We start from the raw sequence: 72,089 nt of genomic DNA on the forward strand, positions 1-72,089 counted from the left end.
CACAGGTGGAAACACGAGTATTTTGTAAGCTTACCAATTTTATGTTGAAATGATAATACATAAATGTTCTTCCTTGTTTTATTTTTGGAAATCTATTTTAACACTTTAAGAATAAAGGCTGTCAATTCCCGTGTGCCTACATTTTGTTTTTGTTACCGCAGAAATACTTTACTGCTCTCTATAAACCTAAAGGTTAGAAAATTATTTTCGAGCCTATATTTACTTGTAAGAAAAATTTGGTAAAAAATAAAATGTAACACCTGAATTTATGTGGCTACGAACAATGTCTTCAATAATTGATTTTACCTTGAACACAAGCAGGAATTAAACTGAGAATATTTTTTTTTGTCTACTGTAAGTAAGTTCATTCAGAAAAATAAGTGAGTGTGAATTAATCTAAACTAGCTGCGCTCCGCGGTTTCACCTGCGTGGCTCCGCTCCTGTTGGTCTTAGCGTGATGATATATTATAGTCTATAGCCTTCCTCGATGAATGGGCTAACTAACACCGAAAGAATTTTTCAAATGACTAGTATTTCCTGAGATTAGCAAATCTGTCATACTTAGATAAAATCTACAGTATCAGTAGTACAAGACTGAAATCCGTGAAAGTGAAGGCAAAACAAATTTAACATTCTAACCGTGACCTCGAATGCGCGAACGAAAAACGACGAAGAATTAATTACATTTTGTATAAATATCATGTATTTAGGCAGAGCTTTTGAAACGCTAAAAGCTCAATAGACTGCCGTCAGTGGAATTTGTTTGGGAGAAACCTCAAGAGCTGACCCGATTTTGGTAGAAAATATAAGTCCCGGCATTAGCCGTTACCTAACTGAGACTTTCAATTCATACTGCCCTAATAGCACCATAATTTTGGAATTTTCTGGAATTATCTGAACTTCGTAGCATTCGTGCTCAATTGGTTTTTATTTATCAAATACAATTTTCAGTGGGTTAGAGCGTTTTCATAATAAGCGAGAAATACTTTTCTTGAGCAAGTAATGCAATAAAAATTGCTTACATAATTGTTGTATTGACTGTTTAATATAATAATATCAATTTATGTAATAATAATATTATATTATGCCTTAACAAGCAACTTCTATAATGTAAGTAAAAATAAACCAAGTTAATTCGATATTTTAACAATTTTCTATTGCGTTTATTATTATATGTATGGTCTATTATAAATTAGTAATCTCATTACGTAGCAGTGACAATTTTCCACTTTCTTATTACTACATTTCACTAGCATAAAGCGCGTCACACACGGTGAAGATACTATAATATTTTATCTTAAGATACTGTAATATTTTATATTTAACAGTATCTTAAGGTATCCGGTATCAGCGTTCTGACCATCATTTTTCTTTTTGTCATTGCGTACTAAGACCCGCCGTAGAACCGCCATCCTGTTACAAATGACCCGAAATTTTGTGGGTCATTATCATAGTACCTTAAGATAAAATATTATAGTATCTTCACCGTGTGTGACGCGCTTAATATTATAGCACTATCTTACTAATAAGTACATTTTACCTGCATATTATATGAAATAAAAAAATGTTGTGTGGTTTTATGAAACCACGGTAAAAGTGAAACTGTTCGAACGGTTCCGAACACTGCTTTGTGTAGCGCATGTCGCGTGACGGTCGGCTGCCGAGTAGGTATACTCGGCAGCCGCGATACACGCGACATGCGCTACACAGACCAAAAAGTTTGAGACGATGTAATAAAAGTTTCACTTTAAAAAGTACAATATCCATCAATCATTGTATTCAGAAAACATCAATTTTCGAGACACCGACACCTGATCTCTATGAAACAGGTCAAGGTCGATTCATCAACAAGCCGATACCGCAGTGTCGATGATTTACATGAATAATATGTATTCCTTTGTGACCCGCATTGACTAAAACCTTGCATCATCGTTGTAGCAATGTTTATTTCTTTTCTCTACGATTTACATCACAATTAAAATTAAACATTCGTTTTTTTTAAACGCACAATTAACTTGTTTCACTTGTATTGGCTTTTATAATAAAAACTACTACCGGTTTTGTTAAATGAGCTGCATCAAAATCATCAGTTAACTAAACTATTAAATGCAGTTTCATCAAGATGTAACAATGTTTATTTGTAAGGGTATTTAATTCCCATAATTGCAGGAAGCATGGTTACTCTACAAGGCACTGGGAGTTGTAAATAAAATGATATTATGTAACGTTACGCATTTCAAAAGATTATACGCTATTAAGATTTCTTTCATTCTTCATATTGACCATGATTTTGGATTTTTCAGGAACTTTATGAAATGTATTTTTTTATATTAATTTACTTTGTTCTTACTAATGACATGTGTTAATATAGTTTCACACTTTTTTTAGATTTAAAATAATCACTGCATTAAAAAAAATATTTTACCACTTTTGGACTATATTGTGTATTTTAAAAGGACATAATATATGACATTTCTTATATCTGAATGTTTGAATGTTTTGTGTAAAAGCGTAAAAAGGATTCGTATAAACTACGTTTAAGTATAATATAAATGTATCTTTAGATACATCTTATCCAGTTGAATCTGTACGAATTCGAGTCTAGACCTTAAAAAATGGCAACCCTAAAAGCCGCACACAATGTACATGGTAACTCGTAAATAAAATGATTCGTATCACTTAGGCATTTGAAAGGATGGATACAAAGCAGTGTTGAACTTTCAATTGTGGTTAGCTCAAGTTTTATATTGCATTCCTTCGCAGCAAAAGCTGTTTGTAACGTTTTGAGCTGAGGAATTAATTGATCGTCTTCTTTGTCTAGGTTTCTGGAGTTGGGTAGAATTCTTAATGTATTGTGGTAATATGAACAAGGAGTGGAGTGCCGTGTTTACTTCAACTGAAGTACCTATAACTAAATGTTGTTGACTTACTAATCCTTTCTAATATAATGCGATAATTCATTTGTTTGTCTCGTTATGGATCGATTATCGATCGATCGATCTTCCATATCGTTATGGATCGATTTTATGACATGACTACGCTTGCGAAGGTACGGATGAAAAGCTAGTACTAAGATGTACCTACTGTGTGATACTTTTAGCGCTTTGCACATACATGTATTACTATATTATACTAGTGGTCCGCCCCGGTTTCGCCGGCTTCGCCCGTGGTACCTAGGTACATGTTTAAACTATCCTATCTCTCAAGTTGGATCAAACTGCACATGGTGTGTGAATTTTATTATAATCGGATATGTGGTTTAGGAGTCCATTAAGGACAAACATTGTGACACGAGATTTATATTATATATTAAGATTTGTACATATATATCTTTTACTAGGTACTGGTATGGTCATACACAGGAAGCCCCGTGGTCCCCTTTTAATTACTTTTAAGATTAATAACATAAATCTTATGTATTTCACTTTTTTTACCTACTTATCTTTCTTTCAGTCTAAATCTCGTCTGATAGTCCAATGCGGATTAAATCTAAAACCTTTTAATTCTACATCATGGCTGTATTAATAGGAAATGTTATTTGAATAAGCTATACAACCCTTTATTTACAATTATAAATCGGGCACAACAATATCTGTTTTAGTCTCGAGCGTGACCTCGGTAATTCGTGATATTATTTCGATTCTCTGTAGTAATATTTACTATTATTACTACAGTTTTAATGTTTTGGTTACTAATAGATTGTAATATTTTCCGTCTCTTTTTTATCATGAAGCGTATCTAAGTATAAACTTATCTATACTAATATTATAAAGAGGAAAAGTTTGTAATTATGTAATTATGTATGTATGTATTGTTTTCACGCATATACCTCTTAACCGATTTTGATGAAATTTGGCACAGACAATCTTTAGACTCTGAGAAAGAACATAGGCTACTTTTATTGCGAAATATGTACCACGGGCGAAGCCGGGGCGGACCGCTAGTCTTTAATATAATTACAGTTAGATTTCTATTGCATGTGAATGAATAGATATGTGTTCGGTGTTTGCTTACCTTTAGATAGAATATTGTTCAGTTTCTAAATGTAGTTTGTATATGTTTGCAGATATCTATCTTTTCCTAGAATTTGAAGATAATTTCTACCAACTTTAATAGGCCAAATTTTAACATCTGTTTCAACGATTGATTTTCTTTATGGGCAAATAAACTATCAACTTATTGTTTTATCATGCTAGACCATGACTTGTAACTTTTGTTAGTCTTTATTGGAAGTCGAATCCAAGATAACTTGGTTCTACGGCTTAGGTTTAACCGCTGTCCATTCTACCTAGAAGACCAGCCTAGGTTCAATGGTTCAGATAGGCCATTCTATCATGACGTTTTAAAGCAATATTATTTCCAATGTAAAAAAGGATAGAGCTATTAATACTTCGTCTACCGCCTCTTTCCTTCACTGGAATTATTACTGCTTCAGACATCACGGATAATTAGCTATTAAAAATGTTTATTGCAAAACAAAAGCAACATTTTCACGGTCACAAATTCCGCCCAGGTTTCTATGATACTCTGTAAACGCTCAAGAATATAATATTAGCATTCATTGTATTCAAAGTCAAGTTTCGTTGTCACTCAACAAGAGAGCTTGTTAGTGATAAATAAATAACTCCTTCCATTGTATGCTGTACAAAGCATAAACTTCATAGTTTTAAAGCAATTTTGAAATGTTCTTGTTTCTGTTTACAGGCCAATTGTTGTTTTACAAGCTTTTATTGCTGCGTCAATCGTGAAGGTCTTTTACAAGTTTTAGTTTGAACTAGTTGTGATAGATTTAGTCATAGTTAATGTGACATGACAATTATGTACAATAGTGATTTGAAAAATGAGCCTTTTTCTAAAAGTACCTAGATTATTTTTTATGTGATTGTATTTCATATTTTTGGCTGCTTTGAGGTGAAGCAGGTTTTCATGTAAGTAGGTAATACCTTATTATTAACAGTCCAATGAAAAATTCTCATAAGGCAGTCAAATGATGTAATTTAATTATTACGCTGAGATGATGAAAAATTTTAAATTTGTTAAAATATAATACTTGCTGAACCTATTCTTAATCGATTTTAATGTAGCGCTAATTTCTTACGGCCTTACTAATAAAAAGTTAAACAATGGATAAATTTCTACCCTTTTCTACCATAGCTGTGTCCTGCTCTTGCTCACATGAAACGTCAATCATAAAAACAAGACAGGTTATTGCAATAACTAATCCATTGCATAGCGGATGGGTAACATTTTATTAGTAAGACCGTTTGAAACATAATCTGTGAAAATTGGTGTAGGTACTTCATCAAGTCACATAAAACTACTGATGAATTGAACACCTCTTTCGTAAAGTCGGTGAACACATTCAATCAAGTTTTAAAACATACGCCATAATATAATCACATACTTACTACAATCCCCTGATGAGGGTGCTTCTAACCACTAATCGGAGAGAATCCTTTAAACCTCTAAAGAGGGATCTTAATGTGTATTAATGCGGGGATTTAAATAGTATACGAATTGAATTTAATGCAAGTATTTTATGCTCGTAATAGGAAGTTTTTTTCACTTTTAGTATTGACGTTTTTATGCTTTAACCCACAAAATTTCGGGTCATTTGTAACAGGATGGCGGTTCTACAGGGGTCTTAGACCTTAGTACGCAATGACAAAAAGAAAAATGATGGTCAGAACGCTGATACCGGATACCTTAAGATACTGTAATATAAAATATAACAGTATCTTAAGATAAAATATATAGTATCTTCACCGTGTGTGACGCGCTTTATCGAGAATCATTCAATTGGTTATGTAACTAGCTAACGAAACATTTAGGAGGCCATTAATAATAGTAGGTAGAGAAAATTAGAAAAAAATATTGTTCTCTACACCAGAGGCTATTTTTCTTCATTTGTTTTGTGTCTTCATTTGTGCTTTTTTGACAATATATTTTTTACTAGGTTTCCACCCGCAGCTTCGCGGGCCCGCAGCGTCAAAGAAAAACCCGCATAGTTCCCGTTCCCGTGGGATTGCGTCATTTTCCCGGATAAAAAGTAGCCTATGTCCTTTCTCGGGTATCAAAGTATCTCCATACCAAATTTCATGCAAATTGGTTCAGTAGTTTAGGCGTGATTGAGTAAGTAACAGACAGACAGACAGAGTTACTTTCGCATTTATAATATTAGTATGGATTAAAAGGGCCTCTCGCTCTAATACACGTTTTATTTGGTCACAGAGATTATTTTGCAGATAATATGACGAATCATGCGTATTTATTATAGCTTTTATGTTTTTATGTTTTATGTTTTAATACATTCTCTGATGAGAATATATTAAAACATATTAACTAACTTATAAATTAAACTTTAAAACATGATTTATTCATTATATTATTATCCCGAAGTTTCGCACACTCTGCAGGGAGCGGGATAGTAACATTATAATGATTAAATCGCATTCAAATCCGTTAAAATCTTTAATTTCTAAATAACACTCGCGTAAAACCAAGCATAGGTATTAAAATACTATTATCTAACTATTAGATTTGATTAACACATCGTTGTCTAGGTATATAACGTTTGTGACACAATAATCATCCTATCACATCAGAGATCACCGCATGCAATCTTGCGATAGCAGCTGTAATAGATTTATCTAATTATAATTAAGTGCAAAGTTATGAAGCGCGGTTTGCGGTTTGTATCAGATGGGATTGTGCGTGGCAAAGAGTAGAATGTAGATGTGGCATAAGTTTTATTTGTTTTTATATCAAGTGAAAGATAATGTATGTTATGATGTAGAGAGGCTATAACTACGTTGTATATAGTTTTTTTAAGCTATTTTATTTTTATTTGTAAAACAATTTTATAATTAGGGTTCCGTAGCCAAAATGGCAAAAACGGAACCCTTATAGTTTCGTCATGTCCGTCTGTCCGTCTGTCCGTCTGTCCGTCTGTCACAGCCGATTTACTCGGAAACTATAAGTACTACAGTGATGAAATTTGATGGGAATATGTGTTGTATGAACCGCTACAAAAATATGACACTAAATAGTAAAAAAAAGAATTGGGGGTGGGGCCCCCCATACATGTAACTGAGGGATGAAATTTTTTTTTTCGATGTACATACCCGTGTGGGGTATCAATGGAAAGGTCTTTTAAAATGATATAAAGTTTTCTAAAAAACATTTTTCTTAAAGTGAACGGTTTTTGAGATATCAGCTCTCAAAGTCGTAAAAAGTATGTCCCCCCCCCTCTATTTTTATAACTACGGGGTATAAAATTCTAAAAAAAATAGAGGTGATGCATGCTAATTAACTCTTTCAACGATTTTTGGTTTGATCAAAGTATCTCTTATAGTTTTTGAGATAGGTTGATTTAACTGTAATTTATTATATTTGCTGCTACGGAACCCTTTGTGCGCGAGCCCGACTCGCACTTGGCCGGTTTTATTTTTGAAATATCAATTATATCATGTTAAATCAAGAGTGGATGAGAACATAAATTATAAATCTCTTTTAGTTCTATCTCAGTAATAAAAATGACATTTATTGAACAGTGGTCTATCTCTTCTATGTTAATGTTTTATCGCTACATTAATTTATGTAACAACACAATTTATACATACCTTATCACGGAGAGTTATTAATTACATTATTATTATAAGATAATACTTCAGGTGTTGATACGGATCCCAACTCAAATATCATTAATTACTCCTATTTAACGCCAATCTACCGTGAAGGGAGAAATCCTTTCCTGTACTTTAAATTGCCTGTTTTATTTTAAGAAAAACGCAATTAAAACGCCTTTAATGGTCTATAATAAGCACAATTAAGAAAGCTACGTATTAAATCTTATTCACGTTTCCACTTCTGTCTTGTTTAGTCGATAATTTACTATTTTAACAACTAAATTAACGTAAGCCTTTCTTTTCATTGCCATGAATCTCTGCTTAATTGAAATGTTCAGATTTTAAGAAAGCTTCCTACTGTTAAGTCTTTAGTATAAACCTATATTGTATAGTTTTAATTAACTTTAGATTTAAATGAAAATTAGTTAAACAGTCAAACTACCATACCATATATGGAAAACTATATATACTTACAATGGATCTAATATATCTATGTATTTTAAAAATTAGTCACATCTGCAAAATAATCATTGCCGCAAAATAGGTGTGTGTGACGGCGGTCATTCCGCGTGCTACGAATGAATTATTATAATAATATTCACTGTATATTTGATGTAATTTTCCGCTCGCGATGTAAGCGAATAATCAGGTTATTAGATTAGCTTGGCAATGTTAAACTTTATATTTTATACAAACTTGTCCGCAGGCTATACGGATCGAGTTAACCAGACGTAGACAACTTCATTTGATATCACTGGTTGCAAAACGTTTTGATGTGAAAATGTTTTGTTCTGGACCTGATTGGGATAAAAATATTTGGTATGAAGTTTTTACGAGATATTATTTATGGGGTGGGGTTCCTGCTATTTCTTAATAGGGATTGCAAAAAGGGTTTATTTCTTAATATGATTTACTTAATCAGGATTGAAGGAAGTTTTGAAATAGTCTGAAAAATTATCAAATTCAATGAGAAATTGGTACTGCTATTTATAGATTTATCACTAAAGGTAAATAAAAATATAAATGGTAAATATAAATGTAGGATTGTATGAAAATGAAACAAACATAATATTCGTCTGACGATTACTTTATTTCCTTAATGTTTAAACATTACATCGCTATGGGAAAGTTAAAATACTGTTACAAAATATATACATAATAGTCTAATACAGAATTAAATAATTAACTTATACATTTGTATACATATTTCCTGAAACATTATTGTAGTTAATAGTTATTTATAAGCTTGCAGAACATTCTTAATAATGACATTTTTATTCTACCAAGAAAACTGAGAACTTTTTATATTTAAGTAGGTAATAATAATAAAAGCATGGTCGCGGAAGAATTCGAACCAATACCCGCGGCCCCATCATTAAAGCAGCTCAACGGAACACAGTGGGGTTTTAGTCGGTAAGAATCCGACATAACCCACGGCTCCTTCCCCGGAGGCCGTGGGTATCTTTGGAAGATTTCCCCACTTAAAAAAAGGTAATAATAGCATAAATAAGTAAAGATTTACAGTATTTTATCTTTCCACCCTCGATATTATTTACACAACCGTAATTAACGTAAAACTCAAACATTTGCATAATAATTACAATCTTAATTAGCTTTAATAATTTAATTACTCGTACATTGTATACTTTAAGAACTTTAATGTAACATGGTCTAAATCTATTTTAATAAATGCGTGAAAATATTGTATTGACAAATAGAAATTGTTGAATATCTCGAGTAATATATTTACATAAATAAATTGATTTTTGCGAATCATGGTCGCTGCTTCCTTGGTAAAGTGGTTAGTACTATACAGTTTGATTTGTCAAGATCCAAAGGTATTTTCTATGTTTCATTTAACGAGGAAGGCTATCATATTTCATATTAATTATATGTGACGTAGTTTGTCTGCCATGGACTCTATCGATTATAATGGGACTTTCCACACAGTGTACAGTTTTATCCAACTTAAAAATATATAATAGTTATGTTTTAAGTAATAGTTTATTATATTTTACGATAAATAAAAGAACTATCCGAGCAAAGCCGGGGTGAGCAGCTAGTAGTCTAAATAACAAATAACATCAAGTTACCACCACGTAGCATCAATGAAAAATGTTGCAAATTACGAGGGAAAAACGCAATTTACTTACTCCCACGCGAAGTCGTGGACAAACCTAATTTATTATATAGGACCAGCCCTTTGCATGTTTTAAAAAAGCTTGCGTAAGAATACGGCATTGACAGCCCTATTCGAAGTTTATATGTATAGATTTGTATAAATGTTTTAATATGCACTTCTTTACTATTATATGATTTATCTGATACCTAAGAAATACCTAATGTACTAGAAAATATGTGGAGATTGTCCGTATGAGCCTCCACTGAGAGTCAAACTGAGTTCAAAATTATAGTTCATTTAGGTAATGCCCTATTCACTCAACTCATAGGAAAAGAAATGAGAAGGTTAAAAATATTCTAAAATTAATTGTCAAGAAACAATCGTAATGTATTCATTTTAAAAACGTTTCCCAAATCAAACGAAAATTTGACTCCGCCTTGAAAATTAAATTCGTAAATTTCTGATGACTTAACCAAATCCGTCCATTTGTTCTCAAAACGGAACAATTTACTTGAAAGGTTTCGAATATCGTTTTAAAAATCAATTGGGTGAAAAACGATTTTTTGGGGCACAAATACGTTGCTGGCTTTGTATGGAAGTCTTGTGTCTGCTTCATTGTGAGGAGTAATGGAATACGTACGGAAAAGCATCATCGTAAGACATTTAAATGTATCGGCTATACAGTTTCATCGCTTTTATACATTGAAGTATTGCGGTTTATTATTAAGTAACATTTTACTACGGGATTGAAGGCAAATCTTAACTGGATTTTATTTCATTTTTTGTCCAATGGAATGGATGATTTGACACGTCCGAAGAAGTTATTTAATATTTTATCTTCCAGGAAAGTAACTTTGTTGTTTCCTTATTCATGTCTTTCAAAAAATAAAAAAAAATAAAACATTTTGAAGAAAAGCTTCCTTAAGTGCGCTGAGAGCAAAATTTCAAGGTCGCGTCATGGCATTACCGTCACGTCATAGAGTAAAGCGACTATTTTGGTATCTTGAATCTTATACCAAAGAAGTTTCATTTCTGACACGTGTACTCAGCACACACGCTCCTTTTATTTGGTCCGACCCGAGTCTCATAAGAGACTTTACAATGTGTAGATTAGAATCATTATCTACGATAATAATTCTAAATTCAACAAATTCCATTCGTCAATACAATAGCTTATTACAATTTTAATTAATTACACTACAACTTAATTTATTATTTACAAATGTATTAACATCATCCATGCACATTCAAATTAATTGTTTAATTAAATAATAATATCTCCGCCATTTTGTAATATTCACAAATCACGATTAAAATTTTATGAATTTTAAAATTTTTGAAATATATAGAAAGTGTCGTATGTTGGTTTGTGATTCTGCAAATACTATTTTAACTAAAGCTTGAAATAGATTAATATATACTTAAGGTTACAGAATATAATGGGCAAACTATAGATAAAATAATCTTCGACCATAATTTACAAGAGCAATGAATTTAAAATATGAATACAGACTTAAACAATAGTCACATTCGAATGATTTATATGAACTTTATATTATGTCCAAATAAACATTTGAAAGAAAGCCACATTCGGATATCTTCCATCAAAAAACAGCGCAGTAATCACTTGACCTAAAATATTACAATAAGAAATAAAAATTGTGAACAATATGTCAAGAGCCGACTCAGAAAAGCTCTCGATTCGTATCAGAGTGGGACATCTGCGTGACGCCACATTCACAGAAACGTGGCCTTGGCCTGATAGATTTGAAACTCTTGTATATAAAATATGCGAATAGAGACGAATTCTATAAATCTTTTTGACAAAAACTAAACTTCCTTCAAATGGTAAGAACTGGACAAAATTTAAATGAATAAAGGCCGATTTTTCGATCTTGGTTAAAACTTACCTGGACGGGTAAGTATTACACTTATTAGTAAGTAAATTAAGTATTACACTATAACATTAAATATGACCTGTACACTGTCAAATACGGGTAATTAGAACACATTTTTGAAATGGCAGTAATACGTTATTCGACGAATAAATTTTAACCAAGGATTGAAAAATAATAAATGACAACACTAGCAACTTAAAAAAAAAATCATCAAAATTGGATCACCCAGTCGGAAGTTATGGGGTAACAATACCAAAAATACACTCAATTTGAGAACCTCCTCCTTTTTTAGAAGTCAGTTAATTCACCTTAATTTTTAAGGCGAAAGTAAAGTCCTTAGATAAAATTCAAGTTGTAATAATCCTGTTTTTCTCAAACCGTGTCATCGACCTTTCCAACAAAGTCGTACTTATTTGTATAATATCCCCAGAGATCCTAAGTTTACAAACCACCTTACAAACGGACCTGTACATTTTATTTTATCTCATCTTCAACTCTCCTGAAGTTAGAACTTCGTGTATATTAAAATTAAATCTTGAAAATTTTACTATAGGATACATTGACTAACGTATCTGTAGAATACATTGACTAAATTGTAGCAAGCAAAACTAGTGACTAGGGAATACAAATCTCGTGACGGGATAACTTCAATTTACATGACATATCTTAGTTGGATTGTTAGTTATGTTGTGGTATTGTCTGGGGATGTGTTGAAGTGTGTTGTTATTGGTTAATACATTTCGGATTTTGAAACTGTTAGTAATTGTATTTCGTTTGCCGTATCCGGCTTGAAGGACCAATTGAAAGGTTTCAAGGTTGCTTTTTATGATCGTTGTATTTAAAATAGGAAATGTTCAACTTTCAAAGTTATGCGGTTCTGAAAGTATAATAAATATAGCACATAATGTACCATTTTAATAATTGTGAATCTTTAGTCTTCTTAAATACTATAATAATTTATGAAATTATGTATATACCTTTTAGTATTCGTACATCGATATTTTTAAAGATTACATTTTATTGATGAACAAACTAATTGGTCATATCATACTTAACTTTAAAATGGCGAAGATATTACAAATAGTTTTTTTGTGATTATATAAAACGCTTACTAACCCTGGTTTAAATTATATATTAATCCTAAAATAAAACCAAATACAAACGGGCTGAAAAATAAGCTAATATTTCAATGTCAATTTTCTCTAGAAAAAAATGGTCTCGATCTATTGTGCCAGCCCTAAAATTAAAAATATTAGTTTATTTGAGTACTAGCAACCCATAAGGGCTACAATGACGCTGAGTAGGGCTGCCGACAGCGGGTACTGCAGGCGTAACTGACCCCCATGCTGCATTGCTGCTGGGTGCTCTCCTGAAACAAAGGGAAACTTAGAATATTCTGTACATATTATCTTTAGTGATTTTATGAGGTAAGTACCTAGGTATTAAAATGTAGTACTTTTCTAATGAAAACTTTTTGGGATCTGTTACGAAACTCTACCAGATGTTTTGTCTTATATTTTAGTAGCTGTTTTACCAGCAAAGCCCCGCTTCTACTGGACTTAGTGAATTGATAGCCTTTTTCTATAAATATACCATCTAACACTGAAATAATTTTTCAAATCAGACCAGTAGTTCCTGAGATTAGCGCATTCAATCAAACAACAAAAAACAAAATCTTCAGCTTTAAAATATTAGTAGTTTATATAATATTTATAAAAATATAGTTTAAAAAAATGAGAATTAAAACCACGATTGAAGTGAAATAAATTGATTGGCATTTGAAAACTAGAAGGGTAGACTGCCTCAAAGTAAATAATATAATATAAATCATGTGAATAAATGTAAATAAAATTAAACGAGCCATCTGTAAGTAAAAAACTCCGTGTTGTAAAACAAAACAGCGGCGAGGTGATATATTTTGAAATTCGTGAAACCTTATATTGCTGTATAGGTTGAACTTATTTACCAAAAGGAAATTTAAAACTAAACAAGAAAGGGCAGGTATATGGGTTTCAAATGTTTTCACTATCTAAAACTTATATACCGTAGATACCTTATTCTTGGCACAGCTTATTTTATCAAAAAACGGAATAAAAAGTGCAGGAACTACTATCTTTTCGTGCTACTATGGTTTAACAACCTATTTTCGAAAGAAAAAAAAGAACCATTCATTTCAACACACACAAACATACAACAATAACTTTACCTTTCTATAATAGTTCAAATCTTTTGACTATCCTAAACGTTTAGAACGTAGAAACCAGAAATACTATATCATGGGTCTTTTAGGAAGGAACCATTCTCGTGCAAGCGAGATTCAATGCGAACATAGTATGTGCTCCCAAAAGCAATTGGATTTTCCCTTTGCTTTCATCACGCAAATTGATTAATGTATAAGAGATGCACCTAAAAGCTGGAATTAGAGCTCGTTATTCTATATTGCAAATGAAATAATTAATATAGAAATGCGACGGTATAGTGGAAATAGTAGGGATATTTTGCTTGGATGTCTAGGTAATATTATGATTAGGATGGTAATTTTCTTTTTCGTCGTCTTGAATTTCATGGTATTCTTCATCTTTACATGCTTAAATTCTTATGAAATCAAACAAAACTATTTCAAAGAATATGAGACTTATTCCAATATATCTATAATATCATTTACCATTTCATCAGAAATTACAACGCTCTATGAAATATTAAGTTCCATGAAAACCAATATTAAAAACTTCGTCTAGAAAAAACAATTATCCAAATTAAACGAAAACATGTTCTAATACTATCGAACCAATCTAACATTTTACATGTGCGTTTAACAACTTGGAAACAAAAACTATAAAATTTTTATCGGCCGAAAGTTTCGTTTCGCGTTTATAGTCGGAATGAAATTCGCGTCAATTTACTGTGCATTTTTGGGAGCGATCCAGATGAAAGTTTTGCTATTGAAAGATTTGATACATATCATGAAAAAGTAATTACAATTAGTGTTGAATAATACTTTTGTGTGATCATATTATTATTGTAAAGTATATTTTTGAAATTCAAATTTAATTTGTGGTTGAAATTAAGTTGATAAGTCGATTGCTTTCTCGGTATTTGGCTGAATAATTTGTTCATTTACTTATGTAGGTAAATGCGAAAGTATGTAGCGATGTACAGATGATTTTTGCTATTCCTTATTACACCAAGATTTTATGTGAACATTATTTACCGGATATTATAAGACCTATACCGGTACTAATAATATAAAGCTGGAACTCTTTTTCGTTTATTTAAACGCGTTAATCTCAGAAACTACTGGGACAATTTCAAAAATTCTTTCAGCATTGAATATGTATGTGAAACCTTAGTGCTATAGGTAAAATTAAAAAGATAAAAAGCAAGTCTTACCACTAAGTACATGGACGAGAACAGATCTAGGGTTGGCGTTGGCTGGTGCGCAGGTGTACCGTCCTGAGTCAGAGCCTCTCGCCTTCTGCACCAGGAGGTGGGAGGTGGTCATCTCTCCCTTCTCGGTGATCACGGACACCCCACCGCGAGGGGAGTCGTAGTTTATCTCCTGGGGAAGAAGAAAAATTTAATACATATGGTCTACTTTCAGGATATGCTGGTCAAAAGAGAAGGATGTAAAATAACAATAAAGACTACCTACGGATTTTAATCGGGCTTAAAAACCATTAAAGTCTTTAATTTGTACATGTTTAATTCCTTCTTGCGTAAAATTAAACACAAGAAAATACTAAACAATAATACATATATACATAGTTTAAAAAACAAAAAAACACCCATTTACACTATACAATAAGTCATGAAGAAATTATTGTTTTATTGTCGATAGGGAAGCGCTTATTATAACAATTTTTATTACAGCAACATGTGTAACCCACATAAATTTTTTTAATTTTATCTTCTCTTATTGGATTAGCAGACCTTTATAAAATTATAACGCGTTTAGATAAAATTCACCGAACATAATATAATAATATATACATTCAATGAATAATCATTTTTAAACATAAGTCTATGATGAAAAAAAAATGTGTGCGTGTACACACGTAAGATGTGAAACTTCTTTATCACCTTATTTTTCAAAAATAATTTACTGTATATGCAACAATCACGCGTGGTAGGGATAAGAAAAAGATGGCGCGTTACGCAAAAATGTCACGCGTAACGAAAAAATGTTACACTAAATTTTTTTCCAACCCCGATAAAGAAGTTTCACTTCAAAAATGCATGATTTTGTGACAAATTTTAGCCTTGTAACTTTTTATATTAAATGCTTACATATTTTGGCTTATTTTTATCCGCAAACAACCCGAATATAACGAAAATAATGGGCAATTTCACGACTTGCTGATAAAGTCGTTGATATATATATTTATTATTAAATAAATACATTATTCATTGTTTTGTGTGTGTTAAATGTCAGATACGCTGAACAAAATAATATCCAGAAGTTGGGAAACTAACCCAACTCTGAATTATAAACTACGTTTATCGTTGTTGATCATGATGATATTTCGTAGTAGGCAGTTAAATAAATTATGCACGTTATAAATTAGAAAAGATACGAATTCACCATTTTCAAAAAAAGGAATCCACTCAATATAAATACATAAGCCTTATTTACTGAGGACGCTCTATTAAAATACCTTCTACAGCTTCCCATCAATTTTTAACTTAGATGATTTCAGAACTCAACCAAAATGATTTATTATATTGTAGCTATATTGATGTGATATTTATTTGTATTTTGTACTATGATTTAGATTCAATGTATTTAATGACATGTATATTTTAAAAAGAAATATTTTACTTGATCTATGAATTGTGCTAAATAATGTAATTTTTAATAATTTTTTTTTTATCCTCAATTGTGCTGTGTACATACAATTTGGCTGGCATTTTACCCCAACATGTGATTAAATTTGTGTATAATTATTAGTCAAATTTTCAGCTGTAATGTGTACCTATTTAAATAAATAAATAAATAAATAAAAAGCTGTAAACCTATTTCCGTACAATATTTTTCATAAAAATTACAAGATACATAAAGGGTACTTTTTATAAGAGGCTTATTTCTTTGGAAAATACTTCAGTAGCAGGCCCTTGTTGAAAAGGACATAAGTCATGGACGTATTTTTATTTGAAAAGGGTCTTGACGGCTCCACCTGGTATCTTGATAGGTTTTTACTAATATGTGTCTAGTTTTTGACCGACCATAGAGGTTGTTTATTGTTGCTTTTGTATGGAATGTTGGTCACAATGAAATTTTGGTCGGTGGAGTTATTTTTATGACAGGTAGGGTTTTAAGGGCAAGTAGGTTTTAGTTAATTTTAACTTTCTGTAATAAGCTTTTTAAGCTATTGCATAGCTTCTATCGCGGGCCTTGAGCGCGGGGACCGAATCCAGAAATTCCGTAACGAAAAAAACCTCTCCCCACTCCGACGAGCGCGGAGGTGTGGCTTGAAGGCACGCTATGCAATCTTTACCGCGGCAGTCCCCGAGTGCCACACGTCTTTTTTTATATTTATTATTACTTTACTAGTTATCAGTCAATGCATTCAAGCATTGTTAGGTGTACATTATTTTCTAACGAAATAATGGTTAATCAATAGTCTGAAGTAATATTATAAATTAATTTGTAAATTAATGTTATCTTCAAAACAATTTCGGATGAATCAATCTAATATTATATAATATAGTTAGAAAGGTAAAATAAATACCTATATTCATAAAACAACATTCTTTTGTAGTATTTAAAATGCCTTTAACATTTATTAACATTTATGCTAAATTTCTAAATATTTCTAACACAAGAGGCAACGAACACATACAACTCAAACCATATTTTCTTATTCCCTTAAAAGTCGTATAATATCTGAACATTGAAGATAAACCCCAAGTCATAAAATCAAAACAGTACCATTGCAGTGACGAGATATTTTCAAAATTTCTTAATATCCGGATCAGAAACGGAACATTTTGGCAATTTCCTGACTCGTAAGTCGTTTAATATTATGCACAAAAAGTTAGTGGTTCTTTTTTACTGTCTTGAAAAAATATATTGTACTAGCTTTCCACCCGCGGCATCGCCCGCGCAGTCAAAGAAAAACCCGCATAGTTCCCGTTCCCGTGGGATTTCCGGGATAAAACCTATCCTATATCCTTTCTCGGGTATCAAAATATCCCTATACCAAATTTCATGCAAATTGGTTCAGTAGTTAAGGCGTGATTGAGTAACAGATAGACAGAAAGAGTTACTTTCGCATTTGTTTGTGTATGGATTTTGTACTCTATTTGAGAAAATATGTATAAAAAATATATTAATTTGTTTGCGAGTAACATTTCCATGTTATTAGTCAATTGATTCATTCATTCAATTGTTTCTCTAATTTATCTTCAATCCAAATCCAAATAAAAACAAAAACAGAAAGGCGTAAGAACTATTAAAGATTATTCGCTTACGTAATAAAATTAAATCACGAAATAAATTTCGTCATAGCAAACTAATGCCGTCAAATATAACCTCATAAAATATGCTGCAATAGCAAAGTTTACAGATGGCTTCACGTACATTTCTTTCCACGAATACAAAAGAGTACGTACTTTATAGTAATAGGTTCATATCATACAGACCGCGATTCGTAAGCTATCCTCATTTCAATTTCACGCATGTATCACTGACTCAGAATCAATTTCTTGAAACACGTATTTGCAATGTTTTATATGAATACCTATCAATCTTTTATAGCTTTTGGATATCAATGTTCGAGTGGAATGGAGCCGATTCGACGTATGAAATGTCTTGGATGCATCTTTTATACGTTTGGTGATTGGTTTTGAAAAGGAGATTGAATGTGACGTTGAAACATTGGAAAAGGAATTGACGTCCAATAACGGTTATAAAATTGAAAACTTGCTATAGCAGAGATACATCTAAATGAATCATCATTATAACAATTTATTATTGTAGAGATTGAACTACGGGGCTAAAAAGTGACTTTTGGTGAAACATAATATTATGATAATATGAATTTTGATTCGAATGTTAAAAAGAGGCCATATGAATCATTTACCAGTTGAAAAAATAACTAATTATTTGAATTTTTTTGTTGCAAGGTCGTAAAATGACGAAGAAAATGGTCATCTTACAAAAAAAGGAATTGCTAAGAATCTGCTAGCAATTAGCAATTAGATGAATGTCAAATGTGTTCTTCTTAGCATAAACGAGATAAGACTCGATCTGTGTTGAAACAGAATGATAATATTGAAGTTGTTGTAATCAAATATATAACCAAAATACACGTGTTGAACCTTTCCCTTTCTGTAACAATGTTAACAGAAGTACAAACCGCATTTTAGGATATGGTTGCGTGTCCTATTATTCATGCTTATGTAAGTATCAGGTAAACTCAAACAGTTAGATATTCAAATACACTTCCTTTAGCATCATACCCTACATGCGTTATTAATTACCAGAGCCTCAGGACAAATGGCAGAAACGCTAAACAATAGAATCCGGTGTCGATACTAATTGATATAAGCTAGTTTTCCTAAGGTTTTGGTCACAGTACCAACGACGTCGACGACCACGACCAAAATTTCTATCCAACCGAAATTTTGTAAAATTGTTCAAAATATTAAAAATAAGATACTAAAATTTCCTGTCGTTCCGATACTTGGAAAAAAAATTCGAGATCGATGGATAAAAAAGGTTTTTCGAAGAAACGGTGGCTCGTGGCAGTTCGAAAAACAGTTTCTTCAGAGAAATTTTGGCAAGTATTTCTAGTTGTTAGAAGCACGTTTGAATCATCAAAATACATAGATAATATTTACCACCAGTTTGGAAAGCAGTTTCTACAAGGAAAAGCAACTCTGTAGTTGTTCTTGGTATAACATCAGTTTCTTTGATTCCTTTCCACTTTAAGAAAACAACGAATTCAAATGAGGAAGATAAGTTCATACAAATTATATTCATGCATTTTCAAATAAGACAATTATATTGAGGTATAATTAAAATATAATAATATGTAACTACCTACCTAATATTAAAATGCGAAATTAACTCAGTCTGTCTGTCTGTCGGTGTCTTCTAGTTACTTTAACCACCGAAACTATGAATTTTGATACAAATTTAGTTTACCAACTGAAAAAGGATATAGGACAGTTTTTAACCGGGAAATCCCACGGAAACATAGGGCAAGCTGCGGGCGGAAAGCTAGTCTGAATTTTACTAAATAATCAAGACTTTTAGTTGAATAACACTAGTAAAAGCAATGTTCATACTGAATATTGGCATCTGTCTTTTAAACTGGATTTATTGGGACTGCAGCTAGACACGTTTAAAATCGTTGAAATGTACGAATAAAATGGAGAATTTTTAAAGGTATGAATTCTAGCGAATGATGATCTGAGTGTTTGCTTAGTGCTATCAAAGAGGAACTAATGACAGCACTCTATTTTTCAATATTCTGATGCAAACGGCATACATTGATTTATAATGCAAAGTAACTAAATTAATAATGAAAATTTTCATATTGTACGAAAGTATATCTAAGTAATTAATGGAATCAGTGCGTATGTGTGTGTCTATGTGCAGTCTAATAAATTAATAAATTCAAAAACACCTACACTTAGGCTGTAATGTGTTAAATGAAGAAGTGAATTTATCTTCACCAAAAATTCAAATCCGTTAAGATTATTTCGTGAAACTTGAAAACATCATCTTGATCAAAGAAACAGGACTACTAAGGCTTAAAACTTAAATATAATATTTGACGGAAGAAGGGCCCCAAAGGCTATTTTTAAACAGAGTGACGTCAGCGATTCTGACGTCACCATCATCAGAGCAGACGCTCATACTCGGAGTAGAACGCCCGTGGGTATTTTTACTGCCTTTTTTATTTCACGTCGAAATTACTAATTTTAGAGAGAGCTCCGAACGCTCCAACGGCCGGCGAGTGAATGTGCTCTGTGCCGTCGGTCGCTCGTATTTAAAGCAAACAATGACTCACAAGAATTAGTTTGAGTGTTGCCACTCGAATTTTTACAATGAATTTTCATCAGTTTTAACAAACATTAATTATTTCGTTAATTTAATTATTTCATTAGTGGTTGATTAATGAATCAACCACTTATTTAAAAAGATCAAAGTAAACTTTAGCTAGTTTTAATTATTTAGTAGTTTGAGGGTAGTCGTTTATCGTCGTTGCGCCGACACGGCCATACTGACAGGCGGTGCGCGCTCTGCACCAGCCTCGTTGTAAATGTCTCGTTGTAAAAGCAGGTCACTAATGCGCTGGACCGACCAAGTGAAATCTGCTATAGGAATTTGTGTATCAGACTGCACCAGACAGTCTAGTAACAGGAAGACATGGCGGGAGATCGTGCGGAAAGCTGTGTCCACCTCCACAACCGATGTGGATGTCTCAACGTGACCACGACCACTTTGACAAGAGTGAATCGACAAAGAAGAAGAGAAAGATTCTCGGCGTATTTTGTGTCGGTTCTCGGAGAGTCTCGTAGTTTCTCGGAGGTTCTCGAAGGTTCTCGTAGATTTTAAGTCTAACACGGCCATATTGACAATCGTACGTCCTCGTACGCCTTTTCTCGTATTACAACACTACGGTAGTTCATCTCGGGATTTCAAAAACACACTGCCTCGGCCACACTGACCTTTCAGAATACTGAACACTCCACATGACAGAGACAGACCGTTCGCGTATCATGTGATCAACACCTACTCATTTGTGATATAGGCAGATTCTCGAAGGTTCTCGTAGATTTCTCGGAGGTTCTCGTAGATTTCTCGGAGGTTCTCGTAGATTTATGCTTATCACAAAGAGAGGCGCAGCTCAGATAACACACACAATTCCTTCGATGAACTACACTCCCGTTACAATAATCCACGTAACAAACTTTTACTTTACACAACGCACGAAAAAATACAAACGCCAGTATGCCGTTACAAAACTACGTAAACGTTAACATTTAAGAATAGAGAGCTTGAAATTCAATTTCAAGCCTTGAATTCTATCCAACTTCTGATGACGGAAGAAGGGCCCGAAGGCTATTTTTAAAAGAGTGACGCCAGCAATTCTGACGTCACCATCATCAGAGCAGGCGCTCATACTCCAAGTAGAACGCCTGTGGCCTGTGGGTATTTTTACTGCCTTTTTAATCTACGTGGAAATTATAGAGAGAGGTCCGAACGCTCCAACGGCCGGCGAGTGAATGTGCTCTGTGCCGTCGGTCGCTCGTATTTAAAGCAAACAATGACTCACAAGAATTAGTTTGAGTGTTGCCACTCGAATTTTTACAATGAATTTTCATCAGTTTTAACAAACATTAATTATTTCGTTAATTTAATTATTTCATTAGTGGTTGATTAATGAATCAACCACTTATTTAAAAAGATCAAAGTAAACTTTAGCTAGTTTTAATTATTTAGTAGTTTGAGGGTAGTCGTTTATCGTCGTTGCGCCGACATATTATTAAAGGCATGAATACAGAACTTGAAACTTGAAAACATCATCTTGATCAAAGAAACAGGACTACTAAGGCTTAAAACTTAAATATAATATTATTAAAGGCATGAATACAGAACTTATCTTCACTTATCTTCACTTCAGATGTGAATTTATCTTCACCAAAAATTCAAATCCGTTAAGATTATTTCGTGAAACTTGAAAACATCATCTTGATCAAAGAAACAGGACTACTAAGGCTTAAAACTTAAATATAATATTATTAAAGGCATGAATACAGAACCTATTGGCGATGTTCCCGTAATAGCTAGCGCAAATGAGCGAAAGCAGTTCAAACAAAGTTTAATAGAGCGGTCGCGCGTGGGTCGTCGATTGGCATGTAATGAATATACTGGATGTGTAACCTATATAGTTAATTATAGAGTTACTTGATGGAACGATGGAGAGGATGATTTGTGTGTGTTTAATGATGCCCTTAGATTAATTATAAGGATCTAGGAAGATCTTAAATATGGGTAATATTCGAAAAGTTAGGGAGATAAATAAAAGAAAGAAGTTAACAAACTGGAAATTTAACCTATAAGTATACCTAGGTAGTTGATTGGATGAAATTAAGTGGTTGTAGTCGGTAAAAATGTGATTACAAATACATTGAAATACATGGATTTTGAAGAGTAAGTAATATGAACATTGAAGCAGGAAGTAGAATTACTTAACCTATATAGTTAATATATGTTGTATGTTGATGTACTTAACAACGATGTTTAATAACAACGAACCTGATATAAAACGATGATTCATGTTTGGTTAATGATGCTTTAAGAATGGTTGGTAAAATTGTAAGGAAAATTTGGAATTGAGATTTAAGATTAACGAAGTTCTAAAAACTAAAATATATTGGTTGAATCCTACATTCTGACTGTAACAATTCTCATTCCTCTTAAATACATATAAGAAGACAACACAGTGCGTAATGAATAGAACGGGTTATTATAGAACAGATAGGAAATTATTATTGTAATAGAAAATATTTTCACGTAAATAATTTTTGATGATTTAAACATAGTTAAATCTTCCTTCTCCGAATAATAACAAGGTTATTCCGCCATCAAACGGTGCCATAAATATTATGTTGTTATTTCTTGTAAAATATTTCACGTATAATTTTATTCTGGGAATGTTTAAAAGCAGACATTTGTACAGAATTCAGATAACTCGTAAAATCTTTATTGAAACGCCAGGGAAAGCTTAAGTATGATGCAGGCAAACTTGAGTCGACATTTTGTTCTCGAATATTCTGGAAAAATTCTGGAGAACAGCAAAGAGATTACATGGCGAGATTGAGACTATATTTTTGACTGCGACATAAAAAAGATAATGGCAATGTGATATTACGATATGCAGAACCGTGTATAAAACTTACCAGTAAAGAAAACTGCTGGGAAATATTATTTTAATCAGGTTTCTCATCTAGACACACAAAGGTAGCCTTATTTGATATGAATTTCAAAGTTGAATCGAATGTGATGGGACTGTTTTCCAGAATTTTTAGTTCTACTAGAAACAATTTTCAACAAACATTAGAATCTTCAAAATCATGTCCATCACCACAGATGTCACAAACATTTGCCTCAAAAGCGGCCTCTATCACCCAGACATGTTTAGGTATGTCAATATCACACGGCGACTTTAAAACTGGGCCATCAGTTGAACAATGGTGGAGGCATCAATTTTATTTCCTGGCAGACCAGTGAGGTCGTTTTGGCACCGTTTCAAGGGGGTAAATAAAAACGATGAAGCTTGCCGAAGGTTCTCGAGCTCTGATTGCGTAATTCTGTGGATGTATATCTTATCGACTTCCAGAAGTATATTTACGCGGAAGTTGTTTGAAATAAATCATGCACATTGGAAGAAAAGACAAGTTGTCTTTATTTACGACTGACTTTAATTTTTGTAGGTTAAACAGCAATTGTATCTACTAGTGTTATTTAACTGCCTGTGATATTGATGTTAGAATGTACACCTTGGTTTTAGAAACCTCATACACAGGTAAATATGTAAACCAAATAAATTAACATGTTTATAAGATGATTTTCTTTCTAGCCTTTTTTTTTTCTCGTACATAAATAAACTACTATTTTCCAATAACCCGGATATCGAGATACATCATAAGAGCGGATACGCGCCAAAATTTATTGATACAAATGCTTCTAAGGTACGATAGGGATCATAGCACAAAGGAAAATGGAAAGGCTTGGGCATCTTTTGGCTTAAATACAAACAATGTATAATATAAGCTATAACTACCTTCATTTTTGATATTAGATGCTAGCTTATGGATTAGGTAATATTATGTTATTAATATTATGTTACCTAAGAGAAATATTATATGCATTATATGTTTTAGGTACCGAGTTGATTAGTGGCAAAAAGTAACAATAAAAAAATATATAGAGATAAAAGCAACTTAGCAGTTTTTAATTAACATATCTTTACGTCGAATCTTTACTAGCTTTGTACATATTACATTACATGGTCACTTATTTATTACTGTAAATCTTTAGTTAGATCATAATATCACACTATATTTTGGATTCATTTTATTATTTTTTTCATGTATAGATAACATAATGTACTCGTGTTGTCTATCATTTCGACCATAATATATTACGTTTTATTTTCTCACATTTCTACCATAATATTTCAGTAAGTACCTACTGTTTCTTTGGACATCATGGATGGACAAAATGATTTGTGAACTTTCAGGGGTCACCACTGTGAAGGAAGGAAGGTGGAATTTCTCCATCTGGCCGGTCGTTAAGGCCCCGTTGAATGATGCTTGGAAAGTTGCATATAATATGCTCTGTAGCGAAAAAAATTCAGATCGAGGTGTCGCTACACTTACCTCATCATTATGCGTCCACCGTATTGCTGGTGGCGGTTCCGGCGAGTGCTGCACCACGCAGGTCAGGTTGATCGTGCTTTCGGTGTTTATGAACAGCTCTGGTCCTCCGAGGATGGTTGTGAGTGGCTCTGTGGATATTGGCTTGGTTAAAAGACATGTAAGTTCCTTTGCTTGCATGGAATGGTTGGTATTTGAAGTGTAATGCAATAAAAAAATATTTAAGTTCACGTCAGTTGAATAATTTCAATACTCATACTTAAAGTGGATTTTCATGAAGCATCAATTTTTTTATTTATTTTATTAGCAATTTCAATTACCTATATGCTGATTCAAGAAGGTATTCAATTAGAGATTGAAAAGTTTGAATACAATACAACAGAAAAGTTTGTAAGATAACACGTCTATATTTCTTCATACGATACAGTATTGTATGATTAAACTTATGAACAGTTTTAAAGTAGTATAAAGAGATAAGAAAAAACATTCAAGAGTGAACAAAATTGCTCGAACATTATCTTGTTTGGAACTGCCAGCGTGTTAATATTTGGGGTTTATTAAAAATAAATAAATATTTCAGGACAATTTTCAAACACGGCTGACGGCACGATCTGATCCCATACTAAGCTTTCGCTTGTGTTATGGAAACTAGATGGCAGATAAATAGACGTATATTATTTTAAATAAATACTTATATAGATAATCAATACCCAGACACAGAGCAAACATCTATGTTCATCACACAAATATTTGCCCCGGGTGGAAATCGAACCCACGACGTTTGCCTTGGAAGGCAGGGTCACTACCAACGCCAATCGGTCAGTCAAGTAAGTCGCTATAATATTATAGTAAATTTAATGTTTATAATTGCTGATATATTACTAACCCACAACAGAGAGGTACATCCGATGACCAATAGGGGGAGTGGTGCCCACTTGGCACTCGTAGATCCCAGAATCTCTTCTTTGTGGGAATCTTACCTGTGGAAATAATTTTTAATTAACCTTAAACTTCATTTTGAATATTTCATGTAAAAAATGAGCGTGTGTGCTGAGCACACGCGTCAGAAGTGAAACTTCTTTAGCAAGATTCAAAGATACCAAAATCGTCGCCTTACTCAATGACGTGACGGTATTGCCATGAAGCGAAATTTTACTCTCAACGCGCCTAAATAAGTTACACTTCAATAATTTGTTTTACAATAATCGTTATTAATGAGACCATATTCATCATATTTTATAGATATTTTATTATACACTAGCTGCTCCGCGCGGTTTCACCCCCGTGGCTCCACTCCTGTTGCCCGTAGGGTGATGAAAAATAGCCTATAACCTTCCTCGATAAATGGGCTATCTAACACCGAAAGAATTTTTGAAATCGGATCAGTAGTTCCCGAGATTAGTGCGTTCAAACAAACAAACAAACAAACAAACAAATTCTTCAGCTTTATAATATTAGTATAGATAATAGCGTCGTCCTTAAAAAATTTGGTATCAATCAAATGAATATTATTAGTTTAATTACTAAGTTTTCTAACAATAATGTTCATTTTACTGTTTCGTAAACTATTATGTAAGGGATAAGTGAAGTCCCATGTCCCCAAGTGGGGTAAAGGGCAGATGCATTATCCATACATCTGTTTCACTGATCGCCGATTTTCTTTAGGGACAAGTAGGTGATCAGCCTTCTGACCGAGACACTTTTTTTTTTCTTCGTCTCCACCGAGAATCGAACCCAGGACCCCTCGATTCTACGCTCATGCGTCAACCACTGTACCAAGGAGGCGGTCATGTAAGGGATATAAGTGGATTGATATAATTTATTGAGTTTGGATCAATTTAATATTCTATTTTTGATAGGCATCCGATTTTTATTCATGAACCAATCTGTCTCCAGGGTATTGTCAACTGAATTATTAAAATGAAAGTACATTATCATCTAAATTAAAGATAAAAACGTTTCCACGTGAATTACTTTATGACATAATTCGGTTTATAAATTGATTGATTCAGTATTTGGGTTCAGAAAAGTTGTGAGTGTAATGTCTACAACTATAATAACGAATACAATAAGTTAACATCAGTGTAATAAACAGTATTTATCTAGTTTCTGGTCGATTCTTAGATACAGAAACTTAATTCTGAATCGGTGGTAGGTTCATGGCTTTTATTGGAAATTCGTAGATTTAAGTTTTGTATAAAAGACAAGTACCTACCCGAAACTTAAAAAGGAAAACCAATTATAATTATTATACAACTTCCTTCAATTAATGAAATGATGAAATTTAAAAATTGATTGTATTAATATTAAATACGCATATTTAGATTATTAACAATTATTCCATTATAATCAATTTCTGTACAATGTAATTTTAGATAATTTTGGATGGATGTAATTTTTTTTCTTTCCTCATTTACAAAAAAAAAATTGGTTGTCTGTAAAGTCGGTTTACTGACGATAGTTGAACGTGACAACGTCCGATTGTGCTTCTTTGTCGCTCGTTCCGCGCTCTCGCTTGTACATCAAGCCTTACATGGAACGCCTCAGAGCGAGATAACGCCGCATGAGTCATGTTTTTTCGTGCGTGCAGCCGCTCTATCGAATTATAAGACGTTGTCACGTCAATAAAACCATAGCTAGTGTACTCACTTTCAGTATCCAGTCCTCGGTGTGAGGATTGTGAACACTGATGAACCTCTGGTCGGAGGTGTACGTCATCCGCCCAGATGTTAGGAGATGGATGTCACGGTGCCTTATCCATGATACCTAGAAGAATAATGTTTGTTTATAATTTTGTTATTTTGTGTAATAATGTTCATGTCCGTGTCTGTTCTTTGACATGACGTGAGAGAAAACTTTGACTTCTGATGCAACTCAAACTCATCACAATAAAATTTAAAAAAGTCGATAAAATTAAAAGTGAATTGTTATATTATGCTCTTTTTTACTTTGAGTCATAAAATATAATATTTTCAAAATCAACACCACTTTTTACTACATATTGGTAAAAAATTAAAGATTCGATTACAATGTTCGAGTACAACTTAAAGCTTAATCTTCTATCCTGAAAGTATGACAAAAACATATTTTTATTTCATTATTTTGTTTTATATTTTTGTTAAATTGTCTCTGTCATCCACGCTGCAAAAGAGACGAAGTCTTTTATATTAACTAATAATAATTATTATTAATAACTAGCGGTCCGCCCCGGCTTCGCCTGGGGTCCATGTTTACGTTTTCTCTACATAAGAACCATCCTCGTACTTCAAGGAATATAATAAAAAAAGAATTATCGAAATCGGTTCAGCCGTTCTCGAGTTATGCGCTTACCAACACATTTTGCGATTCATTTTTATATATAAGATTAATGTCTACTGTTCACTACGTACCGTTCTGTTCCCAAGATTATGGACCCTACAATTAAGTTGTGCTGTCTTCCCCACTAAGGCAGTGACATTTTTAGAGTACGCCACGTCGAAGTAGGGACCTCTCTGCGCCAGGCCGAGCTCCACGTCACTGTACCCATCTTGCATGTCGGTCAGGCCGTTCGTGTTGTCTGTACAACCTGTGGACATTTAAAAACGTCTGTATTTTTTTGTATTTGTATAAGAGTTTTTATAGTAACATTTTGAGTCAAAAACACATGATTGTGATAGCACTAGAAATTATAAACTATTTATAATTATGGCATCATCATTATCATCGTCATAAAATGATCATACTCAGTAGGCAATAAAAAAATAAGCCTATGTTATTCAAATGGAATATTTATAAAATCGGTTTAATAGTTTTTAAGCTCAATCGTAACAAACAAACAAATGAAAAAAAAAATATCTCTTTCAACACTAGGAAATTCACGAGCTGTTAAAATAAACTATCTATATCAAGTCTTTCATATCCATGTATTTGTAAAAAATACTGTTATAATAAAAGGAGAAATGCATGCAATCTCTTTGAGAGCATAATGAAAACTACCGTATGTAATTAATTCCATTATCGTCTCTGTTTTTCTAACCAGAGACGTGGCAATTAAAATCCAATTTATTTCATACGAAGTAAAAACTCTTTCTCATTATAAAAACAGTATTTCCAGAATATTATTACATGTTTTAAATGAAAACTCTATTAATAATACGAGAATGAAATCGATCAAATTTTTATGTCGTAATCAATAATCATAACGGAGTCTCTTGTTTAACTATATTGTTATATTATATACTTGTTATATTATGTTCAACTTAAAGATTTTTTTTATTTAGTATATCTATACTAATATTGTAAAGCTGAAGAGTTTGTTTGAACGCGCTAATCTCAGGAACTACTGGTCCGATTTGAAAAATTATTTCGGTGTTAGATAGCCCATTCATCGAGGAAGGCTATAGGCTATATATCATCACACTAGACCAACAAGAGCGGAGCCACGCGGGTGAAACCGCGGAGCGCAGCTAGCATATAATATTCCTTAGCCTTATTTAATATTTTAATATTTATATAATACTTTAATCTGTATTTTCACAAAAAACATAATTGACATTTACGAACGGATTTTATCGGATTTTAACGCCTTTTTTTATAGGTTGAATGATTCGAGACGAAAGATTTTTCACAGAGGCCTTAATAAACTCAATTACTTTCCAGCCATACATATAAATACGTATAAATTATACAGTATATAGTAGATAGTACATATAATTAATTATAACAAATTGTTAACAATCCATTACGCTTTGATGTCGAAGCGAATATTAATTTATTAACATACAGTGTTTAGTTTAATCAAAAGTTAAACAGAATACGTAATTGGGGCTTTGTTATATTGTACGTTTTTCAGAATTGCTTAAAGCAGAAATCGCCATTGTTTTACGTTCAGCTCGATGATAAACCCCTATAATATAGCAGAGTATTCGTTTTATTTTAGTTTAATAACGTAAGAGATTACAATTAACACGATGCGAAGAAATAAAAACCGCGCCCAGTCAATTTTCTGATTTTCAAATTTTGTATTTTTTAAAAATAAAATCTTATTCAATTTGATACAATTGGAACAGATCAGGTAATATGTAATATTAATTAATTGGTAATTCCAAGACGAATTACACACATATTTGATGAATACACATATTTTTATGTTGTCATTGATAAAATTAAATATTGTGAGCCAAAACATGTACTTAATATACAGTTTGTCAGTTACGCTACATATTAAGATAGATTAGTGAATATTTTAGGCATCTAAAATTATAATTAGGCATTGAATAATTTACTTAATGCTCTATTTTTTGCGCCCTTTTGCACGCCTCATAAGCGAAGCGTTGAGGTGGGTACTACTGTCACTTCGCGCAAAACATCTGATTTTTCAAACTTAAAATGTCTTTATGTATCATACATTGCACTTGTAAGATAATACATACACACACATATTAAGAAAAAACACTATTTTTAACGTTCATGATATTTTTGATGTCATTTTTGTTATTTAAACTAGTTAAAAAACAGTTTAAAAAAGTTCTGTCTTGGACGTCCGTGTGTCTGTATGTGCGGATCCTTTTTCTTGTTAACACGATAGCGACCGAAATACTTTACTAATCGAGTCTTTTTTTATCTCTTACGCTTGAGTATGCTCAGGAATAGAACCCTTTCATTTTTCAGGGTCTGATTCGATGTGGTTTAATTGTTATTAAATAAACAAAAATAATAATTAATAAATAATTATTAAAAAAAAATTATGAGGCGTGCACTTTTGGATTTTCCAAATTATTTATATTTATGTTAATAATTTACTAGACACACAGAAACAAGATACTCAGTAGTTTAGTAACATTATTAAAATTTATAACAACAAAGATTTAGAAAATAAAATACAAAATATAACTTCTCCATACACTCATAGAGGACTTCATTATAATAAAATAAACAAATAAAAAAATATGACAACGCATTTAGGTTACATAAAAAACAAAAATATATCTCTATTCTATATGTTTATGTACACAATGTTTTCGTTTAATTAATGAGGTAAAAATCTAGAAAAATCTACCTCAGATATTTTTGTTATCTCTAGAGATTGTACAATGTACATCCCTTGTAAATACAACTCAAAGAGATTCCACACTGTTTGAATTGTAATGCAAACATTAACTTTAGTAGTATAATAACAGAGTTAAGAGTTGTCTGTACATAGCTTAGTTCGTAACAAAATTTTAGTATTTGTAGAAATTATAGAGACGACTATTTTGTTGGATTTTGTGTTTTTTTGTACAGTAAATATTCTTGAATAAGATGGTATATTATTTGTATTACTAGATTTCTGCCCGCGGCTTCGCCCGCGTTTTCAAAGGAAAACCCGCATAGTTCCCGTTCCCGTGGGATTTCCGGGATAAAACCTATCCTATGTTAACATCCAAGTTACCCTCTATATGTGTGCTAAATTTCATTGTAATCGGTTCAGTAGTTTTTACGTGAAAGATTAACAAACATCCATACAAACTTTCGCCTTTATAATAGTATTAAGATTAAGATTTCACTGTAATTGGACCTTAACAGAACAATTTTTCAAATAAAAAAGTTATATTGAACTACGTTTCCTACATTTTTCTGTAAAATTCAGTTCGTATTTCGGGCCTGTTTCAGTTTAAAAAGTTATGGTTTTTAAAAAAGTGACAATAAACGCCATGAGATGTGAATAACGCAGTGAGAATCGGGCAAGCATATAGACCATTTAGAGCGAGCGCGCACGAGCAACTTTGTCTCCGCAACTATTTTGTCTCCGCAACTATTTTGTCTCTTCACCCATGGGCTAGTATGAAAGTGCGCGCACGTAGCGACGCAACTCCCCATACAAACTGATGGGAGAGACAAAATAGTTGCGGAGACAAAGTTGCTCGTGCGCGCTCGCTCTTATATATACAGTCAGTTCGTCTGTCTAATATATTTTTTTCTACACTCGTAAAGGCGTTCTAGCGAAGCGAAGCGAAAAGCCATAAAGAGCGACATCAAAACAGAAAACTTAATACAAGTGAATCGCACCATTACGACAAACTCGGACTTTAATCTGAATTTAAAATAATGCAGAGATTTAAAAACAACTTTATACGAAATCTGAGATCAGTTAAATCCGAGCTGGATTACATCGTGACCACTTTAATCAAGACCTTCCATTATATAGAATGACTTCCAAAATTTCGATGTTAGATGGAAAAATTCATAATGGTTGCGTGACTTTGAATGCTTTTGTGAATCCGTGGCGGAAATTAAAGATAAATGTTCGAGTATTTGTGCGTTATGGATATTAAAACTAATGTTCGTGGATTACATGATTATTTGGAAAATGAATGCTATTTACTAAAGTCTGCCTAATGTAGATGTAGGCAGAGTTTTGCGTTGGACAATTTTGACCGTGATTGTGAGTTTTGTTGTTTATTTAACGCCAATGAAAAACCTAGATATTCTTCTACAAGCATTTTATTTGCTTACTAGGAGTGTTCCAATCACAAATTTGTTTAAGACCTAATGTAAAAGAAAGAAAAAAATAATTTGAATTTGTATTTGAAGTAAATTAAATAAACTTACCAGTCTTTGTGACCAAAGCAAGGGCGCCTAACGCTCCGAACAGGAGACCCACCGCCATCTCTACTGCCCTTTACTCATTCTTCAGGCGCAATGAAGATTCGTATCTGGAAAGAAAGAAATACAAATTTAATTAGTTTACCGATAATCTATACTAATATTATAATGAGGAAAGGTTTGTAATTATGTATGTATGTATGTATGGTTTTCACGCATAAACTACTGGACCGATTTTAAAAATTCTTTCACCATTAGAAAGCTGCATCTTCACTGAGCAACATAGGCTATATTGCATTTTCAAAAAAAAATAGAGATCCTTACCAAAAATGCAATACTGTAACCCAAGGTGTAAAAAAATCCTTAATAAAAATTCTGTCATCGCGTGCGCAGCGGAATCTATTCCTTGAAGTACGAGGATGGTTCTTATGAAAAAAAACGTAAGCATGTAGGTACCACGGGCGAAGCCGGGGCGGACCGCTAGTTAGAATATAAACAACGCCAAGATGTTAATAAATATTATAATGAGGTAGGTTTTATATTTTATGTAACGAATGAACTCAAAATCTAGTAGACCCTTAATTAATCTAATTTATTTAATAATATATTTTTTTATTTCGTATTTTATTAAGAAAGAATAAGGAAGGAAAATTCAAAACACAAAATAATTATCCCAGTCCTCGTGGTTTAATTTAACGTCTTCAATTTAATAGAATCAAGTCGAATCGTTAAAGCAAATTACAAGAAGCATTCAATATCAGTTCCAAGAAAACTGTACATGAAGCTCATTACAATTTGGTCGCATAATTTTCCTCTCCTTGATCCCTATAATTTCATCAGTATCAAAGTATAAGACGGCAAAATAATATTGACCATTTCACAACAAAAATGTTCAAAATGCTTAAGAGCTTTCAGGCGGTTTGAAAGTCGGACATTACGGTTGAATAAATACAGATCCCAGTTTGATCTTGAGTTTAGCCGGAAAGTAATCATTATCCCTATTTATACAATTATTTTAAACAGAATTTTGAAACGGTCAAGTATGCTTGAATACAATTTGGGTCACACTCGCGTTTCGAGTGGAGTCGCGTAGGGAAATAATATAATATATAATAATGTGATTAAATTGAAGTGTTATCTATACTAATATTATAAAGCTGAAGAGTTTGTTTGTTTGTTTGTTTGTTTGTTTGAACGCGCTAATCTCGGGAACTACTGGTCCGATTTGAAAAATTCTTTCGGTGTTAGATAGCTCATTTATCGAGGAAGGCTATAGGCTATATACCATCACGCTACGACCAACAGGAGAGGAGCCACGGGGGTGAAACCGCGCGGAGCGGCTAGTCAAATATAACGGAACATTTCAGTACATAATATTATGTAGGTATGTATCTCTTCAAGGATGGAGATGATCAAAGTTAGGAATGCTAGCTAAATTAATTTGATTTAACGAGGACGTAGAAGTACCTTGGATTCTGCAATAATGCTGTATTAACACTGCAGTGCAATAATATATGACTTATGTATATAATAATATGTGTCCTATGTATATATATAACCTAAGTAAAATATGTGACCTATGTATTGTACATACATAGGTCACATATTTTTTTTTTTCTACCAAATTACGTATTAAATATTGTTTAACATAATTATTGCAAAACAACAGATTCAAACTTACTAGCCATAAAACATCATGAGAATATTTTAAAGTATAGAAAAAATTGATTGAAGAGACGAGATTGAACGATATTTTTCTATTCTCAAAATAAAATCTCACTTATAAAGCACGTGAATGCTAACTAAATATAAAATGAAAACATAATAATCTATACTAATATTATAAAGCTGAAGAGTTTGTTTGTTTGAACGCGCTAATCTTAGGAACTACTGGTCCGATTTGAAAAATTATTTATGTGTTCGATAGCCCATTTATCGAGGAAGGCTCTACATCATCACGCTATGAACAATAGGAGCGGATCAATGCATGTAAAACCGCGGGGTAAAGCTAGTAATCTTTATCCTAGTAACAAAATATATACCATAAACACATTCGTTAACCCGTCTTAGCATAAATATCTCAACACTACAAGAATTTCAATTTTACTTGTTTCGCAAACTAAGCCCAACTAGCTCGCTATATGTGACAATGACTTGAAGAAACTTTCGTCCTTTGTTACGCGAAATGTATGAATAAAGTTTCTGATTAAACGCGCTAGCCTGGGTTTGGGAAAAATTTGTGGTTGTTTGAAGTCTTGTAAATAAGACGGAGTTTTTGTTACGAATAAGCATATGTGAGAAGTGGCATAGAATTTACAATATTGAACATAATATTAACATCTTGACTAAAATAATACGAAATTAAACTTACAAGATATTAGGGTTTTTTTTTTTACTTTTAGAAGGTTTTTCATGTGCGCTAAAATATAAAATGTCTTTGCAATATGTTTTTATTTCAATAATTTATCTGCTATTTCTAAATCTAATTTTATTTTTCTTCCCATCAACAAGCTGTGAAGTAATAACTATATAAGTTATTGGTATAGGTTTATCTGTTTATAGTTCTTAAATAAACTAGTTAACTGACTGTTTATGTTTTTTGTTTTACTTGAAATTATTGTATAAGAGCTAGCGCACACGAGCAACTTTGTCTCCGCAACTATTTTGTCTCTCCACCCATGGGCTAGTATGAAAGTGCGCGCACGTAGCGACGCAACTCCCCATACAAATTGATGGGAGAGACAAAATAGTTGCGGAGACAAAGTTGCTCGTGCGCGCTAGCTCTAAATTTAAACATAATATTCAACTGTCATCGGCTCTACCTACTGCTGGCTGGAATCCATATTAAATTAATATAAAATAACCTACAGTAAATTATATGTCACACACACTCCATAAGGAAGTAGCTAGAGGCAATCCCGTGGCCATGACATTTTTAATATAAATAAATTTCATCGAACGGTTTCCCGATTTGTTCACGACAAGGGAACATGGGACTTCACTTTCATCTATTCTAATATTATACAAAGGAAAGTATTTTTGTTTGATTCGGCTTAACTCGAAAACATCTGGATTTATGTTAATAATTATTTTACAAGCATAAAGCTCCATCTTTACCGAGTGATAATGGTGTATTTTTAATCTCGAATTTGGTCAAGCAAAGTCGAGGCAAGGTGCTAGTATATACTAATAAAAATAAAAAAAAAATCATAATCATTTATTCACCATAAATATAAAATTAAATACATAGAAATCATTATCTTAAATTAATTAAACATAAAAAAAATACAACAATATTATAATAGGACCTGATGATTAAAAGATAATATGACCTGCAGGCCTACACTAAGACAGCTTGTATCGTAGGCCTGCAACCCTTCCTGATGCAGATAAGGTAAATAATAAGTCAACAGTTAAATTCGTAATTGTGTTGTGTAGTGTAATTTCTTCAAAATATAAATTGAAGAAATTAATCAAATATTAATAATATTTTAACAGTTGAAAACTGCATGGCCAGTCAACATGCCAGTGCCTTGTGAAGCGTAAAATATAATACCTATAACTTTAACCTTAAATCGAAACTATATTCTGAACTAGATAAAGTTAAGACTTTGAACTTAAATATCTCCTTAATGTTAAAATCGTTATTTAACTGATGTTAGCCTTATAAAACAACCCTTAATCTTACTTTCAACTCAGACCCAGTAAATTTAGTGCGTGACTGCTGACTTTGACTATCAATATTGCGTCTAGACGAACTAATTTGCAAATATAAATTACTAGCTAGCTAACTTCTAGCTAGTCGACTTCATTTTGGTTGTGTGTTAAAATGTGCTAATGCTCAGACCCTACCTTTATAAGTGTCATTCACATCTGATCAGCTCTTTTGGGAGTAAGCGCATACAAACATCAATTCTTCCATTTTTTACGAATATTATACTTTTCGCCAGTTGCTTCGCTCGCGTAGTGAAGGAAATAGGTATGGGTAAATGCCGTTCCCGAGGGATTTAAGTGATCTATGCCCTTTCACAGGTCTCTTAATATCTTCGTACCAAATTTTATCTAAATCGGTGCAGTGTTTAACGGCTGAAGAAGAAATAGTCTGACCAACAGACAGACCGCCAGACATGCAGGCAGATCGACAGACAGATAGAATTATTTCGCATGTATAATATTAGTAAGTTATTTCTTAATTTTACGTACATGTTAACATAAAATTAATTCAGCAGAACATCCACAAGATTTTAACTTCGAAATGACGAAAATGTCACATAAACTTTTACACTCTATTGAACTCCTTAGAAGTGATCAATCTGGTTATTGCACCTTTGGGACTATTTCTTCGATATATGGTTGAACAAACTCTAACCTTTGCGGGTGACTTGACAAAGTTTCATCGAAATCGGTATAGACTTAATAAATACTTTCGAATTAGTTTTACAAGACTGAATTCTAAAATCTAGATCTATTTTATTTCATGCTGATTGATTACATATGTTAGTAATATAAATTAATGAGAAACATGCGATGTAAAAATTATGTGATATTAAATTATTTTCATTTTAAACTTGATAATATATTTCATAAGAAAATGATAAAATCAATTCTAATGTACCTAATGTGAAATTTTTGATACTTTGTTGTCTTAGTTTTTATCCAGGTTAACATGGATGAAGCCAGGTATCCCTACTATACCTAATATTATAAATGCGAAAGTAACTCTGTCTATCTGTTAAGCTTTCCCGCTTAAACCTCTCAATCGATTTTGATGAAATTTGGCACAGACAATCTTTAGACCCTGAGAACGAACATAGGCTACCTTTTATCAAAACACCACGCGGGCGAAGCCGCGGGCGGAAGCTAGTATCCTATAATTACTATTGAGATCTAAAAATATAGCTGTTGATACTACATTTCGTATCGATCTATGTTTTTCAATGCTTTTACATAACCCTAATAATAATTATTCTAACCGAAATGTGCTGACGTTTATTCCGTCTAATTTCGCGAACAAAGCCAAGGGGTATATTATAAGCAATTCCTTACATTTGCGTAATTATGCTCATATGTTCGTTAATTAGAAGTTGGAAATCGAACTTCGCCTTTACCACGTAATTGGCTCAGTCTTTGTGCTGTTGTAATTTATTTTCTGACGTGCTTTGTTTTTTTTTTCTCGGTTAATGAGCGCAGTAGAAAGAAAATTAGTGTTTCGCTATCAGCTTTGTATGTTAATGTTGGTATGTTTTGTATTTGCGCTGTTTTAGATGCATTTTTGTTGCTTTTGTCTTTGTAAGTTTCAAATAAGTAGTGGAGTTTGTAGGCATTTCATAGCAATGTCATATTCTACTAGCGGTCCGCCCGGGCTTCGCCCGTGGTACATATTTACGTTTTCTCTACATAAGAACCATCCTCTTTCTTCGAAGAATATAATAAAAAAAGAATTATCGAAATCGGTCCACCCGTTCACGCGTGATGTCGTGACAATGGAAAACGGGTTTCATTTTTATTTATATAAGACTGAAAATGATTTCACATTTCAATTTTTTAATTATGGTAACATACAAGCTTTTTTACCTACCAATAGACAAATTAACAGAGCTATATACCAACAACAGACTAAATTAATATTACCTAGAAAGTTTTATGTTACAATCAATACCTATATGAGTATTTTCATCGAATTATTATAATAGCCAATAGTTGCCGTGCAGTTAACAACATCCGTAATTATTTTGCGGTATAAAATAACGTAGATTTAATATTACCTCTAGCGTTATAAAAACAGGCTCAATTTACTTAGTTTTTCCCTAGCTGCGCTTTATTTTATAAAGTATTTAAAACGTTGAGTGAAAAAGTAACAAAAAAGAAAGAGTTTAAACATAATCTTCATCTCAATTTCTAAACGTTAACAGCCAAGGGTTATAGTTGAAGTAAGCTAAGTCTTCTTATGTAGATAGGACACAAAATCCTATTTATAAAATATGTGAAAGTATGTAAGTATGGATGTATGGATGCTTGTTACTCTTTCACGCAAAAACTACTGAACCGATTACAATGAATTTTAGCACACATATAGAGGGTAACTTGGATTAACACATAGGATAGGTTTTACCCCGGAAATCCCACTGGAACGGGATCTATGCGGGTTTATCTTTGAAAATGCGGGTGAAGCCGCGGGTGGAAAGCTAGTACGTACATAAAAGAATCGGATGGGTAATCATAATACTATTTTTATGAAGCTGTTGAAACTGCAGATGCTATTTTATTACCAACTGATTAATATCTATAACATACATACAATAAATTGTATCGGAAACCTACTTTTTAAGATATCTTCAAGTTTGCTTACACTATCCTTCCTACTAGTTAATATTAATATTAATTTAATTAATATTATAAATGAAAAAGTTTGTGAGGATGTGTATGTGTGTGTTTGTTACTCTTTCACGCAAATAATACTGATTGCAATGAAATTTAGCACACATATAGAGGGTAACTTGGATTAACACATAGGATAGGTTTTATCCCGGAAATCCCACGGGAACGGGAACTATGCGGGTTTTTCTTTGAAAACGCGGGCGAAGCCGCAGGCGCAAAGCTAGTATAAGCCATAAACTCAAAACCTTCTTCAACCATCTAAACTTTTTACGCTTTTTAAAACTACCATCGCCACGTCACTCCAAGAAGAATCGCGCAGAATAAAAGACTGTCGCCCGATCGCACCCGTATCCCATTATGGGATACTTCAAGAACAATAATGCGGTTGTGATATCAAACCAAGCAAATGGCATTCGATCCCATTTCCTGCACAATACCTAATCCAGAGCAAGCCTTGTTCTCAATACGATAAATAGAACGCCTGGAGCTAACGTGAATAAAGAAATTGATTTTTTTAATTGAAACAGCTTTTTATTTAGGATTGATTGAAATTGCTTCAATTTTCTACTTCACAGGTGATTTGTATGAATATTAAATGTTTAATCTGAATAGAAAGTGCGCTGAGTGGTTGTTAGGTCAGTTATTTTTCAATTATATTCTATTTTAATAATAAGAAAGCCATTGTAAAAAACGCGTATTGAAGATATCATGTTTACCGATTTTTTTGAGGCTAAATCTTGTTGTCGTCTTCAATTATGTTTAACATAAATATAATTTTATGTTGCAAAATAATTACCTTACTACTTTAGCTGCTCTTTCTTAAACATCCTTACCTGTTATGGCGTTTCTTTTATAATTTTACTGTTAAGTGTATATTAAAAACAACGTCCTCTGATAATAATTATTATTAGTGGCGTAAGTGTACCCTTATGGATTACATACTAATATACCGCATAACCTCAAACTGTACACTGAAGCCACGTGGGATAAAAGGATATCAAGGGTAAGAGATACGGGATTCAACCACCGTCTCAAGTTAAAGGATTTCAATATTAATGAAGGACAGAGACTAAATTTCAATTTTTAATTGCTTCAGTTTCAAAGAATCCGGCTCGAAGGACCAATACATGGCCGTAGTTTGAAACAAAAATTGCTGCTTTATAATATTTTTCATACGTGTGTATCACTACAATATAGTACTACAATAACGATTCTATCTTTAAAACTACGTAACGCAATTCGATGCGGTTTTTAAACATAGTTATTTTCCATTATTTGTTAAGATTTAAAAAAAGTGAAGCCGCTAGGCCAAAAAGCAGCTAGTAACGTACAAATTATATTTAAGTCAAAAATATCTCATATCTCCTATTTCCTAAACATAAATACAGAAAATAACAATACGTAAAGTTTGAACCATATTCGTAACAATTCACATTTATATACCTTTCCAGTGTTTAAAGCAATAAATAAACTGAAAAATCTTTTAAGCTGATCAAAGAAGTAATACCCTCGGAATACTTTTATTTTCCCAGCATTTCTGCTAAGACACTTGGATGCAAGCCAGTGGCTGGCGAGACGATGGAAAAATGGGGTTATTTATAAAAGTTCAGTATTGTAAGATGTAATAGGTAACTTTCATATTGTTCAAGTAATGGGAAATGTAAATTAAAGTTAGTGGTGAAATAAATTGAATGTATTTGTTGAACGTATTTCCAAAATTTAAATGTAAAAGTGGGAATATAAAATTAAATCTCGGTAAAAAGTATTGATGCGATGCATACAATATATTATGTATATGTATGTGATTATAAAGTATATAAATAAGCAGAATATACCTCATTCATTTTATAAATAAGTAGATTATACTATCTATGTTACATTTAAACATTAGCCCGGTTTACACGCACGCTCTTTCGCGCGCGATTCCGCTTTCACGCGGGAAAGTGCGAGCATTTAAACGATGACAGAGAGAACGAGATTGCGTGTCCACTCCGCACACACTCCAACGCGCCACGCTTTCCTTCGTTCAATCGCGCGCGATTATCGTTTACACGCACAATCTTTCCTCTTTCCTCAAAGACGCACGAATAATCGCGCGCGAAAGAATAAGTGCATAAAAAAACGTGACAAAACAATCCCTCGCGATTGCGCGCGCGTGCTTTTCCGCGTTCAATCCCGCGCACTCAATCACGCGGTAAAGAGTGTGCGTGTAAACCGGGCTATTCAAAGGTATACCATAATTGTCACGAGGTAACTATATAAAAAATCACTAATACAGGCACTAGATAGCATAAATTTTACCCATTATAAATACTCTATGACCGCCTCCTTGGTACAGTGGTTGGCGCTTGAGCGTAGAGCCGAGGGGTCCTGGGTTCGATTCCCGGTGGAGACGAAGAAAAAAAAATGTCTCAGTCTGGCAGGACACAGAAGGCTGATCACCTACTTGTCCCTAAAGAAAATCGATCAGTGAAACAGATGTATGAATAATGCATCTGCCCCTTACCCCACTACGGGGACATGGGACTTCACTTATAAATACTCTACACTTCTATTAGTTACGTTGAAAATCAATACTTATAAAAATCTCTACGTAAAACTAAGTGTAAAATATCTTTGCTCGTTTTAATAGCGTAATTGAGTTCTCGATAGTTCCTTAATTAATAAGAGCTAAAAGGAAAGTTATTCAGAATTTAAAAAGTAATTAGAGAGACTTACACGACCTCGTATTATGTGAAAATTTCCAAGCCTTTCATTTCAAATATATATACGCCAAGAACATACCTTGGGTTGTGGGGGGATGTTACAGTAATGAAATGTGCGGTCTGCCTTTCTTTTGCTTTAGAAATTTATTCTGTTTTCTACTTTATGAATAATTCCTGGAACTTGAAAGGAACTGAGCAGAAAAAAGTATTGGAGATTATAATTTAAACTTATATATTTTGACTTAAGATTGTCTAACAAGGCAAGAGAGAGGTCGAGAACAAGATAATTAGAATTTTAATTAATATCAAAGCTAATCCAGGCTTGATTATTAGTTTAAACGTATAAAGAGGCATTTTCTATATTATTATTATTTTTAACCAACTTCAAAACAAAGGAAGAGGTTATCAATTCGGCCGGTATGTTTTTTACATTGCAAACGAAGATAGACAAAGATACCCAAATGGTTCTAAACGCTATTAGAAAAAACATCGCCAATTCTTTTGAAAACGCTATCCCTTATAAAATATGTCCAGACCCGTTAACTTCACGATTGACTCCAATATTCGTTCTCTAATAGATTTTATTGTACGCTCAAGTTTTCAACTTATTGGATTTGAGAAAAACGAGTTACGTCTACGAGTTTTGTATTTTCATTTACATGTACTTTGTAGGAAATTGCAAATTGGAAAAAGACCTGCTTCATTAAATATTTCTGAGTGATTAATAATTTTGCGAATATTAAATTATTTTGCTGAAGCTCTCGTAGTTCTATATTACGTTTATTGGTGCAATATTTTGTTGAAATTTGTAAGACGTTTCAAGTCAGGAAGGTAGTGAATTCTTGTTAAGTTTATTTTTACCCGACTACGGCAAAGCAAAAGGAGGGTTATGATTTTGACAGGCTATGTATGTATGTATGTATGTATGTATGTATGTATGTATGTATATATGTATGTATGTATGTATGTATGTATGTTCATCTGTTCCCTCGTAACTTCTAAACTACTTATCAGAATTCGACAAATGACATATCATTAGAAGCGTCTTAATTGTCCGCTGGTTATAGGCTATATGGGGTTTCACAAAATCTAATGTGGCGCCCTCTAGCGGACAAAACATACAGCGTAAAAAAATAAAGTTAAGATAAATATGCCGTGTTTGGTATCATTTGAAAGCTTTTTACTTGCACATTTTGAATATATATATATATATATATATATATATATATATATATATATATATATATATATATATATATATATATATTATACACATTTTGAATATATATATATATATATATATATTACTAGCATTTGCTTGTGACTTTACCTGTATTCATGGGCTGATTGCATATAATTCACATAATATTTTCGTTCATAGCTTCTTTATTAGTTCATCAATTTAACTTTTGTTTTATACTTTTTCAGCGTCGTTTTTTGTCGTAGTTGGGTTTTAGTTGTTTTACTTTTTATCTTGTAATCAAAGTAGAGTAAGATTTCATAAATATTATGAATGTTAACATATCAGATTACAAAACTGAAAAGAAGCAAATGTAGATTATTTATTTAATTTTTAAAATTTCACACTAATAATAAAGTAATAAGTAGTACACAAAACGTCATTAAAATATCTATTTCCAAACCTATTTACAACATTATAGCACAATTATACACCACAGCAAGATACATAAATAGTCCTTTGAACCAACCAGATCTTATCGTCTCATATATACCTCTGGAATCCTTTATACCCGAGCACCATTCTATTGATCAGTCCGACAATACCTTAGATCTTCAAACTAACAAGTTGTCAAACCCAATCTTGCCTCTAATTAGATCTCGGAGCCTTCCTGCAGTCTGATTGTGGATGCATTTAGGTCAAAGTTTGGGTAACTTTATCTGAGTAATGTTACAAGTTTAAATTGAATGCCGTTAGACAATTGAATTTGAAAGGACACATATTTCCTTTCCGATTTTGAGTTGCAAATAATGACTATGATATTCATGTTGTTCTTACTAGGCTAAATAATGATCTTTTGTCCTCCCGAGCGAAATCGTAACAGCTAGTTTGAAATACAAATTTGCATGTTCCTCTATCCAATTTCTATAAAACTATTTATCGCGTTGAATATAAACAACCTTTACAAAGATCTAGTAACTGAAAATGTTTATGAAATTTGAAAGGCCCACAGATCAAAGACCCTTAACGAAAATCTAGGTCGAGGGTTCGATAGTGATCAAGCGATAAATTTAAACCGTCGTGTTCAATTTGTCTGAAAATTGTCCACACTACTGCTCAAACTCTTGAAGCAAATTATGACTTAGGCTTGATATTTTGGCTGGATATGACTTCTACTAACCCCTTGATGTCCCTTATAAACTGTTAATAATAAATGAGACAGAAGAAGAAGTATTGTTATGAAATTGTGGAAATGACCCTTAATTTAAATATTAATATCAAAACTAATACGGATAGCAACGTTCGAGCCTTGATGAGACAAAAAAAGTTTAGCGAGCAATGTTTAAGGAATTTCTTTGTTACCAGGATTAGACAAACTCAAAACAACAAAGAAATGATTTTATTATCATCGTAGGTACATTAAAAAACCGGCCAAGTGCGAGTCGGACTCGCGCACCGAGGGTTCCGTACAAACCTTGTTTCTTTTGATTGCGTTGACATAGAAGTTTGATTTTGTTATGTAGCTTAAAGGTATTATAGACTTGAGTATTTGGTATGAATTTCAATTTAATACCTCTACGCGTTTATGAGGAAATGGGTAGTAAGTTTAAAATTATTAAAAAATATATATTATGTGATGTAACTAAAAATTTATAGTTTTCGTAATTTTTCCTTTATCTATGCTATAAGACGTTGGTTCGAACCAAATTTCAAGATTCTGAGTTCACGGGAAGCACCCTGTAGGTTTTGATTCCCTTGCAAGTGTCGAAAATTTGCGGCATAAACGGCTGTATCTTTTGATTGCGTTGGCTTAGAAGTTTGATTTTTTCACAGCTTCAAGGGACAGTATACCTGAGTAATTGATATAAATGTCAGCTTCATACCTCCACGCGTTCCTGAGAAAAAGGGTCTTGACAGACGGACGGACGGACGGACGGACAGACGGACAACAAAGTGATCCTATAAGGGTTCCGTTTTTTCCTTTTGAGGTACGGAACCCTAAAAAACTCCACCCAAAGGAGCGGAACAACATTGTATTCAAATATTAACTAAATAAGAATAAAAACTCCAGAGGGCTTAAAAAGTTGATATTTCTTCCGAAATATACTTGAGTAAAAGAATTTGAAGTAACATATAACAACATCATTGGATTGTTGTTTCATGAATTATTTTCCTTTTCTATTAGCAGTTTGCGAACATTGTGACCTTTATTATTTATCTTCTAGCATTATTGGAGTTTTGTACACTGGGTCCAGGGTAATGTTCGAAGGATAGACAACTTTGTATGTCTTCAATAAGAAAAGGCTGGGATGCTATTCTCGAAAGTTAATTGTATTGCGTTAGATAAATATCGTTGAGGCATTGGTGTAATGAAAGATTAAATTGATTTATTTACGTAATAAACACACATCCTAGCTTGGTCACCTGAAACGCATTTAGGCGTAAAATGGTCAAATAAAAAACATAGTATATTATTTGCATATTGGTCCATAATTTTTATGCATAAAATAATTTACCTAAACACATCACATGATGATTTAATTCGATATAGTCAAATCGATGAATATCTAACAGTTTCATTATTGTAGACACGTATTTCGAACCAACAAAACTTTCATATTACCAGCTCATAATTTGTTACTCCACTTTAATAATTGAACCATCTTGAAAATAAATCATCCCCGGCTGAGTCATAAAGACCGAGCTTAATATGTTTTGGAAACCTCAGACTATGAAGCGAAGTGATGCATCATAATAATAATCGCTTTGACACCAAAACGCCGTTCTGCTTTGCTTGGTTGATCGAGCTTTAGAATTATTACCAATTTTAGGAACAGGTTAATTCTGAGAATATTGAATTAGACAAAGGTGGTGAAATTCCAAAAAAAACTCATTTATGAAGCATTTAAATGCTATAAAACTAAATATCAATCAAAATGTGGTGTTTAAAAGATGAATATTTCAAGCTGAAAGCCGAGTAAAACATATAAATTAGAGATACAGAGAAATATAGAAACGTAATTGTGATAGATCGCAGTGGAAAGTTGTCAAAGTTGCCAGTGGTAAGATTGATTCTACCTAATAGAGAAAAAGACTATGATGTTAGAAGTGAAACCTCAATTATGCCAGCAGTAAGATAGATTCCAACTGGAGAAATGCGACATCTTTGAACTAATAAAAAGTTTACAGGAATATCATGAATGGAGTTATAATTGAAAAGAGGAAAGGTAATATTTATGGATATAAAAAACATACAGGGACCGGAGTTGAGTTTAAGAAAACTTTATCCCTATAAATATCTACTGAAAACTATTATTTATCAGTGTAACAACAGACTTTACTAATCTCCAGAACCGCTGTCTTCAAAAATCAGTTCCATCTATAAATCTGTTATTGTTGGGTTGATCCGCTGGGCTTACAATCTAAAACAACAATGACGTCACGGCCCTCGGCCTATAAATACAGATTATCCCCAAGTTACTCGGCTGTCCAAATCAGAATGTTAAACTTATCGGACCTATCAGATTAGTATTCCAAAGCAACTGCCTCGGGTGACAATCATGATCGTATTGGTGTAGATTGGCCTTAGACTCTGAATCGACAATGTGTACCCAAGGGAGGCAAGGGCTCAAGCAATGAATTAGCAACGAAAGGCTTGAGATAAACATTTTCACAAGGATGTAGAAGAATATCTTGGACTATATCTATTATTGTAATGTATATAATATATTTTTTCGATTATCTTATCCTTATTGACTTCACTGGGCGCCCAACAATTACCGTTTCGTTTTTATTGTTTTAGCTTAAAAACTGACGCAATTTCATACAGTTACATTGAAAAACTCTTCAAATTGTATGAGTTATTGCGAAGAAAAGCTAATTAAATATATCTGTTACATAATTTTAACGGCTGACTTAAAGTGACACAATTTCTATATTCACAAATAAAGTTGAATACAGTGTGTCCGGACATGACATACCGATATTTGAAGGGGCTATTCTCCAGGTATTTTTATCGACAATTCAACCCCTCTACAGTCCCCTACCTCACCCCCCTCAAAATGGCAAACCTATCAATTCGGATAGTGAATTTATGAAAATTGTAATAACTTCGAAAGTGAGTGTCACAAAATACTAAATTTGGTTTTATTTGAACAATAACAAGTTATTCTAGGGACCACTAAACAAATTTAATTGATAAGAGTGATGAAACATACTTTAAAAAATTCGAAAACCATTTTTAGGGGGGTGAGGTAGGGGACTGTAGAGGGGTTGAATTGTCGATAAAAATACCTGGAGAATAGCCCTTTCAAATATCGGTATGTCATGTCCGGACACACTGTATAGTATACAGTGTAGAGAACATACAATATATTACATTCCTGTCTTCTTTTATATTACATACTGTGTAAGTATTCATGCCGCATACCATACGCAAATGTTGGCTTATATATTCTTTTTAACTTGGTTAAAGGAGAAAGGTCACAGGTGTTATATTATAACAGTGATAAATTGTAAAACTGCTAATATAAAACAAAAAATAATAACAGAATAAATCAAGAAACTAACTAAAAAATCTACTGTTACTGGCTCCCCGTTTCGAGCGTGATATATACTCTCTCCTTACAATAATATAAACAGACGGAAACTTTCCAGTAATTTAAACAAAGCTTTTCTTTTCTTTATATAATACTAGCGGTCCGCCCCGGCTTCGCCCGTCACCTATGTCCTTTCTTGGGTATCAAAATATCTCTATACCAAATTTCATGCAAATTGGTTCAGTAGTTAAGGCGTGATTGAGTAACAGACAGACAGACAGAGTTACTTTCGCATTTATAATATTAGTATGGATGTGCTATTTATTAAATAAGTTTGAAGTTGGTGCCGAACATTAAGCACTTAGTATTAAGCCCGTGCACCGACATCAAACCTTTTTAATAAATAGCACATATAAATAATATTATGTAGTAAATAATAATGTCAAATCTTTTTTATTTCTTACTTTTCCGTTTTTGAAGACGGTTGTTTTTAACGCAGTTATTTTTATTAGTGAATATTAAGCTTTCCGTGCGATTAGAGCTTTTTATGAAAATTAAGCTCTCCGTGTGATTAGAGCTTCTTGTGAAAATTAAGCTCTCCGTGCGATAAGAGCCTTTAATGAAAATTAAGCTCTGCGTGCGATTAGAGATTTTTGTGAAAATTAAGCTCTCCGTGCGATTACAGCTTTTTGTGAAAATTAAGCTCTCCGTGCGACTATAGCTTTTTTGAAAATTAAGCCTCCATGCGATTAGAGCTTTTTGTGAAAATTAAGCTCTCCATGCGAATAGAGCGTTTTGTGAAAATTAAGCTCTCCGTGCGATTAGAGCTTTTGTGAAAATTAAACTCTCCGTGCGATAAGAGCTTTTTGTGAAAATTAAGCTCTCCGTGCGATTAAGAGCTTTTTGTGAAAATTAAGCTCTCCATGCGATTAGAGCTTTTTGTGAAAATTAAGCTCACCGTGCGATTAGAGCTTTTTGTGAAAATTAAGCTCTCCGTGCGATTAAGAGCTTTTTGTGAAAATTAAGCTCTCCATGCGATTAGAGCTTTTTGTGAAAATTAAGCTCACCGTGCGATTAGAGCTTTTTGTGAAAATTAAGCTCACCGTGCGATTAGAGCTTTTTGTGAAAATTAAGCTCTCCGTGCGATTAGAGCTTTTTGTGAAAATTAAGCTCTCCGTGCGATTAGAGCTTTTGTGAAAATTAAACTCTCCGTGCGATTAGAGCTTTTTGTGAAAATTAAGCTCTCCGTGCGATTAAGAGCTTTTTGTGAAAATTAAGCTCTCCATGCGATTAGAGCTTTTTGTGAAAATTAAGCTCACCGTGCGATTAGAGCTTTTTGTGAAAATTAAGCTCTCCGTGTGATTAGAGCTTTTTGTGAAAATTAAGCTCTCCATGCGATTAGAGCTTTTTGTGAAAATTAAGCTCTCCGTGCGATTAGAGCTTTTTGTGAAAATTAAGCTCTCCATGCGATTAGTTTTTAGTGAATATTAAGCTTTCCGTGCGATTAGAGCTTTTTATGAAAATTAAGCTCTCCGTGTGATTAGAGCTTCTTGTGAAAATTAAGCTCTCTGTGTGATTAGAGCTTCTTGTGAAAATTAAGCTTTCCGTATGATTAGAGCTTTTTGTGAAAATTAAGCTCTCCATGCGATTAGAGCTTTTTTGTGAAAATTAAGCTTTCCGTGCGAATAGAGCTTTTTGTGAATATAAAGCTTTCCGTGCGATTAGAGCTTTTTATTAAAATTAAGCTCTCCATGCGATTAGAGCTTTTTTGTGAAAATTAAGCTCTCCGTGCGATTAGAGCTTTTTGTGAAGATTAAGCTTTACGTGCGATTAAAGCTTTTTGTGAAAATTAAGCTCTCCGTGCGATGAGAGTTTTTTGTGAAAATTAAGCTCTCCGTGCGATTAGAGCTTTTTTGTGAAAATTTAGCTTTCCGTGCGATTAGAGCCTTTAATGAAAATTAAGCTCTCCATGCGACTTTATGCGGTTATTAATTCGGCCGGTATATTTTTTTTTATGTATGTACACTGATTACTCCGAGGTTTCTGAACCGATTTATGTGATTCTTTTTTTGTTCGATGCGGGATGGTGTCGAATTGGTCCCATAATTTTTTTTTTCGGATAGGCCCAGTAGTTTTTATTTTATGAGCATTTTTGTCTGTACTCGATGACTAAGTTGATATGTAGCAAGTAACTTTGATTCACTTCCCGGTAACCGATTGAGCTGAAATTTTGTATACGTATGTAAATTTGATAGCGATGAAATATTATCATGACATGAAGCTGATTTGATGGTGGAATCGGAAGGTGGCCATAGGAACTCAGTAATATATTGACACAACTTTATCGACTTTGGGCTCGTTTGATTCGTGTTGAAAAATACACTAAAAAGTATTAAATAAAAATAACTGCGTTAAAAACAACCGACTTCAAAAACGGAAAAGTAAGAAATAAAAAAGATTTGATATTATTAACTACTACATAATATTATTGTACAATGTACATATTTCGCAATAAAAAGTGGCCTATGTCCTTTCTCGGGTATCAAAATATCTCTATACCAAATTTCATGCAAATTGGTTCAGTAGTTAAGGCGTGATTGAGTAACAGACAGACAGACAGAGTTACTTTCGCATTTATAATATTAGTATGGATAAAAGGTAAAGATGACTGACTGGCGGATCGCATACGCACAGCCTACTCGACCGATCGGGCTGAAATTTGGCATAAGACCGGATTTTGTTAAATTCTACTTCCAAGGGCATACGTTAGGATATGAAGTTTTGTACCAGGAAATTTATTTTTACCACGCGAAGTGTATTACCGCGCTAGTAATTTTATATACTCAAATGAGGTCACAGTTATAATACCGGTGTTCAATAACCGATAATGAGATAATATGTGATTTGTGTATACATTCGCTTTATAAGCAATTTTAATATTTACTAGTATTATAAATTACTTTATATTTTACGCTCCATTGATGGCTAATTTGTTGCTAAATATTGCAATGGTCAGTATTTTAATCAGATGTAATTAATTACGAAATTTGATGATGCTGACAAATGCTCAGTTTTAAATTATATAATGGAAATGAAAGTTATTTCGGTTTAACAAGGCATGGCACTATTTTAACGCGTATTTATTCGCTTCACCTGTATGTCTGTATGTAACCAACTCCTGACTCGATTTTGACCTATTGTTTACGCACAGATTTAATTCAAACTCTATACACATATAGGATCGGTGATTCTTCGATAATTTTATGAATTTATCTTATTAAAGCTTGTTATTAACTATTTATTCGCATATTTTTCATAATAAATCATCCATATAAGTCTATTGATATCTGTTTGTAATTGTATAAAGCCAAAACTATTAATCTAAAATATAGTTGTTGTTTAGAGGCTAGCACCTAGTTCTTCAGTATTATCAGAAAATAAATAAGTTTTTGAAATTATACTATAAAACTATAAATAACAGATACACTTGAAGATTAATGTCAGGCACGTATGTTTCTAAACGGAAAGCGTCGATGCTTGTTATAGAATACAATACAATTCAATTCGAATAGTTGTAGAACCAATTCCCTGGAAATTGCAGTTTTTTGTAAAAAATATTATAACTATTCTTCTTCTTCTTTGTCGATTCACTCTTGGCAGAGCGGTCGTGGTCACGTTGAGACGTCACATCGGTGGTAGGGGCGGACACAGCTTTCCGCCGATCTCTTCATGTGACTAGACTGTCTAGCGCAGTCAGATACGCGAATTCATACAGCAGATTTCAATTTCATCCTTCTTTAGAGGGAGAGAGAGGGGGAGAGAGAGGGAGAGAGAGAGAGGGAGAGAGAGGGAGAGAGAGGGAGATAGAGGGAGAGGGAGAGTGAGGGAGAGGGAGAGTGAGGGAGAGGGAGAGGGAGGGAGAGGGAGAGGGAGAGGTAGAAGGAGAGGTAGAGGGAGAGGGAGAGAGAGAGGGAGAGGGAGAGAGAGAGGGAGGGGGAGAGGGAGAGGGTGAGGGAGAGGGAGAGGTAGAAGGAGAGGTAGAGGAAGAGGGAGAGGGAGAGAGAGAGGGAGAGGGAGAGAGAGGGAGGGGGAGAGAGAGAGGGGGAGAGAGAGGGAGAGAGAGGGAGAGAGAGGGGGAGAGAGAGGGAGAGAGAGGGAGAGAGACAGGGAGAGAGAGAGGGAGAGAGACAGGGAGAGAGAGTGGGAGAGAGAGAGGGAGAGACAGGGAGAGAGAGTGGGAGAGAGAGAGGGAGAGGGAGAGGGAGAGGGAGAGGGAGAGGGAGAGGGAGAGGGAGAAGGAGAGGGAGAGGGAGAGGGAGAGGGAGAGGGAGAGGGAGAGGGAGAGGGAGAGGGAGAGGGAGAGGGAGCGTGAAAAATGATTTTTTAAGCTATTGCATAGCTTCTATCGCGGGCCTTGAGCGCGGTGACCGAATGTAAAAATTCCGTAACGAAAAACCTAACACCCCCCCCCCCCCTCCAACCGGCACTGCGATGCTATGCAATAGCTATACCGCGTCAGTCCTCGAGTGCCACACGTAGTTTATTATTGTTGCCCCACCCTGAGCCCATGGCTAGCTACGCCCATAGTAGTAACTAAGTATGTACTATGTAGTCACTATTCCACGCGGACGAAGTCGCGGGCACAGCTAGTAGTATATCTAATAAAAGTATCAACTTATGACACAATCAAGCTTATGCATGATACTGATAGAAATTAAATATAAATAAATAACTAAGTGTATAAATTTATTGTAATAAATATGCTTTTTAGTATCAGATCAAAGCATTCCACAACAGTATTGAACCCTTGAGCGGTTTACAATAAATTGTAAGAATATCTAGCCAAGATACTGCACTATCCAATAAATCCACTGAACAATACTCTATTTCAGCTTTCAAAGTGATTGCATCGACCTACATTCCACGTTTACCTAATAGCCCAGATCCTTTGGTAAACAACAATAAGAAATAGCCAATTAGATGGCAGAGAGTAAATCCTTGAGATCTTGATAACGTGAGCGTAATTAAGTTCATTTTATTATAACAGTATTGTTTAAACTTGTTTTATCGTTTATAGCTGTTATCGTAATGTATACTTATATTATAAAACTGAAGAGTTTGTTTGCTTGAACGCGCTAATCTCAGGAACTGGTGTTATTTGAAAATTTATTTGATTGTTAGATAGTCCATTTATCCAGGAAGGCTATAAGATATATAATTATTATCATCACGTTAAGACCAATAGGAGCAGATCAATGCGGGTATTTTTGTTATTATTTATGTAGGTACCTAAACTGAAATTGAAAGTCTTAATTTTATGATAATTTGATCGTTTTTGGTAAATAAACATAAATAAAATGAAGAGAGAATCACAAAATTGACTCAAATTATAATAGTGATTTTAGAACAAAGGATATTGTGAATCTGTTCGAAGCAATTTGTAATATAACAATGTTTATGAATAATGATATGTTCTGCGTATGCAATGAAATGCTTTGCTACTAATCATATCAAATTATATCAATAACTGATTATGTAATTTAATTGTGTTATGCTCAGATATATTATTATAATATGTACGCCAACTATACACATCGTATTGCAATCTTCTATATACTAATATTATAAAGCTGAGTAGTTTGTTTGGTTGTACGAGCTAATCTATTAGATATATATAGAAAATTTAACTTGAATTGGCAACACTGTATTTTGTCTGTGGTTCCTTCTTCCTTCTTGTACGCGGTGTGTAAAGGCAATGTGTTATGTGCTTCTGGATACAATATAAAATCAGTTTAAGTAATCGCTGTTTTTCATTTAAACCCATATCTTAATAGGTTATGGGCCTAGACAACGTTTGTGAGAAAAGAAGGAGCAAATCATTTAAGTTGTGTTGCAATTTTTGAAACACGTTCGAAATAACCTCAAATTTCAAAATGGAAGTCAAAGGTATGCAACTAGAAAAGTTTGATGGAACCAATTTCAAGCAGTGGAAATTCCAAATAAAATGTGCGTTACGTGCAAAAGGGTTAGATATTAATATTCCAAAACCGGCGACGAACGCGACTCAATGGAACAAAGATGATGGAATGGCGATGTATATTATAACCTCTGCTATGGATTTTAAACAAGTGGCACTTATCGAAAATTGTGAATCGGCATTAGAGGTGTTGACTAAACTTGAGTCTATATATGAACAAAAATCGGAAATGACTAAAATGATGTTGCATGAACGTTTTTACCAGTATAAAATGTCAACAGGAGATAGTATAGCTCAACACATTGCCAAAGTTGAAAGCATGGCCAAACAATTAAAAGAGAATGGAGAGGACATCAGTGAGACAGCTATTATAACAAAAGTATTAAGTACATTGCCCCCAAAATATAGATCTCTTCGTCAAGCTTGGATGTCACTCGACCCGAAGCAACAAACAATAATCAATTTGACAGCCCGCTTGTTGGACGAGGAAGCCAGCTTCAATGTGGAGGAAGAGGATGAAACAGCTTTATTAGTGGCAAAGCACAACTCAAAGAAATTAAATAATTTATCTTCAAAAGTGAATAATGAATCAAACGATAGAACACATAGATTTATTTGTTATAATTGTGGGAAACGTGGCCATTTTTCAAGAGAATGTCGTGCTCCTAGACAATCCAAGACTAGAAAACCTCATAAGGAAGGTGCAGATATGTTAGCATTTTACGTGGAAAATAATTCATGTAACAATGAAGAGAATACTTGGATTCTAGATAGCGGTGCCTCAGCCCATAATATGACATTTAGAAAGGATTTCTTTGTAGAACTATTTGAATGTAATCAGAAATCATTGACATTGCGAAACAAACAATCAGTAGAAGTATCAGGCATTGGAAAAGTGATGATACAGAGATATGTCAATGAGCAGTGGGAGACCAGTGAACTAAATGATGTGTTGTATGTTCCAAGTTTAAGAAGAAACTTATTCTCCGAAGGGGTGATCATACGAAAATGCTATTCTATTGTAAAAAAAAAACTCAAGTGCCCTGATTTATAAGAACCATAACGTGGTGATGAGCGCAAATATTAAAGAAAACAATTTATATGAGTTGAACATCAAAACAGTGCTTCCAGATACATGTAACTTGGTCCAAAATAAACAAAGTGATTTGAGAATGTGGCATGAAAGGTTAGGACATATTAATGTGAAACAAATTAAAAACATGAGTGCAAATAGTGTTGTGAATGGACTGGAAATGATTGACAATGGACAAAACAGTTTTGTATGTGAAGCATGTGCATATGGGAAGCAGTGTAAGTTTCCATTTCAAAAATCTGAGCGAGGAGAACTACAGCCAGGTGATCTAGTTTACAGTGATGTCTGTGGACCTATGAGTACCTCATCTATTCAAGGTATGAGATATTTCTTACTTTTCAAAGATGCTGCAACTAGTTACAGGCATGTATATTTTATGAAACATAAAAGTGATGTTATGGAAGTGTTCAAAAGGTACAATGCTATGATAAAGAATAAATTTATGCACAATGTTAGAATATTACATACCGACAATGGAACCGAGTATGTAAACAATGTTTTTAAGGAGTATTTGGAGAGAGAGGGGATAGTTCATGAGCGTTCTGCAGCCTATACACCAGAACAAAATGGTCGAGCAGAAAGGGAAAATCGTACCATAGTGGAGAGTGCACGCTCAATGTTGTATGCGAGAGATGTCCCATTGGAGCTGTGGGCAGAAGCTGTACAATGTGCTACATATATATTGAATAGAACCTCCTCCACCCAGACCCCAAATACAACAGCTTTTGAATTATGGAATGGGATCAAACCTCAAGTAGGTCATGTGAAGGTGTTTGGTAGTACTGGCTATGTTCATGTTCCTGATCAATTACGAACAAAGTTTGAGAAGAAAAGCAAGAAAATGATGCTAGTTGGCTATGACAATATGAACTACAGAATGTATGATATGAATACAAATAAAATAACTATATCAAGAAATGTAATCTTTGATGAACATTATGTTCCAAGTACAAGGAAAAATATTGCACAAATAAGTATTGTAGATGATGAAGTTACAAACATGAATGACAGTGAAACCCAAGAACCCCATGCGGATGATACTCTAGTTAACAGTCCATCAACAGAAAGTGAAAATAGCATGTTGAGTTGTACCAGTGATGACCCAGACTATGAACCATCTAGAGAATTGGAAGATTCAACTATAGATTCAATTAATTTGAGACCACGGATTAATAGAAATTATGAAGCAAATCTTGTAGAGCTGTCATTGCCTCAAACATATACAGAAGCACTAAGTAGTCCACAAAAGTCTGAATGGTCTAAAGCTATTAAAGAAGAATTGTCAGCACATAAGGAAAACAATACTTGGACTGCTGTTGAGAGGTCTGATCAACGAACTCTTACTACAAAGTGGGTTTTTACAATTAAGAAGAATGAGAATAATCAAATTGTACGCTATAAGGCTCGTTTATGTGCACGAGGTTTTAATCAGATTAAGGATGTTGACTATCAGGAAATATTTTCTCCAACAACCCGTTATGATTCTATAAGAACTATTCTATCTATAACTGCAAAGTATAACTTAGATATTCAACAATTTGATGTAAAGACTGCTTTCTTAAATGGGTTTCTTGAAGAAAATATTTTCATAGATATACCTGAGGGTTTGTCAATTAAAGGTGATTTTGTGTTAAAGTTAAATAAATCACTATACGGTTTAAAACAAGCATCTAGATGCTGGAACAAAACATTTACTGAATTTTTGTTTAAATATGGTTTTGTTCAATCTCAGGCTGATAATTGTATTTACATAGGACATTTTAATGGATCTAAAGTATTCTTAATAATTTATGTTGATGATGCTCTTGTTATATCTTCAAATAAACAACTTATAAGAGAGATTATAGAATATTTAAAGCAAGCTTTTAAAATAAAAGAATTAGAGTTAAAGTATTTTGTGGGTATGCAAATAGAGCGGATAAATAACAGTATATACATAAATCAACAAAATTATATAAGTCAGATTATTCAGAAGTTTTGTATGAGTGATGCAAACCCTGCAAGCACTCCAGCAGATGTTAATGTAATTATTTCAAAGAATGTTCATGAAAATGTTGTTGAATTTCCTTATAGGGAAGCCATAGGTTGTTTATTGTTTTTAAGTTCGGTCTCAAGGCCAGACATTTCATTTGCTGTAAATGTATTAAGTAGATATGTAAACAATCCAAGTCCACAACATGTAAATTCTGTTAAACGTGTAATTAGATATTTAATAAAGAGTAAACATTTATGTATCAAGTATAGTAGAGAAAGCAATGATCTTATTGGATATTCAGATTCAGATTTTGCAAGTGATATTGATACACGTAAATCAACTACAGGATATTTGTTTATGATGAATGGAGGGCCAATCACTTGGTCCAGCCAGAAACAAAAGACTGTTGCTCTCTCTACTACAGAAGCTGAATTTGTAGCAGCTAGTGAATGTGCAAAAGAGATATTGTGGTTGCAGCAACTATTGTCTGATTTAGGTGAAAGTTATGATTGTATAACATTAAATGTAGATAATCAGAGTGCTATTAGATTAATCAACAATCCTGTTTATCATAAACGGACAAAACATATAGATGTTAAATATAACTTTATAAGAGAAAAGGTTGAATTGGGTTTAATTAAAATTAATTATGTTCCAAGTAATTGTCAGTTAGCAGATATTTTAACTAAGGCATTACCCACTCAAACCTATGTATATCTTAGAGATCAGATTTTATATGATTTTAAATAGTTTGTCAGATTGTTTGGATATAGAGTTAAATTTTAGTGGGAGTATTAGATATATATAGAAAATTTAACTTGAATTGGCAACACTGTATTTTGTCTGTGGTTCCTTCTTCCTTCTTGTACGCGGTGTGTAAAGGCAATGTGTTATGTGCTTCTGGATACAATATAAAATCAGTTTAAGTAATCGCTGTTTTTCATTTAAACCCATATCTTAATATAATCTCAGGAACTACTCGTCCGATTTGAAAAATGATTTCGATGTAAGATAGCCCATTTTTCGAGGAAGGCAGTAAGGCTGTAGGCTATATATCATCACGCTAAGACCAACAGGAGCGGAGCCAAGCGGGTGAAACCGCAGGGCTCCCGGCTCAGCTAGTGTTAAATAATAGCTGCGCTATCTAACACCGTAATATTTTTTCAAATCGGACCAGCAGTCCCTGAGATTAGCGTGTTCAAACAAACAAACTCTTCAGCTTTATAATATTATAATTTTACATTAAAAGTTATTGTAAATATATCTTATACGATAAAAGATGTTAATACAGCAATATAAGCAAGTCACAATCTTGACAAAAAGGGTGCCTTAATGCAAAATCGATACACCATTGAGAGGCACTATAATGTACTTACGATCAAAGAAAATAATATTTCATAGAAAATCTTCATACGACAAATGTATATCATGCTTATATACTAAATAGAGTAGGGGACCAAAGATCGTTCCTTGTGAGACCCTTTTAGTTGGAAGCGATAAATCAGACCCTAATGGAGTGTACGGACTCGTCGTGGGGTCTGGACGCATAATATTTCTGAATTTAAGACTGACCGGGATCTAGGCACAAATGGGCTGAATATCGAGAAGATAGCGATATTGTAAAAAGATTAGATCCCAATTGATACATTGAACTTCTATATTTTCGTAGCTACGAACCAGAATTTTCAACCCAGATTAAAAATCCATTCTTTCTGTTTTGGGTACAGTTAAAAAGAGCAAAGCTGTTTAAATAAGACACATATTAAAATAACGGCCGTTTTTACCCCGGCCCAACCATCTGAGTACATAAAATTGGGAAAAAGGTAATTAAAATTTACAAATACAAACAAAAACATTGCCCAAGCAAACATTGTGTTTTGCGAAATTCATTTTCCTTTTATTGCGAAATGTAACGTTCTTCAATTACAAGTAAGGCTTTGTAATACGAGTGAAATAATTGAATCTTAACCATAACAATACGTAAAACAATAAAATATTTGCTAAATTACTAAATTTCTTAGTTTACGGGATTGAAAATGTAAAATTTATGAATCTAGAATACAAAATTCTCGTTTCACGGTGTTCTCCTCCAAAACGGCTTGACTGTTTCTAATGAAATTTTAGAGAGAATCAAACAACATCCTAGATGTTGTTTGATTACCACTAAGTGATAAGAGTAGAGCAGATTAACGTTTGCCGGGATACCTAGTATTTGCTAGTGAAACTTCTTTAGCAAGATTCAATGACACCAAAATCGTCGCCTAAATCTATGACGTGACGGTATTGCCATGACCTTGAAATTTTATTCTCAACGCGTAAAGTTTCGCTTCAAAAATCAATCTTTTCATCTTTCATAAAGCGCTTGGTTGATTTTTATCGGCCCAACTTTCCGTCCAACTTATCTGCTATACCCAAAGTAAGACTATTAGTAGTATGGATTCCCGGGTACTGCCTCACTCTATGCTGCCTCACTGTATGGTACGGTGAGGACGTGACTTGATTGAAAACCCCGACTAAAAAAAAAAAAAAAAAAAAAAAAAAAAAAAAAAAAGTTTGGACTCTTTTCCCACTAAAGCGGCCACGCTGAGTCGATAGCACTCACTCCCGAAGCGATAGGATGCACGGTTCCAAAGATAGCTGAGGTGTACAGATCGATTAACTCTTATCAAATATCAATTAGATAAGAGTTAATCGATGGGTCATTAATGGGACGCTAATGACCCACCGGTTGTTTGCCTTTTCCTATTATCTATCGGCGTTCATATCTATTACTCATTGTGCACCTCGCTTATCACTGCTTTTGTATTAAACTTCTTTGTTACGACCTACCTCGCTATTCTAACCAAACGATGTATTATTATATTCAAGAAAAAATACGTCTAAAATCCTATATTTATATATTATCCTACTATATTATTATAATTGTTGCTTTTTTAAAAAGCGATTCGCTTCTGGCACTCGCCGGCCGCTGCCGCGGCACGCTCGCTTTGCTCGCTCGGCTCGTGCGTTGTTTATCAAAGTCTAACCTAACCTAACCTAATTGTTGCTTTTTTTAAAAAGCGATTCGCTTCTGGCGTTGTTTATCAAAGTCTAACCTAACCTAATTGTTTTTCCGGGTAATCTGATGTATCGAACTTTGTTACGGCAGGACAAGGATTGTAAAAGAGTTGATTGAAAATAAAACATATTATTTCCATATATTATTTCTTTATTTACACCCGCATTACACTACAATACAATTTAACAAGTGTCATATCATTTCTTGGTGAGTCATACGAAAAATTTGTAAGGAAATCTTCCAATCTCAGGCCTCGGAACTTGTAGTACAAATATACCACGCAATACTCTCCACAAAACGTGGAATAGATATCCTGAATTCTAGCAGTATTATAGTCCCACATGCGACAATTTCTTCTTAAAAATTCCGCTATTACTATAATCGGTTTACGTCCGAAGGAATCAAAATATTCTCCAACTCTTTCGTGGTTGATATGAATAGCTACCCAATGAGAACCTGGCTGTGAGTCAGGGTCGAGATTGCATATAATAAATGCAGGTATGTGTATATGCATTGGCAGGCGATTCGAGGGGTACACGCTATACTGGAGGCTGGGGTGTATTCTATGAAGACTCATTTGCAGGTCTAATGTATTCATTTTTACATGTTTGACCTCATCCAATTTCTATCAATCATCAACCTAAACTAACATCATGTTATATTGTCATCCCAATATATGAAATATTTTTATATGTATTTATTTAGAAATGCAGGCCGGCCAATATATGCAATATTTTTATATGTATATTTATTGTTTGTAAGGAAATAAAAAATAGTAAATTGCATACAATTTGTTTTATTTAATTTTATAATGTTTCCCTTAGTTACATATACACAAAATGCATTAAGCATACATTAAGCAATATTCACTACAAACTGAAGTCCAAAGATAATGATTCCCAAATTATTCTCAATATAATTATAAGTACATAAGTGATTGCTTAACTATGTTCGTTGTTTTTGTTTGTGTTTGTTGTGTCATGTCTTGTGTATTAGTTGTTAGCTAAGTATGTTAATGTATTCATTTTTCGGAAATCCTTATAGATAAGATAATGATTCCAAAGTCGTGCTAGCCCCTTCCCAAATCTATCATATAAATATCCCTGCACGCATCCTTAGTATATTGTGTTTCGAATTCATCCACAGGTCAACGCGTAGAAATTTATTACAAATAACAAAATGGAGGTAAGTTATTATTATTATTAATATTATTTTTAATTATTACTTCAGTAAAATCTTTATTTATTTTTATCTTGTTAAACATATTTTTAATTATATATGTTATGTTTCAGGCTTCTTACAACCTCAAAGATGTGGAAAAATGTTTCAAGCCCTATAATTATTATGATTTATCGGATGAAGATGAGGTTTCTAACTTAACAATAAATAAAAATAAGAGGACCAGTCGTTTAGATGACTTTTTTCTTCAAGAGCCTGTATACAACATAACAAAGGAGATATCGGAGGAAGATAGTGCAAAACACTACAGCTTTAAAAATTAGGTTTCTTCATGTGGTAGCTTAGTAATTAGTTTATCTACTAGTATAAATGAGGTAAGTTATTATTATTATTAATATTATTTTTAATTATTACTTCAGTAAAATCTTTATTTATTTTTATCTTGTTAAACATATTTTTTAATTATATATGTTATGTTTCAGGCTTCTTACAACCTCAAAGATGTGGAAAAATGTTTCAAGCCCTATAATTATTATGATTTATCGGATGAAGATGAGGTTTCTAACTTAACAATAAATAAAAATAAGAGGACCAGTCGTTTAGATGACTTTTTTCTTCGAGAGCCTGAGCGGAAAAAAGAAAAAGGCGAAACTATCTTCAATTGTTGGACGTTCAGTGAAGGAGGGATGCATTTCATATATTTCAACAGACAAAGATGACGGAAAGGATGCTGATCTACTAGTGAAAATTGATTTATATAGTTTAAAAAAGTTGAAAGAAATCCCGGTGTCGCAACATTGGAAAAATGCTGATATTCGCATTAAATATTATACAAAAAACGATTCTAACATAGATCTTCAAATAAAAGATATTGTATACAACATAACAAAGGAGATATCGGAGGAAGATAGTGCAAAACACTACAGCTTTAAAAATTAGGTTTCTTCATGTGGTAGCTTAGTAATTAAATAGGAAGTTTGTAAGGAAATAAAAAATAGTAAATTGTATACAATTTGTTTTATTTAATTTTATAATGTTTCCTTTAGTTACATATACACAAAATGCATTAAGCATAACACATAAATCTAAAACATAACACACATTATAACCTTAACTACTATAGTCTACAGTAACATTTCTTAAAAACTACAATTATTTTACATTAGTTACAATCAAACAATACATTTTAAATATGTAATAAACTATTATATAACATTATAGCAATATCATAATTTTACATGCGGTACAAATTTTGTATATACACACAGAAATAATAGTAAAAAGTCACTTAGCGTAATTTATAATGTCCCCAAGCCAATGTATCAATGTTGTTGTTCATAATACATCGATTGGTATCATTATATGATAAAGATGTTTTATTTATTTTTTGTGTAAAAATAGTGTGTTTGATTGACTTAAATCGAAGCATACTTCTTGAGAACTTTAAATTATTCCATTTCTTTCATAAAACATATAATATATATTTTTTTATTGCAAATTTTTAAGCATTAACCTATCATTTAGTGTGTATTTTTATTTTTTTTAACTCTGTTGTAAGAACTAGAAATTCGACGCCATATACGCATAAAATTTCATCAAAGTAAGGTTATTTTAACTTAGATTTTCTTTGAATTTTTCAATAAAAGTACTTAAATTGCCTCGAACATATTTTAGGATGTCTCAGTGTCTTTACTGTTGTATATTTTATAAGAAAACTTCTTCTAATTAATTTTGTGTAAAATACAAAGACACGAACGTCCCGCATGGAAAAAATTGAAACACGCCTCAGGTTATTGGCTATTAAACAAACTGGACAATGAATATCAATAAATTGTCTCGAACGCATTTTAGATATTGAATGAATCTTTAATTTGAGATATCATCACACATTGTTACTAATTTAGTTTTGTTAAACGAGCTTCTAAAGAATTACAGAAACAAGCCAAAATCACTCTAAAATCGATAGGGACTCTTAAGGGTCTCAGATATATCTAAAATACAAAATCCTAAATAAATCGGCTTATCATAAATTAATTTTGTTTTCCGTAATTGTATTGCGACTAATTAATGTTCTGAAAATATTGATAAACTATGGAATTCTGGTTTTGCAATCCAATCCTGAGCACCTAAAACTTTACCACGATTATCCCAGTGAGTTAGTAGTTTAACGTTTACTCTTTTTCAATATTTTCCATAGTCATATCGAAGACAGAATTGTTCATTAATTTAAAAAAGTCTTTTTCAAAGTTTGATGTAGCTAACGTTCTCAAACTAGTATTTAAGTCTATGTATTTCTTTAACCAAGAACTCTGTTTAAATTTTAAAATTCTATGTACTTTAATTAATCCAATTCCCATTTCAATTCATTGTTTTAAATTCCTGTAGTGAATGATGTATTTATTTTTATTATTTAAATTAGGAACTAATTTAGTTTCTTCAGTATTACCCACACATATGTTTTCAGGACATAACGAAAAGTCAGAATGCAAATTATGAAGTTCATCAGGATATTCCAAATCAACTTCTAAAACAGAACCGAAATCAGAGTTATCCGACACATTATAATCTGTATTATAATCTATCCATTCGAAACCACCAACAGGAAGAGATTGAGTTAGGATAGTTCCTTTTTAGTTCTGTAAACTGATCATCATTAAGATTTTTAGCTAGTTGATCTAAACTACACGATAAAAATTTCAATGAATCTATGAATCTTAAACTTACTGATTGATTATTTATTGTTAGCAAAAATGTATTTTTATTTATTTATTTTTTTATTTTTTCACCTTCAAGAAAATTTCAAAAGTTCTATGTCAGTAATTGATATTTTTGGTTTATCGCATTCAAATGTAAATATTAATATAAAATACATTTTTTAACTAATTGTATTAGGTGTAGTTTGGGCAAGTGTATAATTCATATTTAATTTTAAAATCAAAGTCAATTAATTTTTCGAGAATGATGTAAATATTTTAGAATGTTTTATTGGATTAATTTTCAATCCAGTATTCGGTTAGCGAGCTTATTACAATATTAAGTACTATTTATTCTTTTGATTTATCTTTCCACCTTCCAAACAATATGAGATAAAAAATGTCAAATGATTTTTTCTTAATAATAGTTTTTATTTTTTCATTAGACGTTTAAATTCAAGTTAAGCTTCATAAAATATGATCATATTATATTACAAAATAAAAACCTATGCATTAATATTTACTTACCTTTTTTACGAATATTTGATATCCTCATACTTTTTTTCTTTGCTTTTGATATTCTTATTATGTCTATTTATTTTTTCGACGACGATAAAATTTTAAAAACTCGACCCCAAAATAAGACCATCCGCTCGATTTTTGCAAATAAGCAAAAATGTTTTTCATTATTTTTTTTTTTTAGGATGCTGGCACATTCACAGGTTCGCCAGGACTGGCGAACCTGCGAATCAGTGGCACCCATCCTAAAAAAAAAAAAAAAAATAATGAAAAACATTTTTGCTTATTTGCAAAATCAAGCGGGTGGTCTTATTTTGGGATCGAGTTTTTAAAATTTTATCGCCGTCGAAAAAATAAATAGACATAATAAGAATATCAAAAGCAAAGAAAAAAAAGTATGAGGATATCAAATATTCGTAAAAAAGGTAAGTAAATATTAATGCATAGGTTTTTATTTTGTAATATAATATGATCATATTTTATGAAGCTTAACTTGAATTTAAACGTCTGATGAAAAAATAAAAACTATTATTAAGAAAAAAAATCATTTGACATTTTTTATCTCATATTGTTTGGAAGGTGGAAAGATAAATCAAAAGAATAAATAGTACTTAATATTGTAATAAGCTCGCTAACCGAATACTGGATTGAAAATTAATCCAATAAAACATTCTAAAATATTTACATCATTCTCGAAAAATTAATTGACTTTGATTTTAAAATTAAATATGAATTATACACTTGTCCAAACTACACCTAATACAATTAGTTAAAAAATGTATTTTATATTAATATTTACATTTGAATGCGATAAACCAAAAATATCAATTACTGACATAGAACTTTTGAAATTTTCTTGAAGGTGAAAAAATAAAAAAATAAATAAATAAAAATACATTTTTTGCTAACAATAAATAATCAATCAGTAAGTTTAAGATTCATAGATTCATTGAAATTTTTATCGTGTAGTTTAGATCAACTAGCTAAAAATCTTAATGATGATCAGTTTACAGAACTAAAAAGGAACTATCCTAACTCAATCTCTTCCTGTTGGTGGTTTCGAATGGATAGATTATAATACAGATTATAATGTGTCGGATAACTCTGATTTCGGTTCTGTTTTAGAAGTTGATTTGGAATATCCTGATGAACTTCATAATTTGCATTCTGACTTTTCGTTATGTCCTGAAAACATATGTGTGGGTAATACTGAAGAAACTAAATTAGTTCCTAATTTAAATAATAAAAATAAATACATCATTCACTACAGGAATTTAAAACAATGAATTGAAATGGGAATTGGATTAATTAAAGTACATAGAATTTTAAAATTTAAACAGAGTTCTTGGTTAAAGAAATACATAGACTTAAATACTAGTTTGAGAACGTTAGCTACATCAAACTTTGAAAAAGACTTTTTTAAATTAATGAACAATTCTGTCTTCGATATGACTATGGAAAATATTGAAAAAGAGTAAACGTTAAACTACTAACTCACTGGGATAATCGTGGTAAAGTTTTAGGTGCTCAGGATTGGATTGCAAAACCAGAATTCCATAGTTTATCAATATTTTCAGAACATTAATTAGTCGCAATACAATTACGGAAAACAAAATTAATTTATGATAAGCCGATTTATTTAGGATTTTGTATTTTAGATATATCTGAGACCCTTAAGAGTCCCTATCGATTTTAGAGTGATTTTGGCTTGTTTCTGTAATTCTTTAGAAGCTCGTTTAACAAAACTAAATTAGTAACAATGTGTGATGATATCTCAAATTAAAGATTCATTCAATATCTAAAATGCGTTCGAGACAATTTATTGATATTCATTGTCCAGTTTGTTTAATAGCCAATAACCTGAGGCGTGTTTCAATTTTTTCCATGCGGGACGTTCGTGTCTTTGTATTTTACACAAAATTAATTAGAAGAAGTTTTCTTATAAAATATACAACAGTAAAGACACTGAGACATCCTAAAATATGTTCGAGGCAATTTAAGTACTTTTATTGAAAAATTCAAAGAAAATCTAAGTTAAAATAACCTTACTTTGATGAAATTTTATGCGTATATGGCGTCGAATTTCTAGTTCTTACAACAGAGTTAAAAAAAATAAAAATACACACTAAATGATAGGTTAATGCTTAAAAATTTGCAATAAAAAAATATATATTATATGTTTTATGAAAGAAATGGAATAATTTAAAGTTCTCAAGAAGTATGCTTCGATTTAAGTCAATCAAACACACTATTTTTACACAAAAAATAAATAAAACATCTTTATCATATAATGATACCAATCGATGTATTATGAACAACAACATTGATACATTGGCTTGGGGACATTATAAATTACGCTAAGTGACTTTTTACTATTATTTCTGTGTGTATATACAAAATTTGTACCGCATGTAAAATTATGATATTGCTATAATGTTATATAATAGTTTATTACATATTTAAAATGTATTGTTTGATTGTAACTAATGTAAAATAATTGTAGTTTTTAAGAAATGTTACTGTAGACTATAGTAGTTAAGGTTATAATGTGTGTTATGTTTTAGATTTATGTGTTATGCTTAATGCATTTTGTGTATATGTAACTAAAGGAAACATTATAAAATTAAATAAAACAAATTGTATACAATTTACTATTTTTTATTTCCTTACAAACTTCCTATTTAATTACTAAGCTACCACATGAAGAAACCTAATTTTTAAAGCTGTAGTGTTTTGCACTATCTTCCTCCGATATCTCCTTTGTTATGTTGTATACAATATCTTTTATTTGAAGATCTATGTTAGAATCGTTTTTTGTATAATATTTAATGCGAATATCAGCATTTTTCCAATGTTGCGACACCGGGATTTCTTTCAACTTTTTTAAACTATATAAATCAATTTTCACTAGTAGATCAGCATCCTTTCCGTCATCTTTGTCTGTTGAAATATATGAAATGCATCCCTCCTTCACTGAACGTCCAACAATTGAAGATAGTTTCGCCTTTTTCTTTTTTCCGCTCAGGCTCTCGAAGAAAAAAGTCATCTAAACGACTGGTCCTCTTATTTTTATTTATTGTTAAGTTAGAAACCTCATCTTCATCCGATAAATCATAATAATTATAGGGCTTGAAACATTTTTCCACATCTTTGAGGTTGTAAGAAGCCTGAAACATAACATATATAATTAAAAAATATGTTTAACAAGATAAAAATAAATAAAGATTTTACTGAAGTAATAATTAAAAATAATATTAATAATAATAATAACTTACCTCATTTATACTAGTAGATAAACTAATTACTAAGCTACCACATGAAGAAACCTAATTTTTAAAGCTGTAGTGTTTTGCACTATCTTCCTCCGATATCTCCTTTGTTATGTTGTATACAGGCTCTTGAAGAAAAAAGTCATCTAAACGACTGGTCCTCTTATTTTTATTTATTGTTAAGTTAGAAACCTCATCTTCATCCGATAAATCATAATAATTATAGGGCTTGAAACATTTTTCCACATCTTTGAGGTTGTAAGAAGCCTGAAACATAACATATATAATTAAAAATATGTTTAACAAGATAAAAATAAATAAAGATTTTACTGAAGTAATAATTAAAAATAATATTAATAATAATAATAACTTACCTCCATTTTGTTATTTGTAATAAATTTCTACGCGTTGACCTGTGGATGAATTCGAAACACAATATACTAAGGATGCGTGCAGGGATATTTATATGATAGATTTGGGAAGGGGCTAGCACGACTTTGGAATCATTATCTTATCTATAAGGATTTCCGAAAAATGAATACATTAACATACTTAGCTAACAACTAATACACAAGACATGACACAACAAACACAAACAAAAACAACGAACATAGTTAAGCAATCACTTATGTACTTATAATTATATTGAGAATAATTTGGGAATCATTATCTTTGGACTTCAGTTTGTAGTGAATATTGCTTAATGTATGCTTAATGCATTTTGTGTATATGTAACTAAGGGAAACATTATAAAATTAAATAAAACAAATTGTATGCAATTTACTATTTTTTATTTCCTTACAAACAATAAATATACATATAAAAATATTGCATATATTGGCCGGCCTGCATTTCTAAATAAATACATATAAAAATATTTCATATATTGGGATGACAATATAACATGATGTTAGTTTAGGTTGATGATTGATAGAAATTGGATGAGGTCAAACATGTAAAAATGAATACATTAGACCTGCAAATGAGTCTTCATAGAATACACCCCAGCCTCCAGTATAGCGTGTACCCCTCGAATCGCCTGCCAATGCATATACACATACCTGCATTTATTATATGCAATCTCGACCCTGACTCACAGCCAGGTTCTCATTGGGTAGCTATTCATATCAACCACGAAAGAGTTGGAGAATATTTTGATTCCTTCGGACGTAAACCGATTATAGTAATAGCGGAATTTTTAAGAAGAAATTGTCGCATGTGGGACTATAATACTGCTAGAATTCAGGATATCTATTCCACGTTTTGTGGAGAGTATTGCGTGGTATATTTGTACTACAAGTTCCGAGGCCTGAGATTGGAAGATTTCCTTACAAATTTTTCGTATGACTCACCAAGAAATGATATGACACTTGTTAAATTGTATTGTAGTGTAATGCGGGTGTAAATAAAGAAATAATATATGGAAATAATATGTTTTATTTTCAATCAACTCTTTTACAATCCTTGTCCTGCCGTAACAAAGTTCGATACATCAGATTACCCGGAAAAACAATTAGGTTAGGTTAGACTTTGATAAACAACGCCAGAAGCGAATCGCTTTTTAAAAAAAGCAACAATTAGGTTAGGTTAGGTTAGACTTTGATAAACAACGCACGAGCCGAGCGAGCAAAGCGAGCGTGCCGCGGCAGCGGCCGGCGAGTGCCAGAAGCGAATCGCTTTTTAAAAAAGCAACAATTATAATAATATAGTAGGATAATATATAAATATAGGATTTTAGACGTATTTTTTCTTGAATATAATAATACATCGTTTGGTTAGAATAGCGAGGTAGGTCGTAACAAAGAAGTTTAATACAAAAGCAGTGATAAGCGAGGTGCACAATGAGTAATAGATATGAACGCCGATAGATAATAGGAAAAGGCAAACAACCGGTGGGTCATTAGCGTCCCATTAATGACCCATCGATTAACTCTTATCTAATTGATATTTGATAAGAGTTAATCGATCTGTACACCTCAGCTATCTTTGGAACCGTGCATCCTATCGCTTCGGGAGTGAGTGCTATCGACTCAGCGTGGCCGCTTTAGTGGGAAAAGAGTCCAAACTTTTTTTTTTTTTTTTTTTTTTTTTTTTTTTTTTTTAGTCGGGGTTTTCAATCAAGTCACGTCCTCACCGTACCATACAGTGAGGCAGCATAGAGTGAGGCAGTACCCGGGAATCCATACTACTACTATTTAACACAAAAGTACGTAAAACAGTCTTTACAAGGGATGTAATGGATACGATTACATAAAACTGCTTCATTATGTTAAACGTTAACATTTTATACTTTAGTGGGTCGTAAAATTTCCAATTACGAGTCTTTGTTAGGAGTAAGACGATCCGGAGTGAAGTGAGCAAAGGGTCAAAACCAAACAATGTAATTTGTTTATACACATGGCCTCTTGATCCTTAATCGGTAGGGTAATATTTGTTCTGGAATTTAAAAAAAACTTTTTATGATAATATAAATGATTTGCGATGATGAGAAATTCAACAAAGAATAGGAAAAATTATCTTGGTGTCAATAAAAGAAGTATCATTAGAAAAATACGATACTTAGAAATGCTTTTTGCATTACAATAACTGTTCAATATATTTTACCTCTTACTCAAATTACTTAAAATAAAAGCGTTTTTTATTCCTAGATTATTAATTCGTTGGAAGAAACGCCGACGACGTCACAAAATGGTGCTGAATATATCCTATTTTTAGTTGAATTGCATACTATTAATAATATTATTTGAAAGGACGAATGTTTGGAAGTCTGTAGCACTTTCACGCGAAAACCACTGAACGGATATTGATAATACTTTGCAGTAATGTAACTTATGTACAGCTTACTTGGCAGAATAACATATGAGCTAAATAAATACCTGATTTTGCCTGCAGGTTCGTCCGAGGGTGAAACCGCACGGCACAGCTAGTATACTACTAGCTTTCGCTCATAGCTTCCTTCGCGTGTATTTTATCGCGTGACAACCGTTGCCCATACTAAATTCTCTCCATTTTATAAAGTTTCGTGTTTGATATAATGCAGTACCCTGTATTATTCTCTAGCGTTCCCTTTATATCATCAACAACGACTAGATGTTCAGGTGTGTAACGTGATTGAGTACCAGTACATATAACTCAAGAACGGCTGAACCGATTTAGCTGAAAATTGGCAGGGAGGTAGTTTAGAGCCAGGAGAAGGACATAGCATAGCATACTAAATATTAAGTACCACGGGCGAAGCCGGGGCGGACCACTAGTAATAATATATTTCGTGAATTTAGGTGCAGGAATAAAATAATTATACTTTGCAAGTAAATGATATTTTTAAAGGTGCATATGATTAAATAATAAATTACTGTACTACAAATCGCTGTTTTAATTTGAGAAATAAAGTTTATCTTCATTAGGAATTCAGTGACCGTAAACTTAAATCTGAATGAAATAATTATCAAAAATATTTCATGGTATTTTATAGGAACATTATAATTTACTTGTAATTTAGATTAACTCTTAGGCACTCGTTTACATTGCCTAAAGACTACAAGTTGCAATTAAAAACAGATTTGGCCTTAAATTCTGGAACAGAAATTGAAGATTACAATTTTCACTGAAGATTTACATTAATTTTGATAATAGGTACTTATCTAATGTTTATTTTTACTTTCCAGTGGGGCTTTAATTAATTCTGTTGTAAAAATTAGTTATGTATATGACTAATTGAACCGTGCGGTTTTAACCGTGGACTGTTACAAACTTTCATCCCCTATTTCAATAAAACATATTTAAAAAAAAAAAAAACCGCTTTCAAATTGTCGGGACTAAACCAATTCAATGAGATCACATAGAAAGCTTTGAAATAATAAAATAATGTTATAATTTTTATAATAGGTAGATACGTACTTATAGAATATAATGAACGTAAAATATTCCATTGAAAAAACAATTTTGTTAAATTATTAAAACAAAGCTTCTGGTAATGGTTCCGAGAATCAAACTTTCTCTGGAATTGTTTTACTAATTAATTATAAAAACAGATTAACAGTTTAATAATGTTATTATTCAATATTTTTACTGGGATTTAATTTCGTTATGCTATTGTTTTGGCATAATTAATTAATATCAGATTTTAAAATTTCATCCACATCGTTGATATTTAGATACGCTGTTTTGAAATAATGATGAATGAATTTAAATGTATTAAATAGTCACGAATCCATAATTAAGGTTTGTTTATCTGTTACTATTGCTTTCACTAATACTAATTTGGTACGAAAATAGCTATAAAAAATAAAAACAGTTTGTTTTATTAAAGAGAAAATAAATAAATAAGTAAATGATGAGATCAGGAAAATAGAATTAAAATTAAAATTAATGCATTATCCAACGAAAATTTTACAATATCATAATTTGGTTTTATTTTTGGCGCGTGCCAATTTCAATGGTCGTCTATTTTTAATCACTTCACAATAATGAATATTGACGGTTGAACGATGTTATCTGATCACAAGTGTAAAAATAATTAACCTTAAAAACTATAACATTAATATTATGCAATTATAATAGACTTTATTACATACAATCATTATTTATGTACATATAATACAAGCCATTTGCCCTGGATTCATCCGGGTGGACTTAAAAAACAATAGTCTATGACATTCAGAACAATAGTAGCTTTTTACTAATGAAAAGATCTTATCTAGTAAATTAGGACGTCCACCACGCTGGCCAAGTGCGGGTTGGCGGATGTCGGCGAACTTTTTATTCTTCGACATGTCAGTTTCCTCACGATGTTTTCCTTCCCAGTTCCAGCAGTGGTGATGTTATAACATGCGCAGATAAATCAAAAACAGCCAATTAATTTTCTGCACACTGGTCTCAAATCCCCAACTTATCGATTTTAAATCCGAGGTCCTCACTGA

The 72,089-nt window shown here is 32.6% G+C and overlaps 1 protein-coding gene across 2 annotated transcripts; it reads right to left on the reverse strand.

The window, feature by feature from the left end:
- Positions 1-12,718: 12,718 nt before the first annotated feature.
- On the reverse strand, positions 12,719-32,717 carry LOC149481429 (zwei Ig domain protein zig-8-like). 2 transcript variants are annotated; one of them, XM_089705033.1, is made up of 7 exons: positions 32,613-32,717; positions 28,433-28,608; positions 27,693-27,809; positions 25,930-26,023; positions 25,047-25,174; positions 15,039-15,207; positions 12,719-13,014 (listed from the first exon to the last, which is right to left on the reverse strand). In XM_089705033.1, exons 1-7 carry the CDS (start codon positions 32,668-32,670, stop codon positions 12,917-12,919), a joined length of 840 nt encoding a protein of 279 aa, XP_089561159.1. In that variant the 5' UTR covers positions 32,671-32,717; the 3' UTR covers positions 12,719-12,916. The 2 variants fall into 2 exon arrangements, with proteins under 2 accessions (XP_089561159.1, XP_089561158.1); XM_089705032.1 differs by having other exon boundaries at positions 12,719-13,017.
- Positions 32,718-72,089: the final 39,372 nt, after the last annotated feature.

The sequence above is a fragment of the Colias philodice genome, chromosome 16 (assembly GCF_061535455.1).
Source record: "Colias philodice isolate Cphi_HAF_F1 chromosome 16, ilColPhil1 Martin Lab GWU primary, whole genome shotgun sequence".
In the NCBI taxonomy this organism is placed as follows: domain Eukaryota; kingdom Metazoa; phylum Arthropoda; class Insecta; order Lepidoptera; family Pieridae; genus Colias; species Colias philodice.

Coding starts and splice junctions, on each gene's coding strand:
- LOC149481429 (XM_089705032.1), bottom strand. CDS start 32,670: ATGGCGGTGGGTCTCCTGTTCGGAGCGTTAGGCGCCCTTGCTTTGGTC. Junction 27,810..28,432: donor ATAATCTTGGGAACAGAACG/GTACGTAGTGAA, acceptor TTATTCTTCTAG/GTATCATGGATAAGGCACCG. Junction 26,024..27,692: donor CCGAGGACTGGATACTGAAA/GTGAGTACACTA, acceptor TTATTTCCACAG/GTAAGATTCCCACAAAGAAG.